Below are 66,539 nucleotides of genomic sequence, written 5' to 3'. Positions count from 1 at the left end.
CATTCGACGAACGTCACTGTGACTTTCATATGGGTGTCTTCCCACCAACTCCGCTCCCCCACCTCCCCCTCGGGACAAGCTTGTGTGCATTTATACCGTGATAAAGGGGCATTGTATCAGGAATATTGCTGCTTTGTTACGACAAAGAACGTGATTGATTTCAAAGCAACAAAAAGAAAAATTATAAGCTACTTCCTGGAAGAATAAACAAATTTACCGTATTAGTTTTAGTCATAACACATATAGGGAATTATTCGGATATTGAACTTGCAGTTTATTTTCATCGTAGCCATCTGTACCATAAACAAGACGAATCATCGTGTAATCTTTGACACAACGCTAAGCCAATAGTCTTAGCGTTATGTCAAAGATTATGCCATAAAATCAAAAAATATGCCATATAATTTAATTTTTCAGGGTCGTTTTCAGGGCTGGCCTATAGAATCCATACCCGCTTTTAGACTTCGGAACAAAATGGTTAAAACATAAACCCATTTCAAACCTATCGCATACCAAAACGGCTCAATATCGAGAACTATACCCCTTAATTGGGACGGCACAAATTTATACAGATTATATAATGGATCACTTCCTCCGCTTCCCCTCGCCCAAGGAAGGAACGATACGATGGCTGATGTATACTAGCCAAATTAAAGATATACACTTGACTAGTTACACCACGAAGTGAAACTGCCATAGCCCTTATGCAACACACCAAACGGTACGATGGAACCGTGTTCATTGGTGGATTTGAATGGTCATACTAAAAGATGCTGGAGTGAAATAAATCGAATTTTCCTCGAGGAGTGAAGTGAAAGATCGAGTAATCCGCTTCTTAACTCCAGTGACAAATTAAATAAGTGGGGCGGGGAAAACAAGCTTCTATCACCCACTGATAACATATAAGTCAGAGAATGGGTTTACAAAGACAATATTTCCTTTAGAACAAGAAGACGGCAGCGTTTTATTAGTGAATATTGTCACAAAACGATTCAAAAGCAAACGATAGAAACCATTAGGATCTCAAAGAAAACCTTATCAGTTTTAAGAAAGGAAAGCTATTCGAATCCACTACGTAAACATAGGCCTTATTTTGCGCTAGTTGAGATAGTACAATTGTAACAGGACTCCCAGCGCGATTGCAATCCCATTACTAGCCAATAAGATTCGAGAATTATGTAAAATATATGATAGTTACAGCCACACCGACTTTGTGGTTTAAGTACAATTGCTATTTCTACAACGCCGTGTGAACAGCGCTAGCTAATAGAAGAAAAAAAAAGATAGATAATTATTCAGGAAGTGAGTTGTAGAGCATCGGCTCATTATTATTATTAAAGCGGTTTTCTATTGAGTGTCGAAAGCAATTTCGCGTTTTCTTTGGTTTTGCGTTACTACGCTCTGTGATTGGGTCACAAAACTCGCGCCACTTTCTCAACCAATGGCAATCCAAACACTGAAAAACCAACCGTGTTTTTACCGCACCCGTCTTCCCGCGCTTGGCGCTTGGCGACAGTTACATGTATTTGCTTTTAATTCTGATTGCCTCGTTGTGCGTTTACATCTGTTACGATTGGCCAGCCAAATAACTTTGGTTTTACGACAATCAATTGTAAACCGCTCTATTATTATTATTATTATTATTATTATTATTATTATTATTATTATTATTATTATTATTATTATTATTATTGGAGAGCCTAGTAAAAAAGACAATTTAAATGGTTTCGAACATGATGTAGATGTTTTATTGCTATTGTTCGTGGCCGTTTGAAGAGAACGATAGCTTTTGGTAGTGTAATAAACTCCAAACTATAGAGAAATAATAATAAAAATCAAGAGCACAAAGTGATCTGATGCAACATTTAGTAATAAATATATTTTTCTTTTTTTTTTGTTAATTTGTTTATATCGGTACCCAGCTGCAGTGAAGTGAAAGCAACAACATACGATGTGTCTAACATAACAAAGCACCAAGCTGAAAGATGCTTGACCTCAAATTGAGAGACTCGTTGCGGGTTGGGAGCAGTTTAATGATCATCTCGAGGAACAGATAACCAATGCGTTCTCGATCTTACGTTATTATTTAACACGATGCTTTTCAACATGAGCGGCAAAACAAGTAAAGTAATTATGACTCTCAGAGAGGTCTATTCCTATCGTAGGCTTTAAAGTATTGTTCCAGATACATGCAAATGAAAACTACAGCGATATTAAATACCATCTGCATTATCCGTACAATACTCATTCCGTTATTCCACTATAAAAAATAAATAATATTATGAAATTGATAAAACTGAAATCCTCTAAAAAAAATTAAACAAAACAGCGAAGTCTGTTGCGACTGCAACGGAGCGATCTTGTTTAGTTCAATGATAGACGCGATTTTGATCGCATAAGACTGATCCTCTTTAAGACCTTTTCGAACATCTGATATGCCGTTATCAAAAAGACGATCAAGAATCCAATTGGATAGCGTTCTAGTCGTCTGTCATTTTTATGTCATGAGATGGTATAAATTGCCCAAAGCTTGAGAGTCACCCCCCTGGGGAAAAACGCTAAGCGGACTCTAGAAATGTTCTCGATTAAAAAAAACCGATAATAAGTTGTCAAGTACAATCATGGCTCGGTAGACTTGGAGTAGTCCCACGGATAACACAAGAGCAGGCGAAAATCGTCTCGCGCAAGGAGAATATGACTCCGTGGGTACCCCCAAACAAATTTACGAGGAAAATTCTCCTGTCATTCCTCTTCAGTCGTATATGTACAGATCCACTCAGCCTTAAGCATGTGCGCGCGTGAAATCCCCCTTCCCCATGAGGAGACACAACGCACACGGCGATAAAGTTTTCTCTTCTCCAGCGTTTCAGAACTGGCAGACCAGAACCGATCGGTTCACAAAATGCAGCAATTTGAAGAAATGATTATTAAAACAGGTTTTGTTCTCGCGCCTTTCGGATACGAGATCACTATAGCCAATGAAGCGCGAGCGGCATAATCTTCCGATAGCAAACTCGGCGCTAAGCGCTAAGATGGCTTTCTGCTTTTTCTCTCTCTCTTTTTGCAAATGCTTTCTGCCTTCTCATATCCAACGCGCGCAAGTCTCCGAAGAAAATATTATAAGATGCACATTAGTCATGTGAGTTTACACAAAATTGCGGTTTCGTTCACTGTTAACATTACCCTTTACAAACGAAAACAGGTGCGTACGGACGGGATGTTTTTTTTTTTTTTACCGCGTCTCTGACACAAAGTAAAAGGTGTAAATGTTTCTCCAAAATATTTTCCATTTTGTCTACATACTTTTCCAACACGTGCAGTATGTTTCTGTTTCTCAGGTGCGAGCAAATGTTGTTGTCGGCGATTGGTTTCAGTTTGCAATCCATATTCATGACTAACTTGACACGTTACTCTCAGACTGGTAAGAAATCCGTTGTAAAGAGCGATTTCACGGCCCTATTCAACGAAAAAGAATGGTGAAATGCTAAGGCGTTTTGATAAAGCATAGAAAGAAGTACACGCAAAAGGTGAGTCCTATTTTACAAAGATTACTTAAGGTTTATGTGGACGTTACAAACAAACCATGGACATGTTGCCCACTTAACACGTGCGTTGGCTCACCGGCTGCTTGTTGAAAACGTCAAATTAAACTCCTTGACTACTCAAAATGGATTAAGTCTTAGTCTCGTTCTTAGAAGTACCCTTAAAGTTACTTCGAAAGTTTAAAGATACTGACTGTTCCGCTTTGTACAAAATTTTTCCGAGGCAATATTTTTAACAGCCCCACACATTAATTATGCATATCAGTTTGCGACACAAAATGTAGTCACGTTTGTCGTTTTTTGAAGAGGCTTAGTGTGACAGTGGTGCATGTATAATTAATGTAACGAGCTGTACGGAAAGCTTTCCTCTTACCGGCCTTTGCCGAATGGATGCCTCAGTTAAAATTTGACATTTTCACAATTTGAAACGTGGCTTGAATTTTTAGGTTTTCAGAATTACTGACATGACAATCTGCATTTTCAGACGCCCTAATTCAGTAAAATGTGAATGCAGAAACCGAAAGAACAAACTGGGATTACTTCAAAGGTAAGAACTTTGCGTCATCATGCAATCAAACCGCGGTGGTTTACCTTCAGGCCCGAGATCAGCAAGAAAATTCTCCCGGTCGTTCTCCATATTTTTTCGTCTTTCATTAGTTAAGAGAGAGTTCAATCCTTAAACAAGTCTGTTTGAGGATTAAGACATTTTTTTCTTGTTCACTACATTTATTCTCCTAGCCTGCACGTTGGGTTTAGTGATCATGTAAAAAGGACAAATCCTTGGCAGAAAAAGTAGCCCTTTCGCATACCTTTCATTGGGAAATAGTACCCCTTTCACAAACCTATTTAAGAACAGTGCATCCCCTTTTTATCCCTTAGAATAAAGACCCTTTTAAATAACTAAATGGCAGATTTCACTACCCTTTCATATACTTCGACTCGTGAAATCTCTACCCTTTCATATACCTGAAGCGTGAAAAAGGTTCCCCTTTCGGGCGAAACCTCCCAGTATAAGCCATTATAGGGAGAACCCTCGGGTTAATTAACCAGTCAAATTATGCTGCCCAATCAACGGCACTTTCACAATAACTGTGTTCGGGGGTAATAATCTTCTTTTTTATTGCTCGTTGCTTCCAAATAATTCACTAAATAATAAGAAGATTGTTTTCTAAAAATTATAGTAAGAAAATCTTTAAAGTTGGTCAATTCTTCGCTGAGCAATAATTTTAGAGACTTCGCTTGTGAATTAATTTACGCTTAAACTTTAACCAGCACCACAGGAGTTTAGCAGAGAGTCTTTTTGAGACTAAAAATCTTATTTTCAATTACTCATTACTTCCTAATAATTGGCTAAATGATTAAACCATGGTTTCGTGAAGAATATAGTGAAATAATATGTTAATTTGGTCAATTCTACGTTCAGAAATAGTTTTCCGAATTTGCACGTCAGTTAATTCAGCCGTCACTAATTTAACCCGCACAGTGAACTGCACTTTAAGAGTAAGTGTCTTCAGGAGTAAAAATCTTGGTGTTTATTTCTGGTTGCTTACAAATTCTACGGAAAATGGTTAGAAGATCCTTTTCTCGATATGATAGTAAACAATCTTTTAATTTTATCAAATCTATGCCCAGAAAAAAGTTTAGCGAGTATTTCAATAAATTAATTTACGCGTAGAATGGAACCCGCGCAGTAACTGGAAATCCAATACTTCGTATCTTGCACAATTTATATCTTCAATCTCATTTCTATTAGCTTTCCGCTATATTTGCTTAATGACAGAAGTATTCTTGACTGAATATTATAGTGAAATAATATTTTAATTTGGTCAATTCTACGTTGAGAAATAGTTTTCCGAGTTTGCCAGTAAGTTAATTCAGCCGTCATTAATTTCATTCGTAAACTGAACGGCACTTGAACAGTAACTCTCTTCCGGAGTGAAAATCTTCGTTTTTATTGCTTGATGGTTACAAATATATCTCAAAATGATAAGAACATCCTTTTCTGAATATGGTAGTCAAAGAAGTTTTTAATTTGGTCAAATCCTCGCTAAGAAATATTTTTAGGGAGTACCTCAATAAATTCATTTACGCGTAAAATAGAATACGCGTAGTAAGCGGAAATTGAATACTTCATATCTTCGACAATTTATAGCTTCATGTCTGTTTCTTCTAGCTTCTAAATGATTCACTGAAAAATTAGAGGATATCTTTCTCCACATTATAGTAAAAAAATCTTTCAATTTGGTTTATTCTGCATTGAGAAAGAGTTTTTGGAAGTTTCCCAGTCAAATAATTGAGCCGTGAAATTTATGCTGCGCAGTGAACGGCATTTCACAGTAACTGTGTCTTTGAGAGCTAAAATGTTCTTTTTTATTGCTTGTAGCTTGCAAACAACTCGCTAAATGATTAGAGGATTGTTTTCTTAAGATTAAAGTGAAAGAAACTTTTAATTTGGTCAACCATACGCTGAGAAAAAGGGTTCTTTTAATTTGCAAGGCAATTAATTAACCAGTGAAATTGAGCTGCACAAACAACGACACTTTCACAGTAAGTGTGTTCGGGAGTGAAAATCTTCTTTTACATTGCTCGTTGCTGCAAAATAATTCGCTAAATGATTAGAGGATTATTTTCTAAATGTAATAGTTAAAAAATCTTTTAATTTGGTCAATTTTACGCTGAGTAATAAATTTAGAGAGTTTGCTTGTGAATTAATTTACGCTTTAACTTTAAACAGGACAGTCAACAGGAATTTAGCAATGAGTCTCTTTGAGGCTAAAAATATTCTTTTCTCTTGCTCATTGCTTCCAAATAATTTACTAAATGATTAAACAATGGTTTCCTGAAGAATATACTCAAATAATATTTTAATTTTGTCAATTCTACGTTCAGAAATAGTTTTCCGAATTTGCCGTCACTAATTTAACCCGCACACTGATCTGCACCGTAAAGAGTAAGTGTCTTCAGGAGTAAAAATCTTGGTGTTTATTTCTGGTTGCTTACAAATTCTATGGAAAATGGTTAGAAAATCCTTTTCTCGATATGTTAGTAAAATAGCTTTTAATTTTATCAAATCTATGCTGAGAAAAAATTTTAGCGAGTATCTCAATAAATTAATTTACGCGTAGCAGTGGAACCCGCGCAGTAACCGGAAATTCAATACTTCGTATCTTGCACAATTTATATCTTCAATCTCATTTCTACTAGCTTGCCGCTAATTCGCTTAATAACAGTAGTATTCTTGGCTGAAGATTATGGTGAAAGAATATTTAATTTGGTCAATTCTACGTTGAGAAATAGTTTTCCGAGTTTGCCGGTCAGTTAATTCAGCCGTCATTAATTTTATCCGCATACTGAACGGAACAGTAACTCTTTTCCGGAGTAAAAATCTTCGTTTTTATTGATTGATGCTTACAAATAATTCTCAAAATGACAAGAATATTCTTTTCTGAATATGATAGTGCAAGAAGTTTTTAATTTGGTCGAATCCTCGCTAAGAATTATTTTTAGGGAGTATCTCAATAAATTCATTTACGCATAAGATAGAACACTCGTTGTAAGCGGAAATTTAATACTTCATATCTTCGATTATGTATATCTTCATGTCTGTTTTTTCTAGCTTCTTAGTAATGCAGAGAAATAATTAGAGGATCTCTCTCTCAACATTGTAGCGAAAAAATCTTTTCATTTGGGTAATTCTGCACTGAGAAATAGCTTTTATAAGTTTGTCTGTCAATTAATTAAGCCGTTAAATTTTTGTTTCTTAGTGAACGGCACTTCACAGTAACTGTGTCTTCGAGAGTAAAAATATTAATTTTATTGCTCGTTGCTTGCAAATAACTCGCTAAATAATCAGAGGATCGTTTTATAAAGATGACAGAGAAAGAAACTTTTAATTTGGTCAATTCTACGTTGAGAAATAGTGTTCTGAGTTTGCCAGTCAGTTAATTCAGCCGTCATTAATTTCATCCGCAAACCGAACGGCACTTGAGCATTAACTCTCTTACGGAGTGAAAATCTTCTTTGTTGTTGCTCAATGCTTACAAATAAATCTCAAAATGATAAGAACATCCCTTTCTGAATATGATAGTGAAAGAAATGGTTAATTTAGTCAAATCCTCGCTGAGAAATAATTTTAGGGAGTATCTCAATAAATTCATTTACGCGTAAAATAGAAAACGCGCGGTAGGCGGAAATTGAATACTTCATATCTTCGACAATTTATATCTTTATGTCTGTTTTTTATAGCTTCTAAATAATTCACCGAATAATTAGACGATCTCTCTCCCAACATTATCGCGAAAAAATCTTTTCATTTGGGTAATTCTACACTGAGAAATAGCTTTTATAAGTTTGTCTGTCAATTAATTAAGCCGTGAAATTTTTGTTTCTCAGTGAACGGCACTTCATAGTAACTGTGTCTTCGAGAGTAAAAATATTAATTTTATTGCTCGTTGCTTGCAAATAACTCGCTAAATGATCAGAGGATCGTTTTATAAAGATAACAGAGAAAGAAACTTTTAATTTGGTCAATTCTACGTTGAGAAATAGTGTTCCGAGTTTGCCAGTCAGTTAATTCAGCCGTCATTAATTTCATCCGCAAACCGAACGGCACTTGAACAGTAACTCTCTTACGGAGTGAAAATCTTCGTTGTTGTTGCTCGATGCTTACAAATAAATCTGAAAATAATAAGAAAATCCCTTTCTGAATATGATAGTGAAAGAAATTTCTAATTTAGTCAAATCCTCGCTGAGAAATATTTTTAGGGAGTATCTCAAAAAATTCATTTACGCGTAAAATAGAACACGCGTAGTATGCGGAAATTCAATACTTCATATCCTCCACAATTGATATCTTCATGTCTGTTTTTTATAGCTTCTAAGTAATTCACCGAATAATTAGACGATCTCTCTCTCAACATTATCGGGAAAGAATCTTTTAATTTGGTTGATTCTACACTGAGAAATAGTTTTTATAAGTTTGTCGGTCAATTAATTGAGCCGTGAAATTTATGTTTCTCAGTGAACCGCACTTCACAGTAACTGTGTCTTCGAGAGTAAAAGACTTCTTTTTTTATTGCTCGTTGCTTCCAAATAATTCGCTAAATGATTAGAGTATCGTTTTACGAAGATTACAGTGAAAGAAACTTTTAATTCGGTCAATTCTACGGTGAGAGAAAAGGTTTTTTTTTTTTGAAAAAAATTAGCTAGGCAATTAATTAACCTGTGAAATTAAGCTGTACAATCAACGGCACTTTCACAGTAAGTGTGTTCGGGAGTAAAACTCTTCTTTTTTATTGCTCGTTGCTACCAAATAATTCGCTAAATGATTAGAGGATTATTTTCTGAAATTAATAGGGAAAAAATCTTTTAATTTGGTCTATTCTACGCTGAGTAATAATTTTAGAGACTTCGCTTGTGAATTAATTTACGCTTTAACTTTAAACAGGACAGTCGACATGAGTTTGGCAATGAGTCTCTTTGAGGCTAAAAATATCGTTTTCTATTGCTCATTGCTTCCAAATAATTTACTTAATGATTAGACAATGGTTTCCTGAAGAAATATATAGTAAAAAAATATTTTAATTTTGTCAATTCTACGTTCAGAAACAGTTTTCCGAATTTGCACGTCAGTTAATTCAGCCGCCAGTAATTTAACCCGCACACTGAACTGCACTTTAAGAGTAACGGTGTCTTCAGGAGTAAAAATCTTAGCGTTTATTTCCGGTTGCTTACAAATTCTACGAAAAATGGCTAGAAGATCCTTTTCTACGGTGTCCTATGAAGCTCAGTAACACAATTACCTACTTTTGAATCTGTGACTGAATAAAACTTGATTCTGTGAAATAAAACTTGATTCTTTATAACGCAAACTTGATTCTTTAGAAATAAAACTTAAATCTTTGAAAACACAAACTTGATTCTTTAGAAATAAAACTTGATTCTTTAAAAACACAAACTTGATTCTTCAGAAATAAATCTTGATTCTTTGAAACGCAAACTTGATTCTTTGAAAACACAAACTTGATTCTTTAAAAATAAAACTTGATTCTTTGAAACGCAAACTTGATTCTTTAGAAATAAAACTTGATTCTTTAAAAACACAAACTTGATTCTTGAAAACGCAATCTTGATTCTTTAGAAATAAAACTTGATTCTTTGAAACGCAAACTTGATTCTTTAGAAAGAAAACTTGATTCTTGGAAAACACAAACTTGATTCTTGAAAACGCAATCTTGATTCTTTTGAAATAAAAATTGATTCTTTGAAACGCAAACTTGATTCTTTGAAAGCACAAACTTGATTCTTTAAAACGCAAACTTGATTCTTTAGAAATAAAACTTGATTCTTTGAAAACACAAACTTGATTCTTTGAAACGCAAACTTGATTCTCCGAAAACACAGACTTGATTCTTTTGAAAAGTGAGTTGTTTATTTCAGTGTCACGTGGTCTCTGCTTTTGGACGGCTTCGACATGCCTTTCAACATGGCGGGCCACATGGCGGCGAGATTTCCGTTCCAAATTTCAGTTTTTGATAAGTAACCAATTCGTTTATAATGGCTACAAAAGATCACGAGGGATTATGGCGAGGGGGCTGCCGGAATCACGCGGAAAATCGTTGCGGGGGATGCTCCCTGTTTAGCCGGAAAGAAGAATCGAGTAGGTGCGACACTTGTGGATGTGTGGCACGATGCCATGTAAGTAAACTCAACTTCCTTTTTATTTCAGTTTTAATTTTATAATCAGCCTTAAATTTGTCCAGAGTAAACACTTTTGTCCATCTCAAATGTCTCGGTACGCAAAGTACTGTTCACGGCTAATTGAATTTGAAGAACGAGGCATAACTTAACACTATATTGCTGTAGGCAAATATGGTAATTTATCACGGCGGCCGTGTTGGTGCGCAGAACACGCAAACAAGTGAGTGGCCCTCATGCGCTCGAGATTGTTTTTGATTTTTTGTAAAAAAGGAATCACCCACATTTTTCCATTGTCTGCACTCTTATTGATCATATAGAAATTAAGCCATAAAATTTTCAAATATAATGCAGATGACACAACAACATTTTTGCAGCTTTGTTCAAAGGGGGCAGATGTAAATTAAGCCAAGCATCAATGTGGACAAAGATTTCCCAATGTATTATGTTTACTAGCAATTTAGAAATGATTATCAATCCATAGGTCCACCTGGGGAAGTGTGACACCCATAGTTACTGCCGTGGTTATGATGAAATAGTGGCAGTTGCAGAATGTGCCAACTGTGGCTGCTCTCCACAGGCACATACAAGGCCCATTTCTCAAGGTATGTACCTGTATGAGAAGGTTGTGTGATTTTTTTATTTATGGTATGCTCAACAAAGTTATAAGTATAATCTCTGTACTACATCTCACAAGTCTAGCCTGCAAGCAAACTCTCTTGAAGAAGGAGGAGGGCGGGGGGCTTGCACCCATGACTCACAATTTTGAATACCAGGCCTTATGACCCTTGATATGCAAAAGGAAATCACATTCAACAAAGCCATAAATCAAAGTTACATGCAAGTTCTGCGGTGTGTAAATTATTGACAGTACACATCTAATATACATATCTACATGATTTGAACAATCTGATTTACTATTTGCATGTTTTGTGTTGCAAGTTTGTTTCATCTGTTGTTTTGGTTTTGGTTAAATTTGTGCTGACTAGTTAAGTTTTGGAAGGATTAATTACCATTTTGGGAAATTGATTACTGTGATGTACATGTGTCTTGTTAATTAAACAGATTCAGATGATAATAAGAATACAGGAACATCTGTGGCAGCAGGTGATTTTACATAGTTAATGCAGTTAGTGCTCAATTAAAATTTTATAAATGAATTGTTGTTATCCTCTAACATAAATGACTTATATACCTTAACAAAAGTGGATGTGTTCCTGTTTTGTGCAATAAGAAACAAGGGAAAGATACTGTAAAAAAAGACTGTACAACTAAAGGTACATGTACTTTGCGGGGAAAAATCACAATTTTATGCTTACAGCCTCGGTTCTCATTATTTTTACATTCAGTTTGCATTTATACACAGTTTATAATCCTTAGTCTACAGTTTATACGCTAGTCCATATTTTATACCCAGTCTGTAGCCCACGTGTTATACCGTAGTCTGTGTTTTATACCTAGTCCATAGTCCGCAGTCCATGTTATACACTGACCGGAAGTGAATCATGTCATGTACAAGCATACCGTGTCATGAAGGTGATTTCATATTATTGCTTTGCACATCACTTAACCCCACATATTTTATCAATCAATCAAGAGGGTTTCCTTTGAGGCTGTTTGTTCACCAAATAATAAGTTAATTATTGTTATATTTTTGTTATGGTTAATGTTTATTGCTATGTAATAATGCTTATACCATAGATTTTCACCATTGTTATGTGTAATTAATTTCTTACTTAAAGACTCACAAGATCCTGATGTGTGGGATAATATATTACGTAAACTGGCGGCTGAAGAAAGAAAAACCCAGTTACAAAAGAAACCCCCACTGAAGATGCATGGTAAAAAGAATGTACCCCATGGAGGGGCAAGGCCTAGGGCAGGGAGGAAAAAGAGCAAACCAAAGGTACAACTTTTGTAGATTGAAATACCAATCCCAGCAGTAAACAATTAATTATTGTGATTGAGAAGCTCAACACTTGATTGATACATTAATTTTCTTGTTAGAAACAGTTTGCATTTTAGTGAAAATGTTTATTGCATGTCTTGCTTGTGAAAAACCAGTCAGAGGAGTTTTAAATAATGATTTAAAAGATAATACAGATGAATAGGCTTCTAAGCAGGGTTTGAAATTGGTACTCGCCCACTCGCTAATGCGAGTGTCAAGCCCTTCGGGGGAGTGGAAATAGTAGATTACTCACCCGCTTTGGCAAGTGGAATTTTCATCTTCAGGAAAATAAAATTGTAACTTATTGTTTTTGACAAAATATAATCTAACCGTAAACATTCCGTCCAGTACTACTTTTTCACATTCTGAAAGCTTTGAAACCTGGCACATACACACAAATTTCCCACTTTATACGTGTCAGTATAAAAATGACTTCTGTTCAAGTAATAATTACATGAAGCACCTACTTGTAGCCATGATACTGCTAGTCATAAACCACGCTGCTGAGAACAAGATCTAATGGCGACTGTCTAGAGTGTCTTTCCTTGTGTGGTTTCGATTTGAAAATGTGGAGATATTTTCGCGGGGTATATAAAACTCCCTACAAAAAAGGATGTGAATGAAACCCCTCAAAAGGCAGACTCTAGATAGTATGAGAAGATGAGATCAAGGGAAATAATTTTCTTCGAAGTAAGCCTTGGTCAAAAGATGGTGAAAACAGCATGACATGGAAAAGCTAAATCACCTGTAACCTATTAAATAGTCTAGCAGTCTAGCATTGGGCAATAGTGAGCTAGACCGGTCCTTTAACTCGTAATTTGGTAAATTAACTTAAAGGGGGGTGGGGGTGTATCTTGCGAGCGAAAACATATCCGGCCGATTATGATCTTAACATCATTTCCCCCAGGTAGCAAGTGTTCCACAAAGTTAAGTTTCCAACCCTGCTTCTAAGGACAATATTCCTTCATATGTGATACATGTATGGCATGTTTCCCTTGTATTTAAAATTCTAAACCTTTAAGTTTCTTATGCATGTAGTTTAGTTATCATTGAACTAGAAAAATAGCCTCTGACTGTCAGTGAAATCCATATATTTTTGTTTTTCTATATTTACAGGAGCTTCTTGTGACACCTGTCAAAATCAAAAATGTGAAACTGGGACATTATGTACCAAAAGGAAAAAAGGAATTTGTAAGTGAATTTTTCGTGTGGGACTTGAAACATTTAAATGTAGTGTTTCAGCCATTTCCTTTGGTCGTTGTAATTCATGAAAGATTGGTTTGGTTCACTTCTATTGTACATGTACATGTATGTCTATTTTATCTGTGGGAAAGTTGTTGTTCAAATTATTATGGTACAATGTATGCATGATGTTTCTTCCAAAAAAGTTGTCAGCAAACCAGTTCAACTGTGTATGTGGATGATTATCAATCATGTTCACTTAAATGTTTTCCCCTTAACTTATGTATAGATTCCATTCCAAGAGGCAGAGTTCACCATTGAGGCTGTGGACTTCAGACGTTCTTTGTAATCATTTCCTTGGGGTTGGTCGCATCCTTGCAAAGTCATCATTCAATTTCCATATAATGCGGACTTTAAAAGGGCCACCCCTCAAAAACAACTTGCATCTAAATGGAACTTCTTTTTACTTTTGGTGGCAGTCGTTATTGGTATGTATTTTGTAATAATTTAAATAAATTATTGAGATTTTTCCCACTTGATTACAAGGGTGGATCCAGAAGGGGGGATTGGGGGGCATGGGTAACACCCCGCCCTCCATTGAAAAGTTAAACGTATTAAGGTTGAACTACTTTTACTTATTAACTGTACCAACAACCATTTTTCAAATTTTGAGGGGATGGTTTGCACCAGACCCCCATAGGGACTCATGGCTTTGACTCCCCTTTATGGCTTTCTTCTAGCCTGTTCCATTTGATTTGATCCATTTTTTTGTACTATAATGGAGCACTGTAGTAATAAAATATTAATGACATTTATCAACACTGTCGGATAGGGTCGCATATTATCATACATTCTCATTATAAAATGTCTATAACAGGTATATCTGATATTACTATCAAGGTTAACCCAGTAATTATTATTAAATAACCTTTTTTACTGGTGCAATGTATCTACATGTGTAATGTTCTAACAAACTGTATAAGATGATAATCAGAATGATGTCAATTAATATATATATATATATATAATGGTATCAATAATATTGCTAAGGGGTCCAACTCTATGTTCTCTTCAGAGTACTGATGAAATTGAGGATTCCCCTGATTGGTTTGCTGACATTGATGTTGATGAGCTTCCTTGTGATGAGGAGCTGTTTAACAGCTTGTCTCATTCACGCAACACAGGATACAATTCATCAGGTATTAAGTGTATAGTGACTTTCATCAGAAACTTTGATTTCGTTGCTATCAGAAACACATTTCCGTGCGATTTTATTTATTCTTGAACCTGCAGCTCCAATTGTAGCATGAGATTGATAAATAGAATTTATACTGCAAAAAAACTCCTTATAATTTAAGTATAAATACTTTCCATGTATCTAAGACTTTATAATATTGGTTTGGTTGTAATGCTCATCATATCTAAAGACATTTAGTATAAATCTACTAGCATTCTATCACGAATGCCGTTCTCTGATTGGCTATGCTACTCGCTATCTATTCTGTGATAGATAGTGAGTAGCGGTTTTCAACAAAATTGCGGCCACTTCATCGCGTTTTCAAAGTGTCTGCGATGAGGATATAGATATTTTACTTGTTTAGTTTTGAACGACTAGTAGATTTATACTAAAACAATTAGATTATTCGCTCTCGATTTCTATGCATGATAGCTGATTCGGGCTGCGCCCTCATCAGCTATCACGCGATAGAAATCTCGAGCTCATAATCTAATTGTTAAATATATACTTCCCAAAGCAATAAGAAATAACATTAGTGAAACATTAAAAATGTGATTATTTTGTACAAAGTCCTGCATATTTGAAATTGTAATAATAATAATAAATTATAACACTGGTAAGTTGTTGTTACGAAACGTCAATTTCATTCATTTGATTTATTAATTTGGATAATTGTTTTATTATTTTATATTTTCTGAAGAAATTATGTTCTGAATATAACAGCATACATTTTAATTATATCTATTTGTCATTGCTTTTTAATCGATGTCCTTATAATTAAATGTCAATAACTGCACTGCAAGGTTTGTCCTAAAAAATACTTCTCTGAATATGTAGTGTTCATCCACCCCAATGGCGTGAGCATAATACATTAATTTGCCAACATATGAATTAAACTTGTGAGAAGAATGCATGGCTGAACAGGAAGTTTGTAATGTGAGAATAGCATGAAGTGGACGGCAAAGATTGTTTGTACAGTATTGAAAAGTGTTATTCATTATAATTATTGCAAAGAAAAAATTGAATTTTTTCAATGCAAAGACATCAATGAGTTTCTCATTGTTTAGTAATTTTGATTTGTTTCTATAGCCTCCATGCACTCATGATTCTTTACAATCATCACCGTCATCAGGGCAAAAGTCTTCAGGAAGCGGTATGAACCTTTATGTTCTGATTCACTGCTAGTCCACTTCCATTATAATTATGTTGGGAATTTATACAAATTTAGCAGTACCAGTATACATTTAATGCTAAGTATCAAAAGTGGAAAAATAATAGTGTTACAATAGCAATAAAAAGAATATTAAGTAATTCATGTACATGTAGTTAATTCAACTGTTCATTATTCATAATGTGAAGATGTGGTAGTCACTGACAGCATGGCAAATTTAAGTTGGCATTAATATTTGCAGAACTTTAGATGTTGATCTTTCACTGGCCAACATTGTCTTAAAGCGGTTTTTGTTGTGTCTAATTTACATGTAATCAAAACTGAGCTTAAACTGTTTATGTCCAAAAGCTACCCAGCATAAATTGATCTTGCAGTCAATTGATTATATCTATTCATATTTTTATGAACTTTGTTTCTGAAGGGTCAACTGCATCCTCCACTGTCATGCACCAGCTGAGTGTCAGGGCTGAACACTTGGCTAATCTGAAGTTCTTAAGAACTGCTGTAAGAAGTGACATCCCAAAGCAGCGACTGCCAACACCTTCAAAAATACTTTTGCTGGGACGATCAGTTGCTATCCCTAAACCACAGTATAATGGTACTGTTATGCAATTTGCCTTTTATCCTTTTATGTATGTGCTAGTCCCTTACAAGAATAGTGCAAGATGCGTACAGTACAATTAGTGCATGTTACTTACTTTTCCATTAACTTTACATCATTTTTTTTGTCTATCACAACATAATACCATTGTGAGTACAAGTTATTTTCCGAAATCTAATATCTTAACTTTTGGTGAAATGATTGCCAATTTTCATTCAAACTTCTAATTTAATAGTGGAGCTTTGCGCACCAAAGGTGCACAATGGGTAAGAAAACATGGTAACCCATCTATGCGAGAAATTTTGGTTTTGCTTATGACATCACCGTACGTTTGTCCATATGTCCACCCCTCCATGTAAGCCAATGTGAAATGCCACAGTTAAGTTAACCCTGTGCTGCAAGCCACGTTTTTTTGGCGGTAAGTTGCATGGCCAACTTCTTTTTAGAAAAACAAACGGAAATTTTGAACAAAGCTAATTAAAATAATTTTATGTAGTTGTTGAATAAGTCAACAAATGTGGAAAGAAGAGAAAGAGAGAGTGAAAGAAAACAAGAAAGCATCATAGCCTATGTCATCGAGCAGATTTAGAGGCCCTGCGTTAGGATTATTGATTAGAGTAATAATCATTGCAATTGCCAAACAAACAACGGCTGCACTGTGTAATATAATAGCTTAAAGTTTTTGAAAAAGGCAAAGTTGTGTCTACTTGCAGCAATTAGCTAGCCTATTTATATATGTTATTGTTTAAATAACATTCTCATCAGAGCTGCAGTGAACTTATCCATTTCAGTTAGTTTTCAGTACTTTTAGCAACCATTGGTAACTCTACTAATACATACAATTGACAGCAAAGCAAATGAAATTTTTTTTTTACAATTTATTACATGAGGATTTATTACGCTGAATTGACAGGCTGTATACCATGTCTGCCTTTCTAGGTGTACCAGCTGAAGTGTATCTGTATTCTGTCTCGGATGACTGGTGTTCAATCAATGTGGAAGGGCCAGAACATTCTGTTGTAGTAATTGATGACTACCCAGAAAAACCGTTTGCTTCTGGCTGTTTTCAACTGGCATTCACAGCTAGGGTTATTTCAGTTGGTGGCAAGTTCCTCAGTAAAGATAAGCCATATGTCTTCAAACAACATCACCTTCAGGAGTATGGCCTCGTGGGAGACTCTGACAGCACTTCAGAATTAAGTGAAGAGTTTCTCCAGCAACTCCGCATTGCAAATGAAAAGAAAACAGCCAAGGTAAAGGGTGTATGCACTGTGGCCATGTTGCTGTTTAGAAACAATAGAAAACGTCTCACGAAATAAAAGTTTAATTCCCAAAAGAATGGAAATTTCATTGTTCTGAACACCAACATGGCCACTATGCATACCTCCTGTATCATGTTAATGTTGCTATTATGAGGCAGTTGGATTGGGCCACCTGTTTTTGCTTTAACATACATACAAGTAGTATATCATTTAGGACATGTAATGAATGTATATGTTGTGGTGCAATTTTATCCTCGGTTCAATTTTTATTTTCCTTTGTTTTATACTCATTATCATACATGTACATTACCATACACGAAAACAAAGGAAAATAAAAATTGAACCCAGGATAAAACAGAACCATAACATATACAATAATTTATGCTTTTACTTTCTTTGCCTTATTGTCAGGAAGTGCAAGTGGTGGCTGTTTGCTGTTCCCTTTGTTATCATTTTAATGAAGAATGTAAACAAAAGATTCCCGATTATGGAAAAGAGCTCAAGTGAGTTAATTTATCATTTTTCTCTAATTTGGAACATAAAGGTCTGGAATAAACATGTACCTAAAGCATCACAATCATGATGAGGTCTCACTTTCATTTATTGATCAATTTATTATAATTAACTTAATATAATAATAATAATATTTACTATTATTGCTATTATTATTATTATTATTATTATTATTATTATTATTATTATTATTATTATTATTATTATTATTATTATTATTATTGTTGTTGTTATTATTAGACTTAAATGGTTTTTGCTCAGGTCACCTACTGTATGATTTGGGTGGAGTTCATGTCAGGGATCTATAAGGATATGAAATGGTAAATCTGAGATGGATATAGAGAACTTGAAAGTAGTGTTGCAGAGAGCACAAGCACAGCTCCATTCATAAAAGAGCTTGCACATAGACTAAGGCAACTTAGGCAATAATAGCCAACTCAGGCTGAGCTAAGAATAATATTTGGGCAAAGCATTATATTAAGGAAAGAGTACATTGTACAAGTAGGATCTCAATATGGATAGTCCGGGATCATTTGGGCTTGACCATTCGAAATGTCTTTTTCTATTCTAATAACCTTTATTATATAACTTTCCAAGAAACTGTTCAGTCTGTCAATTTTCTTTGTCTTCCATTTCCTTTAATAGCTGGAGACCTGTATGTTACATCTATTTCAATCTGTTCTTATCTATGACAGTGTTCTACCCTCTGTGCATGTGAAGTTGCTGTCAGGGCAGTGTCCTGCCTGGGGTTTGGTAGAACCCCGTATTGGAGGCACATGGTACAAATTCTTAAACAATGATGCACAGGAAGTGGCTTTGGGGGACAATGTACCTGAGCAAGTGACAGAATTTTCCCAAAAATCACTAGCGTTTGCCCATTGGACCTTTAATTATTTCCAACAGAGAGCACTAGTTTGTGACCTCCAAGGTAATAAACACACTGTAAAATGTACAGATCAGTTAGTCAGTAACACCTGTCTTATAATGATATAAAAGTAACTTTGGGCAGTAATAATAATTAAACTAAAGGTAATTATTGGTTAGTGACATTTATTTATTTATTTCATTTTTGGGTGGGGGGGGGGGGGCATTAGGTTAATTAGCTTTATCAAATAATCTGACAATGTGACCTTTATCTCCACGATATCTCTCACACTAATCTGTTAATGTTAATTAAGCTTAGTTTTGAATTAGGTAGCAATGGATTTTGTTGAGTATAAACTTTGGCAAGTTTCAGTTGCTTCAATGTGAACATGTGATACTATGAGATCTGTTCCTCAACTGATAAAAAATAAATTAACTTGAAATGCCTTGATTGTTAGTCCTCATGATCACGTTGTGAAATGAAATCCATATTTTTTAGGTGTTGACTTCAATTTGACTGACCTTGAGATTGCATCAAATGACATCAGGTAATTAACTTATTGTTTCTTAGTACAAATTACCGGTATCTGGGGAATAATCTGGAATCTTCTTCTTCTCCTGATTATCCCATTGAGTGTGAAGTCTTGAAAAGGACTGCATGTTGTCAGTATTGACGATGACTCACCCTCAGCAAAGTCTTCATCAGAGTCAAGGGAATTGTGTATTGTCAAGCTGATGATATTTTATGGCTGGTTATTGTGTTGATTGGTCAATTAAAGTGTGATGTTTAATTACCCATAATTGGCTATCTATCAGTTTAAACCTGTGGTGTTTTTGGCTATTAAGATTCCAAAAGTGATTGGTGTATTTCTATACTGACATTGTTTTTTGTTAGTCTTATTTTTTTGTCAGTGTATTGTTGGAGAAGTTTGCCTAAATTATTATCATTATCATTATCATTATCATTATCATTATCATTATCATTATCATTATCATTATCATTATCATTATCATTATCATTATCATTATCAATATCAATATCAATATCATTATCATTATCATTATCATTATCATTATCATTATCATTATCATTATTAGTAGTAGTAGTAGTTGTTGTAAGGCTCAAAATTAAAGCATTCCCTCAGGGTAATGGTCAGTAGCTGCAACAAAAACAAGTGTAAATTGCAGATTCAATGTTTTAATGATGGTGTAAAAAGAAAGGTTGTTGTTAAGCAATTGCACTAATTTTATCATTTGTTAATGTTTCTATGTTTGTAGTTTGTTTGGTATTGGCAACCTTTCAGAGCATGCACTTGGCATGTTTAAGGCTAATCACAGGTGCAACGTTTATTGTGCAGCATTGGATCTTGAAGGTAAGATCTTGCATGATGAAATTTTCTTCATGACACTCTACTCTCATATTTATTGGTATAATGACTTCAATGATTTCAACCGGAACGCTTGAAATTTTCCTTCCGCTTGAGCATTTCAGTTGTTGATTTGTTGGCACCACATTTTGTCAAGTTGTATGGTAGTAGGCAAATCCAAGATATTCATTGAATGAAAGATTTTTCCTATAAAATCTTTGTCTTAAGTAACTCCGTATTTTGTACTTTCAGTTTTTTTGCTGAAGATTGTAAAATGTGAGACACTGCTTAATTTCTCCACGCGGCTAAAATAAAAGTGGTTTTTTTTTCTAAAAATATCTTGTTTTTTTTTATTCACTAGATCTTGGCACCTGACTTTTAAAGGGTTTCCATTGTTTGTGCACTGGCGCGTCTCAAAAAAATACAAAACGTTCGGTTTCGCCTAGTGATTGAAAGATAAACATTGCACTTTCACTTTCTTTGCATAATTTTTGGTTTGATGTACTGCATGATTGAATTCTTGATACATGTGAGCTGGTATCTTTTTTGAGATCCATCAGTTAACAACCTATCAATAAACCACATTTTCTACCAATAGGTTTTCACAATGCAAACTATCAAGTTCTGGCAAGCCCGGAGGTAGGTAAGGAAACTAGAAGAATCTATGTGTCCTAATATTTTACAATTTTGTACAATAATATTTAATGATGTGTAAATTATTATTGAAGTAGCCTAGCTTGTGCATACCAGACTCATGAAAAACGTGAGAATTTTATCAGTTAAAGTGTGCTCAACAAAGTTCAAAGAATGTATGTATTATTGTTATTTTTTTTTTGGTTCTTCTCTGTAGGTAACCTTTCATCCCCGTCACACCCTTAACGCCTTGACAAACACATGATAGACAGGTGAGGCAGGCATGTCAACAAGTGTTGACATGCAATTATACAGCATCAGTACTGTTGGACTGACTGAAGTTCGTTTCGATCTACACTTTGAAGTACAGTTTGCCTTTTATTGAAACGGTTCATCGTTGAAAACCACAGTTCACTGAGGGCACTGCAGGCAGTTTCTGGGTGGAGAAAATAATAATAATTTATCTTTTCCATAACCCCTTCTCTTTGTATATCAGTAGAAAATTAAAATTAGGTGACTTTTTTGTTTTTAATATTTTTCTTTTGTTTTCTCCTTGCAAAGTTATTAATTTTGTGTATACAAAATTTGAAGGCTCAGCTTGTAATAATCACAGGATCTTAACAACATTGAGTGCTCCCATCACCACAGGCACTGCATTGGCTTTCATATCCCACATTCTTGTGACTTCAATTTCCAGATCTTTCTACTTAGCCAGCTTTTCAAATTCTTCGGTTATTATCATTGTTGTTATGTTATTACTATTGGTATTACTGTTTTTATTATTAATAATAATCCAAACAAGATAGAGAGTGGTCTAGTCATCCAATGGTACCTCACTTTTCAAGTTTAACACCACCAAAGTATAATCAACCTACCTCTAATGTTAAAGGTCTGTTAAAACGATAAAAATAAGTATTTCTTTTGTTGTGGTGATATTTTGGTTTATTCAGATTCTGAAACAAATTTAGCTCACAAATAGAAGACAAATTTGCATTTTTAAATAACGTTAACGTCTAAATTTAAGGGCGGGTCATCTTTCTAACCAAAAAAGAAAGAAAATGTCAGTGACCTGCCATAACAGGCAAATTCTTTATACAAAGCATACTGATAAGGTAAGAGAACCTTATCTGCTTGCTTTAGAAAACACGACCCAATAAGTGGCAAGTAAAGATGCCTACTGCTTATAATGGTCGATCTATGAGGACGTGGGTCATGAATTTAAATGAATGAACTATGAACTGTAAATGAATTATGAAGAAACTTTTTTTTTTACTTTATGTATGATACAGGTGTTATCGATAAGTTCTGGAGACAACGAGTCGCCTCCCTACATTGGATCATTGCTGGAAACCAAAACTGTGGGTGACAAGAAAGTTCTGGAAAGTCACGTCAGCAGCGTTACGGATTCCTCTTCAGTTTCACATGAAAATCTTGAGTGCAGAATATGTCTAAGTAACAAAATTGACGTAATTTTTTACAAATGCGGACTCATGTTCTGTTGCGAAAATTGTGCACTCAAGGTGAATAGGTCTTGTCCTGTGTGCCGCACACTCGTGGACGAAATCGTGAAGATTTTCTTATAAACAGCCTTAATTATCTTGTTCAGTTTTGACAGTTTTCTGAGCACAATGTTAAGCAGTTGTTGTTACCTTTTAACTTGGTCACATGACCACAGAGATTAAAAATAGTCTGATTTCCGTATGTGGTGAAAGTATGATGAACGTTTTAATCCCTAATTCTTGCTTTTCTGGACAGAATCCTAGACAGTCCCTTTGCAATAATCTTCAGAGGAGACAAAGTATGCGACAAATAAAACAAGCCAAAGTTAAATTTTTATTTATAGAATACATGTAAGCACGTTAGTTTTATTGTTTGCTCCGTTTGTCAATGCAGATAAGTAACTTTGAGATTGAATAATGGCAGGATATTACGATTTATCTTTTGTACATGTACTTTACGGTTGATAAGAAAGTGCAATAAAGATTTACTGTGAGAGTTGGCTATGAAGTTATGCTTCGCTACCAACCCGAGCCCCTCATTTTCAACCCAACCCCTGCCACTGCCAAAATGCTCTGAGAATTTACTGTAAGTATTTAGGAGACTCGACAGAGTTTTCAGCCGCACACACGCGCGACTTGCTCTCGTGGTGCAAAATCGCGTGCGTCAAATGATTTTCTTATGAAAGTGAAACGCGAGAGCCGGAAGTGAAACCTGCAATAACCATTCCTCTTACTCGGCGAGCTTTCCTGATATTTTTTATATAAGCAACACTCGCCATGCCCTATTAAAGTGGCTCACAACAGTTTCAACAGTTTAGAACCGGTGTCCTTTAATGGAGTGATAGTACAACTCTACATCACTTGATGACCATAATATGGTAACATTTGAAAGACTAGTTATTGCTTAAAATTTGATCTTTATCTTGATGAAAAGGGCTGCCACGACAATGCGAGAAGCCGTCGAAAAACCTTCATTTTAGCTTAAGATGCTCATAAGTCTAAAATGAAGCCAGTAACCCCCATTTTATGTGAAGAGGAGTGCTTGTTTTTCTGGTTTTCTAATGAGGCGAAGGGTCAGTCACCTCGACGTATTCAGTTATACGCCCCCCCCCCTCCCCCCCTCAAATGAAAGCAATCAATAGAAACAGTAGCTACCTTTGGGCAAATGGGGAGAGATTTGCATGTGATAAAACGTTCGAGGAAAGAGAAAAAAGGCAATGAACTTCTAATTAAAACAAATGAGTTTATTCGTAACTTACACAACAAAATCAAGCAGATAGAAGGAGAACAACTCCACCTCTATAATCTTGGGTATTAAATATGGATGGGTCGGGCCGGGAATTATGCATATCTGGTACCCACAACGTTCAGTTATTCAAAATTCCACATCATTTACATATTACTTTTGAAATATCACAAAAACTTCTTATGTATCCTGATACTTTAAAAGTTCAGCTTTAGTGAGAAATGCTCTCAGATATGGCTAGTAAGGTAGCGACGAAGGTCAACATAAACCTGACGCACATTAGTCACGTTAATAGCCACGCAATGGTCTTGGCACCAGTTATCGCAGGCCAATTTCACTTCCTCAGGAATAGGTAAAGGCAGCGGGCAGTCAAGGCTATGCTGACGATCTATTTCCAGAAGTTCTTGTGTAGATGGCTGAAATCCTTGTTCTTCGCCACCTAATTCATACGATATTGGAAGATTATAAACTAGATTACATTTTCTGAACTTATTGTAGTAAAACATCCTGGCACGATCCAACTAATAATGATGATGATGATGATGATGATGATGATACATAAAAACTTATATAGCGCACTAGCAATACAATATTCTAATGTGCTTTACAGTACAGTCAATCCTGTGTTAAGCGGACACCTTAGCGGAATACTATAATGTCCGCTCAATACAGGTTCCTATATACAGGTGCTTTGCCAGGATAATGTGAATATAACTACCCCCTTTGTCGTTGAATCTTGTTCGTGGGCGGCAACACGTTTTTCCTTGCATTTTCACTCGAGTAAAGATAAGAGGTCAAATTGATCTCAGACGAAATTTGAATTTCACTTTCAGTGGTAAGAATTTCATCAGTTATAAGTGTCCGTTTGACACAGATTTTTGACAATGGAAATGACCATTTACAGCAACTTTTGTTTAGTGTTCTCGTCCGCTTAATAGAGGTTCTTCTTACAGTAAATATGAGAAGAGAATTTTGGGACTTTGACTACTGTCCGCTTAATATGGTATCCGTTGAATACAGGCTTGACTGGGGATGCACTTCTCGATCATGATATAGACTCTTGCAATGGGATCTTTTTCGTTTCATATAAAAAAATTTCCTACATGCTTTAAACATAAGAAAGATGTGGTGTAACATGCATGCATCACAAGGCATTGGTGCAAACAAAAAAAAATAATAATTGTAGAGCACTGAGTTCCTGTGTCGCTCACCGAATCTCTCCGGAAAGAAAAACATGTCATCTGGAATGCCATCCGGACGCAGCTTTCCCCTTTGCTTCCTTATTTTATGGCTATTGTAGTCTTGTTTCAGTTCCTGAAGTTCACTTTCAAGTAATGGCAGGTAAGTATAGAGTAAGCACCACCTGTAACATTTTTAAAGAGTTATCAGTGAAAGGTATAAAAGAAATAGTACCAAATCAAGTGCAAACGGACACTTATAAACTAGAACTTTTCTTTTATATTAACGACTAACACTTGAAACTTGTCCTTATTAGAAAGCCACCCTTTATAGAAAATGATAAATATTTACACATAGCTTTTGCAATTTTTGATTTTCAGAATAATTGTGTTGCTCAATTTGCAACTACTTATACAAATCTCTTTGTTAAAATGCAACTTTTCCCTTTTATTTTAAGATATCAGTTACATGTTTTTTTATGGTTAACTCATAACGAATGTCTTGACTTTAATGCATTAGTCAAGTTGTGCTTTTGATTTATACTTTGGTACAAGTTCAAAATGAAACTAGGTATATTACAATAAGATGCGAGTGGTTCCGCTCATGATTCAATCATTTGCTTCTCTTAAAAACAATTATCCTTACCTGTCAATGACTTTAGACCCATCTGAAATGACCCTGCTCTCGTAACTCCTATAGAATATAGCATTATATTTACCTTTTTCAACAAATAAATTAAAATGACAAAATTGTACGTACACTCGAGTTAACCGAGCGATTATAGTTATCATAGTTAAATCTTTTTTTGAGTACCTGTAGTTCATCAATCCAAAACTGGCTATGGTACTTTTTCTCTCTGGACCACCATGACTCGATTGTCTGAAAATAAACAGTAAACGTTTTAGGTAAGGTGCTTGAAACTCCAGTAAGGGAAACCAATTATAACCGTTTCCGTTTCAAGTTACCTTAAAGAAAACCGAAAATAATATACCGCTTTTTTCTTGTACCTAAACGTTGACTTATCAATCAAAACGGTGTTCAGTCCACGCTTTCAGGTTTAGAATTACTAGGTTTTGGTAAGAAATTCCTTAATTGTATAATTGCTAACAAATTGTAAAAAGGCTTACTTGATTTAATTGTGAGGGTCCTCTGCGGTGAGCTTTGAAGAACGCGTTTTCATCTGTAGGATTTCGCCGAAGAAATATTTGACACTGGGCTAGTATGGAAACTTCAACGCCATGATCCGATCTTGTGACACAAGGAAACACTGCAATTGGAATGAATGACTTGCTTAACGTTAACTAACAATTCCGAAAGGATATTTTTATTACCAGCATTAATGTTTATAACAAATTGTTCAGAATAATTTAATTATAATCTTTTATTCCGTAAAATATGACTGCTAATTTAAATATTAACTTAAAGTTGCAAGGAATTCAAAGTCTAACCTCTTTCCTCTTTAACAAATTTGAAGTAGTAGTATGCAATGACTCTTGGATCCTTATTGGACACATACACGTGCAGCCAAAGCAACCTTCTGGAAAATGTGTCCATGGCACCATGTATGTAAAGGCCAAACTCCTTTAGTTTGTCATTGCCGTCTATAGACCAAACCCAATTGCTTCCCTATTTAAAACAAGGGAAATAAACATCACTTCAGTTGTTATGTAACCATCGCAGGGAGTGAAAAAAAGGCTGTTCAGTTTGGTTAATAATGAGATACCTTTGAATAAAAAGTCCTTCTCCTCAAAACTCCTTTTTTCCGTACCTGCATTGCTGGATAATCCAGTATTGTCATTACCGCATAAACATCATCCCTTAAAAAATGTAAATAATTTCAATAAGACTTTTAAGATCAATGTATCTCTTTCCTTTCGTTTTATCTATGCACACTTTCAGAAAAGTAATAGTGAATCATAGTTCTAAGCATGTCAGTAAAATGAAATGTGTCTAATCAGTACATGTGGACATAGTCGCACCTGGTCACCAACAAGTTGTGATGGAGGCGCAGTCTCATTTGCATGGCTCTTATTCCAACATTTTTTCTTCCTGTATCGAGCTCATACTGTGGACAACAAGGTCGATGTGAGAAATATTATTGTATGCAGTGCTCACTCACGGAATTTTATAATGAATAAGCGTTTTACCGACCAAAACTGCTCTGCACACTTCAACCGGGTCTTCCTTCCGGTGGTACTGAATGTTATATTCACGTAGCCTTCTTTTTAAAGTCAAGACACTGAAAGAAGAATTTAAATTCATTGACTTCAGATCATAATAATGCCGTCAGTTACTTTCAGTTGTTGATCCCCAACAAGGAGTAGAAACCAAGAAATCAGTTCTACTCGCTTTTCGGGTAAAATTTTTAATGAAAAATAAATTGTGATGAATTACTGAACTTAAATGGCAGTTAATGAAAATAATTTAAGTAAGAACTACAGAACTGCAAGGCTTCAGCACTTTTAAATTCATACGGTAGCCAAAACTTTAAGAGCGTAAGAAAATCAATGAATGTATTTGACATCATCGAAAGTGTGCTGTTATTGCTTAACTGATAGCACATTTTGGCTCAAACTTTGCTTTCTGCCAGCATTACCTTTCTGGATAGTCGAGTGTGCTAACTGGTCACGCGCGCGGGAGCGACGGAAGATCACGCGATGCACAAACATGCGCCAAACCTGCACACTGTGACGGACATGTGTCTATCCAATGAGCTGTAATCATTAAAATAAATTTACTGATTACCCCCACAATTATCTTAAAATAGATTTATCTCTAGTACATATGCATACTGAAACCGAAAACGTTCTATCTGATCTCACCATTTCTTCTGCCACGCCATCGTGACTAGATCGCGCACGGAAATTCCAGCGGGATTGAAAGCAAAGTTGAAGCCAAAATGTATTATCATGTGGTTAATAACACTGAGCAATAATAACACTATAGATAATAACAAAATGATTTTCTTATTTTCCGTTACTCTTTAAACTTTGGATACTTGTGATTCATACGGAAATAACAGAATGTATACCTCCAGTTAATCCCAATGTCCTTCCACAAATATTCCGTGATCATCTCGAGCGACTTCAAGGCCTTCACCATATTTAAAAGATAGTCAGGAAAGTCTGTATGACGAATGAAAAAGTCAAGATAGATGAGTAATGAACAAGTAAATGAGGATATTACAGGATGGAGCGCTACTATCGATTGAATACCTTTCAAAGCCTCCGCCATGTTGAGGCCTTCCAAAAGCAGAGACCACGTGACACTGAAACAAACAACTCACTTTTCAAAGAATCAAGTTTGCGTTTCAAAGAATAAAGTTTGTGTTTTCAAATAATCAAGTTTTATTTCTAATGAATCAAGTTTGTGTTTTTAAAGAATCAAGTTTTATTTACTAAAGAATCAAGTTTGCGTTTTAAAGAATCAAGTTTGTGTTTTCAAAGAATCAAGTTTTATTTCAAAAGAATCAAGTTTGCGTTTTAAAGAATCAAGTTTGTGTTTTTAAAGAATCAAGTTTTCCTTCTAAAGAATCAAGTTTGCGTTACAAAGAATCAAGTTTTATTTCACAGAATCAAGTTTTATTTCACAGAATCAAAAGTAGGTAATTGTGTTACTGAGCTTCATAGGACACCGCAGACAGTGCGAAAATAATTTTTAAAATCACAAGAAGAAATTGAGGCAAGTCAAGGTCTGCAAGGTATATTTGATTGCTGGATTGAAACGGCAATCATGTTTCCTCCCCCCCCCCCCCCCCCCCCACCCCTCCCCCGGGGATTGTACCGAATTCTCATCATCAACAACAACAACAACCACCTTAATTTTCTTCAAAATAAAGCCGAAATTAACCCCTGAAAATGAAAGTAAACAAATCAAGAGCTTTCGAAACCTCAATACGGTATTTCAATACTTAATCCTCAAACAAAAAGCTAATCTATTAAGGAGAGTGAAGTTTTTTTTCGCCATGGCACCTCTCCGTGCGGATCAAGCTCAAAAAATGCGCAAGATTTGTAATGTGTTACGCTTAATCAATGCAAAAAGGACGTTTGCTTGCACCTATAAAGGCACAAAGGATCGGGCCTATAAAGAAATTCTGGACGAAATGGTGTTTTTGCTACGACAGGTAAAGTGTTTTCATTTGAGTGAAACTGAGAGCATGAAAGAACATCTTATTTCCTTTTCTGACTTTCCCAATTTTTTTAAACAGAAATCCACTGCTATGCATTACTTGATTTTATTCCAGGAATTAAGATTTTTAAGATTTTTTCTTTTTGTTTGAGGATAGTATTGAAATACTGCATTGAGGTTTCAAAGGTCTTCAAAAGGTCTTAATTTGTTGACTTGATTTACATTAATTTCGGTTTTACTTTTACTGTAATGTTATTGACGAGAATCCGGCACAGACAACACAGAGTGAATCTCAGAAGAGGAAAACTACATGATTATTGTTTCAGTCCATTAAATATACCTTGCAGACCTTGACTTGCCTCAATTTCTTCTTGTAATTTCAAAAATTATATTCGCACTGTCATATCACAAGGGCGAATCTTGACATTGTTTATTCCTGTGCTTTTCGGGCGCTTGGGTACCACATTTCACTTGTCACGCAATGAAAGTTATTCGCGTTGTTCAAAACTTTGAATCTCTAATATGCGGATTTTGAGACAATTTTCAGCCTTGCCTTGGGGATGTGATATCGCCAGATATAATGTGAGTAACGATTGCAGACAAGTAAGAGCATTTCTTTATATCTAGTTTCCAGTCGTGTTTTCCGGTTGTGATTGAATGAGTCTAGTAGTCAGTAACAATGTTGCACTATTCTTCAGTATTTTCGACAAACACACAGAAAAACAAAAGCTTGGTTGGCAAGTGTATTTATACAGATGGACATAGAGAAGATTTTTTGTTTGTACTTTTTGGTCATAAATGTATCAGAGGTCAAATAACGGACGCGTTTCATTCATGTGGCAAGTTGAGGACCGTTGAGAAACGGCTGATGTTTACATTTACGTCGGTGCGCGATTTTTTCAGTGTTTTCTTGCGGTGGACTTTATTCGTCAGTAATATTTTAGGCAAATTCTGTTTTAGGTCACGTAAAAAGGGAGCATTTACACTTTCTAGCTTAAAAATAAGCGTAGTTTGGAAGTGTAGCATGATATGAGAGACAGGGTATTAATTTCACTGATTTCAAGTTATTTCCCTGGGAACGGCTCTTTCATCTCGCTTGAACGGCTCAATATAAACTCGAACATTTCACCTGAAAGGAATCATTTGATAACCTAATGCTAATATGGGGTGCACTCAAGTTTGAAGCTAGTTATTTACGTGTATAAGAGCATGAAATGAACACAGAGACCTTGGCTTTTATCTACAAGCTTCCGTGAAGTGTATTGATAAGTGCAAAGTAACAGGAGGAACATGAAGTACTGAAATGGCGAATTGTGTCAAAGTGCATTCCACACGTCTCGACCTAGCGCGCTCGCTTTTCACGGGCCAAACTAAATATTTTAACATGATAAATAAGAACAATTGCCTGTTCAAAAAAGTTATTTCATTACCAGTATATTCGTATACCCCTGATGATATGGTCATCTGAAATATGGCAAAAATCACTGTATCTAAGGAATAGCAAACATTGTATTCTTTACGTGGGCAACTTTAAATAAAGAATGTTCAGGTGGAGATAAAATATAGTTGGGAAGCAAGCACAAGGGATGTAAAAACGATTGTGAAAGTGTCAACTCGAGAAAACGCTGCCTTGTCTTGAGCGAGAGTTTTAAAAATGTACTAATTTGCATAATTTCAATCGGGCCATCGGCCACGTTTTGGCCGATTTCGAACTTTCCCAATTTTTGCCAAAATAAAAATTCGCTGGAACTTTTGAACATTATTTTTGAAAATAGTTCACCAAAAGGGTCTTTTGGGGCAAATAAAAAAAAAAAAAAATTCGAATTTTCGCTTCTGTCGGCGGAGTCTCGTTAGTTACTGACAACCGCTCTTAATAAGCCAGATCGAGGAGCATGAGAGATTACTAGAAAACAGTTGCCATGGAGGTCAATCCATTGCCTCAAAGGAAAATGTCGAGACTGTGATGGAAAAAGATGAATCATACGCAAAGACTGCAACGCACAGTGGAAGTTCCCCACCTGCTACAGAGGAGGTCTTGGGTGTACATTGGAACAAGGAGGAAGATCAATTGGTCCTGGATATGAAAGAGGTCATTGGGGATTCATCACCGGATGATTTGAGCCCAACAAAGCGTGATGTAGCACGGATCACGTCGAGTATTCATGGTCCCATTGGTCTCATTACCCCAGTGACTGTCAAAATGAAACTATGCTGCCAAAGGTTCTGTAAGAGGAAGATGGGATGGGATAAAGCATTGGATGAAACGTCAAGAAAGATTTGGAGAAATCTACTGAAGAGCCTGAAGGAGGCATAGCCAATCAGAGCGTCACGATGCTACTTCTTTGGTGTCGCACGGCAGATGCGGTCGACAAGCCTACAGGGTTTCTGAGATGCATCAGTCAATGCATATGCAGCTGTAGTGTACTTGAAGATGGAAACGGCCGGTGAAACCTACCTCAAGTTTGTGACATCGAAGACAAGAGTTGCACCGCCTATTGGGCAAACAATCCCACGCCTTGAACTGCTCTTAGCACTGATTTTGGCCCAACTTATTTCTCATATCCGATCTGTCTTGAAAGAGTTTATTCCAATTTCCTAAGTAAGATGCGGTTTTGACTCAGAAGTAGCACTGTTTTGGATTCGTGGAGAAGACCGTGAGTGGAAACAGTTTGTTCAGAACAGGGTATGTGAAATCAGAAGTCTTGTGCCACCAAATGCCTGGAGTCACTGCTCAAGGAAGGACAACCCAGTCGATATAGCATCGCGCGGAGCATCACCAGCAATCTTGGCTGAAAGCACATGGGTTTCAGGGCCAGACTGGTTGAAGTCGTACGAAGGAGCAATGCAGATCAGTGAAGAAACCGCCAAGGTCAAACAAGCTCCTGTTAAATATCTACAGGAAGCAAAGAAGGAGCATCGTGAGCTAGCATCAAACCTACCCTGCTCGTCACTTCTTAAAGAATCTTCTAGCCTGGTGGTGAGTGCCGTTATTGATTGCAAGAAATTCAGTCGCCTACACAGATTGCTAATAATCACAGCTCTTGTTCTGAGATTTACACGAAAACTGAAGCCTAAGGGGCGGGAGCCCGGACTTGTCCCAGTAGACATTACAGCAGATGATATCCTGGAAGCGGAAGAACTTTGGATTAGACATATTCAAATCGAGTTAACGTCAAGTGCGAAGTTCAAGAACTGGGAAAGAGAATTTGGAGTGTTCTCAGACCCAAGGGGAATCCTGAGATGTGGGGGAAGGCTTGGAAATGCAGATTTTATCAAAGTCACAGAAACACCCTGCCTTGTTGGACGCAAACCATCATGTCACTTCACTCATCGTAAGAGCTTGTAGAACTGCTTGTCATGAAAGAGTCCACCATAGTGGTGTTAAAGAGACACTGACTGAATTGCGCTCAAGATTCTGGATTGTTAGGGGAAGGCAAGTTGTGAAGAAGCTTTTGCATGAATGCACAGTTTGTCGCCGTCTACAAGGGAAGCCCTACAGTCCACCTACAGCGCCTCCCTTGCCATCTTTCAGGATCGCAAAGGAGCAACCATTCACCTTTACAGGTGTGGACTTCGCGAGCCCTCTCTATGTAATGGAGAACGGTGAAATGGGTAAGACTTACGTCTCAGTATACACTTGTGCATTCTCCAGAGCTGTACACTTTGACACTGTTCCTGATTTGACAGCGGAGGCCTTTATCCGAAACTTTCGTAGATTTGCTGCGCGTCGTGGACTGCCTCGCGAATTGAATTCAGACAATTAGGAAGACTTTCGTGTCCGCCTCTAAGATGTTAAGAGCTCTGCTCAACTCACCTGCAGTAAGAAGACTCCTTGCCAAGAAAGGAGTTAAGTGGACATTTAATCTTGAAAGGGCCCCCTGGTGGGGTGGTTACTTTGAACGATTAGTGCAGAGCGTGAAGAGGTGCCTGAAGAAGATCCTAAAGAATGTCAAGGTCACCAGTGAGGAACTCCAAACAGTACTAGTGGAAATAGAGGCAACACTTAATTCCAGGCCCCTCACATTTGTATCCAGTGAGGAAACCGAAGAGCCCCTGACTCCTTACCATTTATTGTGTGGGAGACGTTTATTGGCTATGCCAGACCGGGAAGAAATTGAAATCAGCCAACTGAATGCCGAAGAAGCTAGAGGGAGAGTAGCCCTACTCAAGCGACTGAAAGATCACTTCTGGATTGGCTGGAGGAACGAATATATTCTTGAACTAAGGAATTCGCACCGGCTCAAAATGAAAAATGCGAAACGTCAAACGGTTGCTGCCGGAGATGTTGTGATTATTCATGAAGATGGTCTGCATCGAGGGCTTTGGAAGCATGGCCGAGTGGAAAGCCTGATCAAAGGCAAGGATGGGCTTGTCCGTGGAGCGGTTGTCAAGTCAACCACACCCAAGAAAGGGAACCTGACACGGTTGAGACGCCCGTTACAAAGGTTGTATCCATTGGAACTTGGGGCTCGTTCACAAGGAGATTCAACAGCAGATATCAAGATGTATCTACTGGAACTGAGCATGCAGAGGTGCACCCCAGACGGGGAGCAGCAGGCATACCAGACATCCCAGATCTGTTAGATTTTAAGCTGAGGACGTAGAGGAGCGGCCCAGACGAGAAGCACGCAGAGCAGATATAGAGAAAGGAGAGCGCTTATGGAAAATAAGCTGCTTTAGGAACATTGATCCTTAAGTCCTACGAACAGAGAATCCTTAAAAGGGAGCATTGAATGATTCTTAAGTTCTGAGAAAAGTGAACTCTTAAGAACATTGAACCTTGAGAACGGTGTCTCAGTTTGAGTATTGCCAGGGCCGTACATAGCGCTGGGGCAGAGGGGGCAGCTGCCCCCGCCAGGAAAACTCAATTCGGTTTCTAACATCATACTGATCACAAGAAAATCGACTAATTAACATTCCTTCAATGTGAATTCCAAATAATTATTTTGGAAAATCTTTTGAGCTACCGGCTTTCTTATGAAAATAATGATTTTTTTTTTCAGTTTGGGCTGCCTATGGTTTAGAATTTGGTGCGGAAATAAAGACTGACAAGCATACGCCACTTTCTGGCGCGTGTTTTAGCCTTTTTAAATCTAGCTTATACTTTTTTTTTTCCGAGATAAATTGGTTTTAAAAGCCTGTGCTGCTCGCAAGTATTTGTAGCGGGTTTGGATTTAACCATCATATGTTCATCATCCGACAGGTCATTTGCGCCTAATGAATTTTGAGTTTCCTCTTTTGAATTCTCTTCGTTTTGAATATGACTTCTTATTCTGTGTGTTCAACGACAGTGTTTTTATGCCACATAGGACATTTCAGCTGGGTTTGGCTTGGCTCTTTTTAGTGCTTGATAGTTTTAACTGCCTTTCTTGTTGAGATTTGGCAATAGTAGGGCAGAAATTAATCACTGCTTGTATCATGCAATGAGCTTCATTCGGTAATTGTTGCAATGCCGGGCCCGGCTAGTGTTTGTCACAAGGAGTTGTATTTCTTGGCACGGCTATTTGGATTTTTGGTTCTCTAGTAATCGTTGTAGATAGTGCGTCATGACAATTTAAAACTAAAAGTATCGGTGTGTTTTTTTTTCTCTAAACGTCGTAGAGGCAACTTTCTGTGTAGGAGTGAAAACAACTAGAGCATGTAAGTATAATCTAACTGAACTTGAAACCTACTTTGAGTGTGAAGGGGTAAAACCTACCAACTTGAACTTTACTTAGTGACCATGGAAACGTTCGTAGTTCAAAGAAGCCGAAGTTCGCCGCCAAGTATGGCCAACACCGCACTTGAGAACGTACTTGACCAATAAGAAAAGGGAAATCAACTGAAAGCCACGTGCTGCGGTGCCAGGACAGATAAACATTTTGCCGTGAACTAAAATCAATCCAAAAAAAATCAAAATGGATGGCTGGAGATACGCCTCGCAGTTTGAGGACTCCGCGTACCAAATCACACAAAGCGTTGAACGTTGGACGAGTCACGCGGAAATGCATTTTCCAAAGCGGATCCATGTCGCAGTGAGCTAAATGCAGTCTAAACCAATTTTGTTAACGAGGCCATGCCAAAACCCTGTGGCAATTTCTTTGCCGAAAACCACGTTGCTGAACCGTTCTCGACAAATACAGAAGATGTCGCCTGTTCTTTTGTGTTGTCGCCAATTACTCATAAACAATGAAGTACCTATACATTTCCTGTAATGTTAAAACTCTCTGAGTTAAAATTAAAGACAAAATAAAGAGTAAACAACATAAAACGTTTTTCCGTTGCAAAGGCTCCCTGATTTTCCGGCGTCTGATTTTTACCGCGAAAGATGATTGACAGCTTGTGCTTCAAGTGTATACTTTGTCACCAGGTATGAAGCCAAGTTTAATCTAAAGTGAGACTTGAGATTTTCAAGTGCACTTGAATCAAGCGCTTACTTGAAATTAACTTAGCTTGTAATGTGAAGCCAACAAATGTTGAAACCACACGACAAGGCTAAATTCTTGTGTAAACACTGATAAAACGCTTTTGTAAACAATGTAAACTGAGGCATATCTGGTTATCAATTTCCTTAAATGAACACGCAGTTAACAAGTCAAGGGAAGCGCATGAATAAAAGATAACTCTGTGTCAGTTTCATATAAAATAGCTGCATCAATAAAAAAAAAACCCGCGTTGCTGGGCGAAACATAGAACTTCGCCTCGTACCAATCAAAACTGCGTTGCTGGGGAAAAACTAGGCACTTCGTACCAATCAAAACCACGTTGCTGGGGTAAAACTAGACACTTTGCATCAATCAAAGCCGCGGTTGTGATACGGTAATTATCGGGAATTTCCTTGAAGAAGTCTCCGATAGAGACGAAACGCGTCGGAAATAGACGAAAAGTATACAACTACAAGAAGTCTTCCGTTGTGCTGCTCACTAGTCTTCGTTATAAAATTAAAAAAAAAATCATTTTAGATAATTTTAGGTCATTTTAGATTCATTTTAGATCATTTTAGGTCATTTTAGATCATTCCTTGTTTTAGTAACTACGCATCCAGCAACTGTTTATTATCTCAAACAACATGCACTATTGATTAGTTGGTGCTTCTAACATCTCATCTTACAAGTTTAAAATTTCATTGTCAGTATTTTCAGTTGGTATGGCCTTAGTTTTTTTAGGCCAATCATGCAAGCTAACTTACTTGAAACGAAATAAAGCACTCAAACAGCCATTTTTAGTCGGACAAACCAGAAGAGCTGTCAGCAATCTTTGCAATTAGTCATAAGCTTTAAAACTGTAGTCACTTGTATTTTATCTGCAGGTATCGCAGGCAGGATTTCCCTGGACAATGGAAAAATTCAGTTGGACATTGTCCAATGAACAACTGTTATTTGCAACTCTGTGATATTTGAGAAAATTTTTCAGTAATGTAACATTTTAACGTAAACTCTGAAGTCTTTCTCCTGCAAGGCTTGCTACATCAATCTTGTCCATATACAAAAAAAAGGAAAAAAATTCCTTGTTGTAGTGATTATGTCAGGTTTTAAGAAGGGGGTCGTAATTTTGTCTCACGCTTCTCTACCCCTCTCAGGTAAAAAAAAATATATTAATGTTCTTACCAATGATTAGTAGTATGCACCTCATCACAAACAACAGCAACAATATTCTTTTGACTAAACCCTTTTGAGAACGTTGCTCTGAATTTTTGAAATTCCAGTCATTGACTCCGGGTTTCCATACAATAAAGAGCCCCCCCCCCCCCCCCCCTTCAATACAATATTTCTTGATCTTTGGTCTTGCTTTCGCCTATGAAAGCAGCCTCAATTTCTTATGACCTGAGGTAATTTACCTGGTCCTAGACAATGGACAAGAGAATGAAATGACAACCACCAACGAATTAAGGATATTTTAACACTCCTGGCAACAGCTGAATTTTTACGATAATGAATTTTAGTTCAATCTCATACATGTAATCGCACTCAAGGTCCCTTACCCTACTGTCTGAACACATTCAAGATAGCAGTTTTTGAAAGTTGCCAAGATAATCAAAAATTTCCAGGCCAAAGATTGCAAAAGGTAACCCTGAATTGGTTCCAAAAAGCCTAATGATAGTTCACAACTTGTAACATCACAACATTTTTTTTTAGTTTGAATAGAATTTACATGCTGTTTGGTTAGGGATCTACTAGTAGTTAGAATTTATGAACCAGGCAAGTGTAGACAGCATGAATGCACAAGATTGATGTTTTCAATCTGCAGGCACAACACTTATTAAACTAACAATGCAAGAGACTTGGCAGGTATAGACCCAATCATCACTAGAATACACATTTACATTGCACTGAAAACATAGCGAAAAATAATATTCTTGTTCCCACTAGCATTTTCATATCATTTTGTTCCTGTCCCAGTCCACACTAACCCGCTCAAAAGCAACAAAAACTATTTGTGCGTGGGGTTGCATATGTCTAGATGCTCAGATTTGGAAGTTTAACTGATGCCGTCTGAAGCTATTTAATTATCTTTAATCTTTAATTAGCATAATTGCCATTAGCAAAGCTAATCCAGCAATGGAGCGGCCAGCGGACACACAGTAGATTAATACGTGCAGTACATATAAAAGAACTAGATTACATTCATTTATTGATTCATAAAGTAATTGAAAAGCTTGGAAGTATGTTGGATACTCCACTGATAAATTCCGAGTAAGAGCCAGACTTGATGACGTCAGGTGGTAACGCTGGGATCGTTTCAACATAAAATGAGTATTTGTAAGCATTGACTGAAGAGGACGGTAGACTTATCCTAAAGTAATGACTCGCCCTTGTACGGCTGATCCAACCACATCAAAGATTGAGGATCGAGAATCTAGCTTCCTCAGTCAAGACTGCCAACTTACATTTGACCAGTACTGTATGTTCTGACTATAGCAAAGGAGATGTGTACATAAAACAGGGCTGTCCTTTGCAGCCATCAGCTTGCTATTATGGCTGTCCACTACAGTGAAGACAGAGGGCTACTGAGATTTGAAAAGGGCCAGAAAGTCAACAGGAACAAGACACTTTCTTCCATTCACGTTGGTAATCGCTCAATATATAAAGCACAAGCAGCCCGTTTTCGCGTTTGCTCGAAGAAGACAATTTTATTTAGTCCATTTTAAATCAACCTTAAGCTCATTCAACAAACCTTGAATTCTTACCATAAGCATAATTTTTCTTTACCAAGACATTCGCCAAATGACTGTCCCGCTCGCAAAGCTGACAATCTGCCTCTGTACTGGAACAACTTGGCTTTTATTTCACTCAGGCCCCCTTGATCTTCAAATGAGAAACAAGCATTCTTCCCTTTTCTTTGGGATTTCTGTTTGATGTAAAAGCACGAAAATATGTCTGGTTTGCTCATTTGGCACGGCAATCCATGTCTCAAAGCTAAATGTTACCCGAAAACATGAAACTGGGACCTCTGAATTGTAAGCTGGAGAACACCTTTTACCACTCGCGCCACAATCTCGCCCTTCTTGTGATCAAACAGGATTTTGGTTTTCTGTAGTCGGTTGACCAACACATGCGCACGCGCATATCTCGGTACGCGTATACGTATTTGCATACGACAGCAAATGACGAACTTAACGGGTGGAAGGTTCTTAAAAACTTTTAAAAACAAAACGTTTTTCAAAAAAAAACTTAGCAAGACGTTTCGTTCAAAAATGTTCGCACTTCGTCGGTTAAAAAAGTGACAAATATGCAAACGCTTATCTAACGGTTCACAGTTTGCGCGTGCTACAATCACGACGCGTAACGAAGATCACCGCGAGAGAGAACAAATCACGTTAAGGACGATTTAGACGGTATGATTTTGCCTACGATTTGTCGCATGCGACACACTTACGCCATGCCTACAACACGAATCGCGTCGTGTAAATCAACCTACAACATCCTTACGACAGACGCACACAACACGAAACGTTTATTGCCCGCATTTTGGTCTCGCTGAGAATGCAAAGCCTCAAGGAAAAGTCTCTTGTGGTAAACACGCGCCTTGTCGACAATGGTGGCTTGGTCAAAATCTATACTATGGCCAAACTGATTCGCGTGTTGCGCTATCTTTGAGTTGTTGGCAAGGCTCTGTCCATTTACAATCAGAACACCCAATTTTGTCACTTTTTAAACCGACGAAGGCCGAATATTTTCGGCCGAAACGTATTGCTAAGCTTTTTGATAAACGTTTTGTTTTTTAAGTGTTTAACAAGTCACAGTCATACACATTTTACATTACATTATGTCCATTCCTTACTGCAATTTCAGTATTTTTCGTACATATATAACTTTATTTCAATTCGGATTTAGTATTTAATGTCTAAAAACCGGGCTATGTTTTTTCTTCTTATTCCAGTGCTTAATTTATCATGATTCATACTTATCTAGCACTTTTCCTGACTAACGTTAAAAGTTATTAAATTTCCCACCTTTTCATTAGTGTTTGCTTTCTCTTCCTCCTTTTTTCTCTTCTGTTCACAGGAATCGTCAGTAAAACTGAGATTTTTACACTGACTGATCAAAAACAAGAAAATCCCGTGAAATTTCTTTTGGAACATTACCATCAGCAATTACAACCTAGTTGGAGCTCTATCCTACAATAGATTGTGTTTCTCTCCAGTGCCTCATCATTTTTCTCTTATTATTAATTGATATAAAGGAAACTCACTAGCATCAGAATACGCGTGCGCACATACTAGCTCTACACCAACGTCCGACGACACCAACAACATTCCCGCGTTTGATTTAAATTCGGGTAAATTCAATCAAATCAGGGGGATTCAAATCTTTACCGGCATTTTTAAATCATCATCCCTTGGATGTCCAAGCGGAAAGTCCCCTGTACGATTTTTTTTTTTAACCCGGGAAAAGGTTGGTTTTCTGGCAGCAATAAAATTGGCTAGTTCTTCTTTTGTTCTTTGGCTTTTTTATGTTTTTGGTTCTGGTTTGTTTGTTTGTTTGTTTTTTTTTTTTTTCAAATCTGCTGGTAAGTTGTTGGGCGACAAGAAAATTGTGCAAAAATATTTAATCGTGCCATAAAATATGGTGTTTCCTGTCTTTTGTAGGGAGCAATAAAATGATTTCGCGAAAAGAAACTTTAAGAAACTTACCCCAACAAAAACAAAATATCTCCTTTTTATTTCGCAAAATAGCACTACGAAGAAAAACAAAATGGTCAAATGTCATGAAGCAACTCAAATGTGACCTGTAAAATCTATTGCCCGATATTTCACATCTCTATATTGTAAATATTTAAGGAATTTCATGTTCTTCTAGTCATTTTACTGACCTTCTCGGCTCCTTGATCACAGCCGACCGTTTTCTCGATAAGATTTCTGAGGTCCAAATAAACGTCGCCAACTGGAGTGTACGGGATATGAGCCGGCGTGTAAAAGCCACGAACACTCTGCTTCACGTGGCGGTTGTATTTCTCTCGCCAATGATCTTCTGTTGGCTGCGATTTGTAGTAGCAGTTTGTTCGAATTCGTACTTTTCTTTCACCGTGCGCCGTGGAAGGCGCTTGGATTTCAGCCCGAAAATTCTGCTTCAAACTTCGAACAATGTCCGTGTTAACTTGATTCTCGGATTTTTGTGACACGACCATCTTGTATTCTCAACCGTGTTTGTTTTTATATTCAAACTGAGGAGTAAAATAAATTAAATTTGATTTGTTTTGGATGACACCAGGATCAAACAGAAACATACAAATTTTCAAAGCTTACAGTTACCATAGGGACGTTTGATGACGCGTTACGTGACAACATTCTAGACTAATCAGCGTCCGCGATCCGAAACGGTTTTAGTTTTAATTAACGAGCCATTGGTTTATTTTTCTTGTCTTTTTTGTTTAATTTTTAACAGACAATCAGTTGTTATATTGACCCTTGCTCCCAAGGATCTCACAAATCTGTCAATCTCAGACTGTTTGATTTCCAAAGATTTTTTTTCCTGTAAAGGACGGTGCCTACTTTTGTTACTGCGCATACATTCTGCGGTTTTCCTATGGGTGGTGCCTACTAATACAGAGATATTTTTGCACGATCTAAAACTATGCGGAGAAAGTAGAATTTAGCAAGAGCTCCTAGTATCCAAAAAGAAAATTGGGGGAAACAATGCATTTTGCAGAGACAATAAAGCTTCAATTTGGGAAAAAATGCCATACATTGCTTTGTAATTTAGCGCCTTTTAGAATTAATGTTGCTTAATTACCTCTAAAAAAAAATGCGTGGTTACCTCAATTTTCTTTTTGTACTTAGTCCAGTTCCCCTTTCCAAGATTGGCTTATACCACATAAGCTGCGCAAAAATACTTCCTTATTAGTAGGCACCATCCTTAAATCTAGTTATCTTATCGTGTCTTAGGTAAAACGCGTTACTCAAAGTTATGGACAATAAAACTGTCGCGTTTTTCCCTACTAGCAGAGGCCTCATTTCCGTTGTATTCGCCGTCCCTAGTCGTGGACGTCGCTTACAAAACGCATGCTCCCTTTATTGTTTGCTGGCCGTGACTCGTTTACAATTACTCCGCTGTCATTATGTGAGCCCGCATAGCTCGGTTGTTAAGCAACCGTAGCAGGGCAGAGGTCTCTTTCCCTGGCGCCCGTCAGTTCGGCGAATACAACGAAAAAGAGGCCTTTTGTTAGCAGAGAGGCTGCGTTTGTTACTGACAACCAAATTAGGCAAGTTGATTTCCTTTTTGAAAAGGAAAACTGACTTAAAACCGATAACTATTTTTTTGGCAGTTTATTATCGATAACGTGGTTCAAACACTGGATTTATTTATTTATTTATTTTATTTATTTATTGTTATTGACAACAAAATAGTTGTCAGTCTGTGAGACAGTTGTTGACAAGTATGCGCATCTACGCCATGTTTATTGTTCGTTGTCAGCGGTTTGACATGCGCAGTAGCACTAGTTACCAAACTCTCACAAACGAAAATAGATTAATTAATCATTTTGGTCTTTAGAGTGTGGAAAAGCTTTATCTAGCAATAATAGCTATGGAATGCACAGAGTTGTAGAAACGTTTTTCTTCAGTTTGTCCAGACCCTTATTTTACTTAAACTTATTTCATTGTTAACTGTTTTTAAATTCACAAGTTGTGCAGCGTATCCCCTCGTACGCTGAATCCCAATTACCTCATAGATACAGTAGTCCGCCGTTTCCTACTAATGTACAGTTAATGCATGCTTATATACTTTTCAACTGTCTGGGGAACAAGCCCCTTATAAGGAAGTCCAAACTTTTTCACAGCCCTGGCAGCGATACACTTCAGCTCCAACGTTTTTCTCTCAGAAAGAATCCAGCGGGCCTCATCAGTTCGAGCCATCTCTGTGGGTGTTTTACCGTCGTTGTTGACAAAATCATGGTGAGCTCCTGCATCTAACAGCACCTTCAACATATCTGTCAACAAATAGAATTTGTCACCACTGGGTCTGAAAGTCACGGCTCTGTGAAGCGGGGTATCTCCATTGTTATTGATGGCATTAACACTGATTCCTGCATCCAAGAGAACCTTAAATGTTTTGACGCATGGAAATTCAAATTTAGGGAGATATTTATGCGGGGTTTTATAATTAACAGCCAAGTGCAGCAACGTATTTCCTTGATCATCACGGGGATGAAAGCGGGAAAGCATTGGCGGTAACCAGGAAACACTTGCTCGTCCTTCCTCTTCAGAGAACTCAGCTTTGGTAAAGAATTGAAAAAGTTCTAGTAAAGAATATAGACGGCTATTCAACAACTTCTTCTTTTCCTCTTTCAGTCGTCGTGGCTCGTCTTCAAGCTCTTTTGTCAAATTCACTGTTTGTTTCTCGTACTCCATAACGGCTTCCACAAGCACTCCAACAACATCCTTTTGTCTCGGACGAAAATTGTTTTCAACCATGGTGTAAAAAGTTTGAGTTAAATTATTCAGATCCAAAGCAACTGATTGATAGCAGAGCTTGTTTATCTCAAGTGCTTGTTTATGCAACAGTAAACAAATATCAAAGTTTTGGCGACCACAGTGGTGTTGGGCAACAAGCCGAATTGGATCAAGAAGTTCCACATTGTCTTTTCCAAAGATCCTCTCTCTAATAACAAGACCCTCCATAAGCAATGCATCAAAATCACCTTCTATCCAAGCAAGTTCCTCTAGAGTTTGACTTTCCTGCCTATTCTGATAAGCTTCAACATGTTTCATTGTTTGTTTAATTAAGGGATGCGAAGGTTCCTGGAACCTTTCTTCCAAACCACGCTTCATAAACTCAAACGGCAGCGAGAGGCTTTGGCTCTCAGGGAACAAATTTGATTCCTTAACAGCAAGGGAAGCGCCAAGTAGCTCTAGAGCAGTAACTCTTTCTTCTTTTGTAATCTCCGGTCTCTTGATCACATGCTCTACCACTGAAACCATGCACTTATTACTGACTACAAGAAGAGGCGTTAACCGTCGATTGTTGGGTAACTGGAATGCTCCAAGCAGACTTAAAAGAGTGTCAGCAAGTTCAACTGGTTCGTTTTCGTCGAGATTAAGAAAGGCGTGATGAAGCGCTGTATTGCCGCTATTGTCTTGAAGGTCAACATTAGCTCCTTGTGTGACAAGGAAGCTTATAACATTTACGTCACCATTGATGCTGGCCGCCATTAGAGGAGTTAAGTTGTTTGTTCTTGAACGTGCGTTCACATCGGCTCCATGTTCAACCAAACATCTCAAAACATCAAGAAATCCTTGGTGAGCAGCAACAAACAAAGGCGTGCATGCACCAAACGAACTGTATTGTAGCCCTCGACCTTCTATATCTGCTTTGTACCTTAAAAGTATTTTTACACAGCCAAGGTTTCCATTTTCAACAGCCACCAGTAATGGTGTTCTGTCGCGTACATTATGTGGAAACGGAACCGCCGACATCTTGGCTGGCAAGCGGCCTTGCGTTCGAGCGTCTCCAGAACACTCAAGAAGATGCAAGCGACTGCTAGTTTCCAACACCAAGGTTCGTTCGCTTATGTCCATGCATTGAAGCACGCTATCAAGTTTAGCAGCATTTCCAGTCGCAGCAGCCTTGAAGACTTGTCTGGTTACATCGTGGGTAAGTTTCCTCTTTGGGGCACGGTTTCTCATCTCGTTCAAAGACGCCATTTCAGAAAAAGTACGAGAGTGGTTGTGGATACGGGTCAGTAATTAGAAAAGTATCAATTGGGCGAAAATATGTAAATATATAAGCACGTGGAATAACAAGCAACGACACATGACGCTTTTTGATTCCCCAGATGCGTGCTTATACATGATTGGCTAGAAACGATTTTGATGCAGATATCACTGAACAACATCGAGCGTCAACGTCTTGTTTCACCAAAATGGACACTTTTCAGTTTCAACGACTGTAATTTACTCAGAAAGAGACGGCATTACTTATTCATTGACACGAAAAGTCAATCGTATATTTTTATGTCATCACGCGAAGCCATGTTTAGTGTTCGTTTGTTGCGGTTTGACATGCGCAGGAACGCTAGTTACCAAACTCTTACAAACAAAAATAAATTTATGCATCATTTTGGTCTTTAATCTGAAACGCTTTTATCGAGCGCTAATAGTCGTGGAATTCACATAGTTGTCGACAAGTTTTTCTCTAGTCTGTCGAGGCCCTTCAACTTATTTCATTGTTCACTCTGCCACGAACAGTCAATTTTTGTTATGTCATGTATTAGTCAAACGCTTATCGTTTTGTTTGTTAGATTTCAACCTGATTTTTTTTTTTGGGGGGGGGGGGGGGGGGAACGTTGCGTGACAGCCCAAAAAACGGCTGCAAGGGAGACTAGAGTTGCTTTGAACCTCACTGCAAAAGTGAGTGTAAAACTGTAAGTGTAAAACTTTTCAACCTCATGTGTTTGCATATCGAGACAAAACAAAGTACAGCATTATTTGATCAATTGACTGATTAACTAACTGATTGAGCAATTGACTGAATGACCAATTCATTTATTGATTAATGGCTTAATCTGATGTAAAAACTGCCTATCTAAGCTTTCAAGAATTAAAAGGCAAATACTTGTGAACAACGCCTTACCTATACATCATTACTTAAATATTTCTGCCACATGCTCCTCATCAATCGAACAAAAACAAGTGATAAATAATAGATTGTGAAATTCTATACATATGATGAAATTTTGAACGAAAAACTGTTTGCTCAGGATTTTTTAAATTGATTTATCTACTGTTCAGTTGTCTGTCTGGCCCAGTTGTTCAAAGAGCAGATAAATTTATTCACCAGATAATTAATGCTATCCAGTGGATAAAATCAGTGTTGGTTGGAGAACATTTTGTCTGCTAGATAAGATTTTTCCACTGGATTGAGTTATCCACTCTTTGAACAACCCGTTATAATCTATTAAATGTGTCAACTTGTGATTGTTGTTTGTTTACTTTTATTAACACTGAACTACTTGCAGCTTTACCATTGTTATAACTCTAATAACACACATTTGCAATAATGAGAGTACCTCACAGAAACTCAACTTTACCATCCTACAATTTGTAATGAGAAACGAAAAAAGGAGATATAAAATAATAGAAAGGTACTGTATATAAAATAACAGAAGAAAAAAAAAATACCGTATAAAAATGATGCCAAAGTGGCAGCGACATCAAAGATGCCAAGAAAGGCTCGTGGATTTGGGGTCCTCCTTTAATTATTGTGACAAGTCTAACTGGAATAAATGACTGCTTATAATAATTATTTGTAGTCTGTATGAGAAATTACATAATTGTTTGAAGTTTAAACCTACGAATGATTTTTAAGGTTTCAGTTTTTCTATTTCTCTTTTTCCTGATATTGCCCTGTTTATAATACAAAACAATACACTACAAGGCAATACAATAAACGTACTTTGTTTTAAGAGGGTAGCATGTGTCAGTGATAAAATTGATGACCCTGTTTACCCACTGAATGATAAGAAAATATAAAATTATATAAGGCATGCTAAAGCAGAAATGACTAATTTAAATATAATAATACAAGATACAGGTCAATGAAATTGAGACGATCAGCATTTGGGCCACAATTCATTTGAAAACAGAGCAAAATTTGAGTTCACAGCATGTTAATACAAGAGTGTTTTTTGGATACCTACCTAAGGAAATTTAATAAATACTGTAGATAGTCAATTACTTTAAAATGAGGGGATGGCTTAATGATGAAGAGCAAAAATATACATTGTAACAGCATGCACTGAAACTCCATTTAGGCTACACAGTTATTCAATCATTCCCAGTTTCATTACTTATTTTGGATACAATGCTTCCCCTTGGATTCCAGATTAACCGTCTCTGGATTTATAGAATGGACAGATGACAAACAGACAGACACACAGGTGGATGGAAAGATGAATGGGTGGGTGGGTGGATGGATGGATAGACGGACGGATGGGTGGATGTATAGATGGATAGATTTGGATAATATGTCAAAAAGGGGAACTGTGATTAACATCAAACAAAATTTGGAAATCCTAACAACATACATAAACATAATTGGCAAGCTAAACCAAGCTGAAAGTTCTTTGACCATTCGCTCTAGAGAAGAGAAATTGAACATAAATATTTGTCTATGTTTAAAGACGTAATTAGCATTTAATATGGAACTAGTACACTTGTACTACAGTATATCAATAATTAGGGCTTTAGCGTTTACAGAACTACTACTAATATTTGTTTACTAATTATAATATGAGTTTACTGATTTTACAGTTAAAGGTATTTTTTCTAATTGCCAACTCTTAGGAATTAACCAACAATAGAAGATCTTGAAAGGAACATAGCATATGAGATGGTGGGACTCAATTCACCCACTTTGATCTCAGCCTTTAAGGTCATCTCAATGCAGAAGGATAGCACAAGCGGCGAGCGATGCGAGCTGCAAAAGCTTAAAGACTGTGCCTACTTTTGTTACTGTGCATACGTTGTGCGCATCTCGAGATAGTCAGGTTTCCTATGGGTGGTGCCTACTAATACAGAGATATTTTTGTACTGTTTAAAACTATGCGGAGACAGCAGAACTTAGACAGTGCTCTTAGTATCCAAAAAGAAAATTGGAGGCAGCCATGCATTTTTCAGAGATAATAAAGCCTCAATTTGAAAACAAACAATTAACAACAACAAAAAAATGCCATGTACATTCCTTTAAATTTTACAGCTTTTTTAGATTTATTGTTGCTTAATTTTCTCTAAAAAAAATTGTGGTTACTCCTTTTTTTTTTGGATTCTAATAGCCCAGTTGCTTAGATCTGTTTTTTTTTCTGCATAGTCATAAACCATGCAGAAATATTTCTGTATTAGTAAGCACTGTCCTTAAAGAGACCTTGCTCACAGGCTAACTTTGACCCACCAGTATTTTTGGTCCCACAGGGCATTGATGTATATGAAGGAGTTTGAAAACAAATTATTCGAAAAAAAGTCCTTTGCATCTGAAGTTATCCACACAATATAATAATTTTTTTCTTAGAATTTAATGATTCAGAAGTATTATTCAGTGGGTTGAGTCTTGTTTATTACAATTTTTCTGTGTTGCATCCAACGACAGACTTGATATCATGTCACTACTCTCATATTCTATTGTCTCACTTATCACAGGTTTGTTTGACATCCAAGACAGGTACATATTCCAACACAGGGACACCAAATGAACAAAATTAGCCCTGTGCTGAAGAGGAACCAAAGAGAAGTTGACAGCCTGCACAAACGGCCAGACTTTGTAGTCTTGACGTATCTATCCCGCAACAACAGTTTTATTTCCTGGAAATCTTTTCCAGCCAGTGTTCCCGAAAGAGTGTAAAAGAAAAATATAATAAAATGACCATATATTGTTTGGTCTACAATCAATTTCTTGACAACCTGTACCTTGGACGTTGGAGGTATAAAGTGCTCCAATGTCAGAAACCATGTCCTTTGAATCGGCCCAATAATAGTTCCCATTATGGATATCCGTAGAGTTCTTCTGGCATCGTGATTGAAACCTCTCTTTTCAAAGAGTTGTTGTGTCAAAATATCACTTGTAGTGAACATCACAGCTAAAATGAGATGTAAGGAATAGCGTCAGTACTCGATATTGCTACATGTACAATGTATTGAAATACTTTCCTGAAATTATTTCAAGCTGTGTAAATTTCCCCCAAGAAAAACAGCATAATTAGAAACTCTTAATTATAAACTATAGTATAAATGAATATAATATATGGGGCACGATTTCTGCACCTGTAGCCCAACACATTATTAAACTTTGTACACATTTTGTGGCTCAAACTCTATTAATGCTTGTCAGTTTGGAAAGGGGTTGGTACAGGTGTAATTGATAGTGGTAAATGTATAATTAATTTCTTGGGCTATGAAATATTTCCTAACTTCATATTGGCAAGGATGATAAATTTCTGATTAAGATTTTCTAACTACTAAGAGAAAAAAAATGGCAAGGCAGGTCCACAGAACAAACAGTCACTAGGTACAGTAAGACTTATTTGAGACTAATACAGTCGGATCTACAGGTGCGACCACCTCTCGTAAATCACCACCTCCGATAAGCGGCCACGGCACCTATCCAAAACACTGGTCAAATTTTTCCCAGTCAAAGCCCTATAGTTGGACCCTTTTGTAAGTGACCACCTCAGTAGCAACTGACCGCTACCACTTTTTGAGGTGACGGCATTATGTTTTTTTGTTGTTTTTGACCTCTTGTAAGCAACCACTTGACAAATGGTTTAATCTCCATGGCTGCTGTATATACTACACTACTCAGAGTTTATAAAGAACTTTTAATAACAACCTAGCCCTTCTCATATTGTAACTAGGAAAATGTATGCAATAAATTCTCTTCAAATAAAGTAGATGTGTCAGAACAGAGTTCTCAGAAGAACCCCTCATTTGGTTTGACTCTTGTAAGCGACCATCTCCGGTAAGTGACCACCAAATCTTGGTATTTTGGGTGGTCGCTTACGGGAGGTTCGACTGTATAAGCTTTGATTAGAATAAACGTATGCAAAGAAACTGCGAAATCAACCTATCTTTTTGCCTGCACCTTGGCCTAGAGCATTTACCGGTTTGTTGTCAAAAATCCTAATGGTGGCTTGTGGGATGAGAGGCTCAGGACGACTCAGTGAGCAATCAAGCCACAAAATTATCAAACTAATACTATTTTTTTAATCACTGACCATGGCTGGCAAGCCCCTGAATTGTCGATTTGAACCACTAAATTATAAACATTACTCCTTGTTTAAACTCTCACCATGACTGACGAGCTGCTTACTTATTTTTGTCGAACCACTACATTATAAACCTTAGACTGGCGAGAAGCCATTGCCATCAAGCTACTAAGTTATAAACATTACTCCTTCTTTAAACTCTGACCACGACTGGGAAGCCACCAAGCCGTCTTAGTTTTAGCTCTTTTTTTTTTTTTTTTTTTTTTTTGTGGCCCTGTACTTTGTTAACATTTCTGGGCCTGACCTACTCCATTAGCCGTCTTGCTATTTGGATAGTATACAAACTACATGTACTTGCCAAATTTTTAAGTTCAGGTTTGCTTCAATTTACATTTACCCTGAAACAGAGATATTTGCTGTTTAGTTTTTTACATTATCCTGTTGTATAATAGACAAGAGACGTTAAATTAAGTAAGCTTAATTTAATTGAATTGAAAATTAACCTTATGTAAAGTCATCAAATCTATTAGAGACAACCACACATTTTCGATCGTGAAAAATAATATATAGATCACTTAAATTATCATACCTGTAGTTAAGGTTTGAGTCCTCCAAAGGTTTGTGGCGAAGTATCCTTGATATGCTGACCAAACTCTGGCTAAAACCCTCAAACCAACCATTCTCCATCCTTTAAATCTTGACAAGCGGGTCGAACGGCGATTATCACCCAGGCATTCTTTGATCGCGCGGCAGGGAGCCTGAGAGAGATACAGTTTTAGTTTCCAGGCTTCCTCACATTTTGTTTTTTTCGTTAAATTTTCTAAATGGGGTATCCGTGAAAAGGGAAGTCTTTATATTCACAACAGGTTAAAGGCAGGTATCGTTATCCTTCTTGTGGGGCGGAAATATGAATCGATATCGACTGACCGCAGGTTGCAAGTTATAACCGACTTATTTTGAAACTATAAAAAGTTGAACGATAAGGAATTATTTTAACGGCTCTTCCGTGGGGACAAGATTTGAGGTATGGGTAAAACGTATTTAAGCATTTCTAAGTTTGAAGGATGTTTTCCCACTGAGCTACACAGAAAGAATCAGTAACGTTTTAAGCAGATGATATAATCAAGTATTTCCCGATGAACTTGATCAGTCATTGATTAGTAATCTGGCTTACTTTGAGTTTTCACACACAGGGTGCAGAAGAGTCAAAGTTGGCCATAATTCCGGTTGAATTCACCGTAAAATTGTAGCGCAAATCGAGTTTGTTGATTCAATCGGCAAATAGATATGATCTCACGACTCGTCAGCTTCGGTCATGTTGATATATCTGAACCAACAAACTCAACTTGCACTCAATTCTTCGACGCATTTAGCCAGAATTACGGTCAGATTTGACTTGTCTGCGCTCTATGGTTTTCATAGTTTTTGGTAAAGTCAAACAAATTCGAGACTGTGATACGTTTGCGCATGTCTTGACGAAACACCATGTACTTTGAGAGCGCACGACAGTTGGTGATAGCGCGTGAGCGGAATAAAGGCCAGGTGAGAATGACAGTTTCCACGGATATAACTGAACATTTGAGAACATCTAACTGATTTCTCTGAGAGCGCTAGGAAGTTCAAATTCTGAAGTTCCTATGTCAGTCCAATCTCGTACCCAGAGTCTTCAGGCTTTTTGGTCAGCGGGGCAACGCCGGGAAGACTCTGGGGACATCGAAAAAATTCAATTTTTTTGATTGGCTGTTCCGTAACGGTTTCCATTGTTTTACCGCAGAAATCCTGCGGTAATAAAATTCGATGTCCCCAGAGTCTTCCCGGCGTTGCCCCGCTGACCAAAAAGCCTGAAGACTCTGGGTACGAGATTGATGTCAGTCAACTGAAAATCCACGAATGGTAATCAATCCAGTTTACCTTTGACATATATAACTGACTTCTAATCCAATTTGGCCGTCAGCCGGATCGTGCTTTGTGTCAAATATTAAAAGTAAAAACAAAAATATTTCGAGAGGTTGATACCACATCTATTGGGGTCAGGAATTAATGTTGTCTCTCAAGTACCCCCTCTAATGGATTTTAATTTTTATTGCTCTTTGTCAGAAGAACAATAAAAATAATAAAAAAAAATAATCGCGTAGTAATCCGACTACGCGAAATACAGGAGACGCGAACGACTTCGCACATGCTAAAAGACCTGCCAGAAAGAAACCTCTGCTAGCAGGGTAACGATACACGGGTATCGCGCAAGCAGTTTAATTTCGTTTTATCGTACAAGCAGTTTTGTTTCTTACTATAGTGATCATATCCTACTTTCCTACCCCTACCCCTCCCCCCAAAAAATATCTCTCTTGTTTTCAAGGAGTTTTGCTTACTAATCTCTACAATAAGCTAACAACAACAACAACAACAATGAATTGAGCTCAACCAGCAATTTAATAGTCATTAGAGACATTTAAAATCGCCTTTACGACCCTCAGCAAACGCGAGATTCGCGTTTATGTTGTTCTTGAATAATTGAATTGATGCTAACGCAAAACTACTCAATTTTACTGAGAAACTGAAAACAGCGAGCGGAAAATAATAATAATAATAATAATAATAATAATAATAATAATTTATATAGCTTAAACCTCTATATTGATATATTCAGTTGCGCTTCCCAATATTGTTAAAATAGAATTATGTTAAGAGCAACTAAGAACACAAAAAACTATTAAAAAATACAAACCCACACAATCAAAGGCAGCAATTACCTGGTCAATAAAATATAGGGTAAACAAGGTCACGTGTTATTTCTGCCGTTTGCTGTTTGCAGTAAACGTAATTCGAAGTCTCCTTATTCTATCCTCATTAGTGTGTTATTGAGGTAACGAAATATCCCAAGTAAATTTATGCTTTTCTTGTTTTTGATGTCTTTCAGGTTGTCTTGCAGCAATTTTGGGCCTTTGGAGATTTTAATTGTATAGCGAACGTTTGGATTTTGCCCCAAGACACTATATTCTAAGAAAGGCCTCGCCTTGGGGCCGAGTACATTAAACAGCACCTTTCGGAGCTTCTCCAATTATTGAACTACGGCCTCAACTAAAGGACTTAGCACACAGCAGTTAGAGATCGGATTCTTGGTTTGGAACCAAAACAAAGTAAACAGCACCAAAAGAAAGTATTGTAGATCAGCCTTCCAGTGAATTGTTGCTTTATAGAATTTTCCGGCATCTACGGACTCAAAAGCTAACCAGCCACCTTGGAAAACACATTTTACACCGATCGCAGAAAAAACTGTTGAATACGCGCTCTCACTTCAGCGACTACACGTTAGAATTCCACACAACAGATTCAAAAGCTAAATGGAGACCAGCTTTTCCTAGGGTCGAGGTCTTTTCTTGATGAAGCTGAGAGAGGAGTGGATCAAGAAGGTTTGAGAATTCAAGCCAAAGGAAGTGAACTTCACCATGGCCAATCCAGAGAACAAAGAAAAGGGGAAAAAATATCGCGTGTTTTTTCTTCTTCGGGGTCCTGTCTTTAACCTACGACGAAATTTGCTTGATTGCAGCAGAAGACATTCTCGCAGGATCTACCATCGCCACAACAACAGTAATTCTATCCATCGCAGTGCCAGTGTTGGTTGTAAATCTAACGGCACCGTGGTTCTTACAGCGTTTCTCATACTGGAAGAAAATATCCTTCGTGATCCTGTTTTTCATCGGGGGACTTGTAACGTTGGTTTTCTCGCCGCGCATCCCAGGAAGGCTTGTGGGTGTGAGTATTGGGGAGTCTGGAGTGGCTACTAGTGAAATAACACTGCTTTCTCTCACTTCGTTTTATGAGCATATTACAGTGAGTGCGTTTGTGGCTGGGGTGGGAGTGTCTTCATTTGTCGGTCCTCTATATTATACTAGTATGTAAGCTATAGTCGCTCTTCGATGCTAAGGCAGCGTTTACACGAACGTGGTTTCAAATCGTCACGGTTTCATACCCTTGAAACCGTATCGACAACGATACGGTTTCAGAGCGCTTATACGGTGCCAATCTCACCGTTTTCAAGTACGTACTTACGTTATGCCGACCTCGTTCCCAGGCAGTCATTTTTGAGGAAGGGGATCTGGGTTCGATTATTACGCCGCCATTTCGTTTCTGTCAACATGGCGAAAAATAGCGCACAATTCACATAGACTGACGACAAAGTAGAACTCCTGTTGAAAGTTTGAAAGTACTGATTAACGAGTACACAGTCAGTAAAACGGCCGAGGTTCACCGTTTTAAATCTTCGCGCCCAAGTGAAATTCCGCGCTAAAATAGCAACCGTGTTCTAATCGGTGCAGTTTCGCCGTGTACACGACTTGCCGGGTTACACGTTAATGAGTGACGCATAATTTCATACGCGTTCCACATGATAAAAACTCGCTTCCATTTTTCAATTGAAAATGAAGTTCTTATGAACAGTCTTTTATAGAATATTCTCAAACTCATTAATAATTCAAAAGCCAAAGACAAAAGAAATCATGCATCATGAAATCTGATGAAAAACTCCTTGTTTTTGCATCCTTAATTTCTCCTTCAAAATCAGTTTGTTTGAGAAGTTATATCAAACACTCGTCACAGTGTTTCATCACAATATCAAAAACCTCAAAGTTCGTCAAAAATACTCCGCTACGCGTCGTATTTTCAACTCTCTCCTCGGTGTTTGATATGTGATGAAACACTGTGTCTCGTGTTTGATGTATTACTTGAAACTACAATATATAAGGTTTTTAAATTTAATGAAAGTACATTTACAGCAATAACAACATAAGAGTTGCACAATTTTAAGGTGAAATCAGTAGACAGAACAAGTGCGCAGCTTGAATCGTGAACTTGTAAACAAAACCGGAAACGAAAGTTTATGCGAATATTTTTCAATAAAAAGCAAACGCACATAATAATATTTCATTGACCATAGTCTCGTCTATGCTTTCCGTAAGATTTTCATTAATTCACCTAAAGGTCATTCTACTTTAACTTATATGAAATTCAACAATTTCGAATCCGCCAGGTTTTGCTTTGATATTTCAACACAAAATTGGGACAAGGTAAACAGTTATGATGATCCAAACGTTATGTGGGACATTTGGAAAGATTTATTTTTCCAATGCGTTGATAAACACGCCCCACTGCGCACAAAACGCATTCGGGCATCTAAATCACTCTGGATCACACCTCAGCTGAAGAAAAGAATGCATTGTAAAGATGTTCTCAAAGTGAAGGCCACTCACTCTGGAAACGCATGTGATTGGTTGATTTTTAAAAAAATGTCGCAACGCTGTAAACAATGAAATCAAACAAGCCAAGGAACAATTTTTCAAAAAGTCGTTGGATGAAAGCGAAGGTAAGTCCCGTTTGACTTGGCGAATAATTAACGAACTTACTTCGGGAAAAATCCACAGGTCTTCTGTTAGAGAGATTGAATTAGTTAACAGTAGCATTAACGATCTTCAGGAACTTTCGTCTGCATTTAATGATCATTTTTCTAGTATTGTACTGAAACTTATCAATGCCATCCAGCAGAATGGAGACACCCCGTCTTACCTAGATTATGTTATGGAGACAGAACATAGATTCGAACTGACTGCTCAACAGTTTTTTCTATATTATCTAAACTTTGTAGATCTAAAGCGACAGGCCTGGATAAAATCTCGGCACGACTTCTTCGAGAGTGTGCTGATCTAGTCGCAAGTTCTCTTTGTGCTATTTTCAACAAATCTATTGTATGCGGTGTTTTTCCTACTCAATGGAAATCCACAAAAGTAATTCCTTTATTTAAACAAGGAGAACGTTCCGAGTTAAATAATTACGCCCTATTTCTATTATTCCTATTGTGGCTAAGGTCTTTGAGCGAATCGTATACAAATCTAATATCCTGTAATCAGTCAGGGTTTCGTTCACTTCATTCCACTGCTACTGCCTTGCTCGAAGCCACAGATAATTGAGCTTTTAATATAGATAAAGGTAATGTTAATGCAGTAATCTTTCTTGATTTCAAGAAAGCTTTCGACACCGTTAATCATTCTATTATGCTATCTATAAATTAAAGGCCTATGGTGTCGGAAGCAACTCGTCTAATTGGATAATCGTATGCAGAAATGGTTTGTAAATGGCTCTCTCTCTCTCTCTGATAACCAACCGTTAACTTGCGGTATTCCTCAAGGTACTATCCTTGTATCTCTTCTTTTTCTACTCTACATAAACGATCTACTGAACTGTCTTGTTAACGCACATCCTAGAATGTATGCGGACGATACTCATTTGACCTTGGCCAGTAACGACGTTGCGCATCTAGAAGAAAATATGAACTATGATCTAAATAAAATTACGAGTGTATACAATATGCGAGCCAGCGAGGCATGTGAGGCATGCGAGGCAGACGTGCGAGGCATGAACAAAACATGCGAGTCATGCGAGGCATGAACAACCCCACAACATAAACTGCTCACCGTTTAGCTAACCGGGGAGCTATTTAAGCTAACCTGAGTGCTATTTAGGCTAACCGGAGTGTTTTTTTAAGTTAACCTGAGTACCTCACACGTCTGCAACGCTGGCTCGCAGATTGTGCATCCCCTAAAATTACTGCATGGTTAACGGCAAATACTGAACCTCACTCTTAAGAGCGGATGTCTGTAAATAGCAACCAGAGCTGTGCAATAGTGAAAAACTCAAAATTCTCAAAAAAATTGACAACATAGCACATGGTAAACTATTGCAAGAAATACATGTTTTACTTCGATCCGATAATTATTTTTGATGTGACTCTATAATTGTTACTGCTGGGCTTCGCGTTTCCCAGCTGGGTCCCCTGCGCAGACATTTAGTTTCGGGCATGCGCATAGGTGGCCTTTAATGTTTACCACGAGGGCCACCGAGTTTTTACCTCAATTTTAAGTTCACTAAGGTTTATTAGTTTTCACGGTTTGTACGGCAGTTAAGTTGACTTTTATTAAGGCCCATCGGTGTAACTGGAATTGCGAGTTTGTCTCACGGTGCCTCGTGTCGAAATAAACGTTGAAATTTACGGCTGGTTTACATTCGCATCTACAGTAAAAACTCGACCTCAAGCATGTTTTGTCGATGGATGTGTGGTTTACAAGGATAAATACGGTTTACTTGGTTTTTCTATTGCAACTTTCACGGATAATTACGGGCATGGAAAACGAAAACATGGAATCTACGATGGCTTATGGTGAAGAAGGAATTTTCAAAGGTTATCGTTCGCGTCCACCCTCAATTGACACGGCTTCGTTTCGCGCCATTTCACCGCTTAACACTCCACCGACGGATGCGGCATCAGAAATACGGCTTCATGATTCAGTTAAGGTTCAAGGTTCACTGAATATGGAGGAGAAATCGACGGAGAATGGTGCCGCGTAGTTAGAATCGGGCGCAAGGAAGAAAATTACAACGGATAAAGGTAAACAGTACGAGATACAAAGGTTAAAAGAGCGTAGAACTGTGGCTCTTCGCCACGTGACTAGGCAGATAAACAAAATGAAGCCTCTTCTTGTTTATCTTAACAATTTTGAGTTTGTGTCATCTGAAACGGAAGGTTTAAACAATTTACTTGTCAAGCTACAAGTTGCTCAGGATAATTTCCTCGAAGTGTTAGAGAATGAATCAGATATTGCCAGTGCTAATTCATGGTATGAAGTTCATGATGGAGATGTGTTTAAGTTTAAACAGTGTGTCTGTGAATATTTGTCTAAGGCGAGAGAGCTTCAGTCTGCTGAATTAAATTCTGCTGCTTCTAACAAGTCTCATCGCTCTAGAAAGTCTAATCACTGTCGACGTTCTAATTTGTCTTCACTTTCATCTAATGCGAAATTGATAAAAGCCAAGACTAGGGTTGCAGCTCTAGAAGTTGAGACAGCTTTTCTGAAGGAAAAACAGGCACTGAAAATGGCCGAGGAACAATTGGAGCTTAGGAAAAGTCTAGCTAAGGCAAAGGAAGAAGAAAGGATTTATGAACAAATGAACAGTGAAGAGTGGGTTTCCACACCTACATGTTTACAGACACAAAAGCTTCCAATATTCCCAGTGTCCAGTCTACTCCCAGCTAACGTTACGAAGGATACAAACATTACCTCCCTGTCAACACCAGGGTCGGTTGTAACAATGACAACGGCAGCAATGGTGACTAGTTCATGCTCATCAAATGCCATTTCAGTTTTAGAACCTGCTTCAAAGTCTCTTCCAGTGCATTCTTCTGGCAATCATGTCTCAGGGCACCAGTACCCCACCCAAGCAAATCCTCTTAGTGGATATACTACAGAGCAAACAGGCCCCATTTACACAAGCCCAATGACAGCATGCAGATCAGGAAATTCAGACTTTGACCTTGAAACCCATGTAGACATTGTGACTCCTGGGTGTGTAGTGAACCCCACTGAAATTCCCACAAGTGCACATCTTTCATCAACTCAACCCCATTTAATAGACGGGCGTGCAGTTGTGTATTCTATCAGAGATCAATAACAGGGGATCCCACAGACACCCCAAAATGTTGATAGCGCTCCAAGTTGCTCAACAAGTTTGTCTGTTAACCCCTTGGCAGTCCAGAACAATACCTTTCAAGATATTGTAGACATTCAAAGAAAGCAGACGGAATTGTCTCGAATTATGGTTTCCCAGCAAGCAAGGAGCCTTCTTCCATCAACTGAGCCTCCAATGTTTTACGGTGACGCTATGGAATTTCCCGCATTTATGACTGCCTTTGAGTCTTTGATTGAATCAAAGATTGAAGACTCCTGTGAAAGGCTGTATTTTCTGGGTCAGTACACTTCTGGTAAAGCTAAAGAAGTTATTAATGGTTGTCTTCAGAGAAAATCAGAAGGATCCTACAAAGAAGCCAAGGGACTGCTAAAGAGACAGTTTGGAGATCCATTCAAGATTGCAAATGCCCACATCACCAAACTGTCTTCATGGCAACCAATCAGAGCAAACGATGGCTCAGCTCTCCAAAATTTCTCTATTGCTCTGGACCAAGCAAAGTCTGCTATGAAAGGCATGTCTCACATGGACGATTTGAACACAGCTCATGTACCGCGACAGCTTTGGGAAAAGTTACCTAGGAATCTACGAAGCAAATGGACTTAAAGGAACAATAAGACCAAGATTGAAAAAGGAAGGATAGCTGACTTTGAGGAATTCTCACAATTTGTCCGCAAACAAGCTGAGCATGCCACAGATCCTGTATTCTCAGAAGAAAATGTTACCAAACCTCATCATGATGAGAAAGACAAAGCCACTCATGTCAAATTCAGACAAAGACCACGTAGCAGAGGAAAAGGAACAAGCCTTGCCACGGGATTAAAGCAGGAAGGTAGAAAGGAGCAGTCCACGTCGTGTTCCTTATGCAAAAGGCCTCACAACCTAAATGATTGTGAACAGTTTTTAAAGAAAACTCTAACTGAGCGACGGGAGTTTGTAGTGGAGAAGAAACTGTGCTTTGGTTGCTTTAGTGATCAGCACATTGCTAAAAACTGCAAGGAGCGGCAGACATGTAAGACTTGCAAAAGGCCACACCCCACATCGCTACACGACTATGATTGGGCGAAGAAGATCAGCAACGACAGTGATAATCAACCTGGAGCTGAACCTCGGGTTAGCAGCAACCGCACTGCCATCTGTAACGTCACGGAAGCTGGAGATGTACCTATCAACATGGGCATATTACCAGTTCATGTGTTTCACAAGAGTGATCCATCAAAGAAGATAAAGGTCTATGCACTGCTAGACAACGCCAGTGGTGGGACGTTTGTGAGTGAGAAGTCAATGAAGGCACTTGGCATTGAGGGAAATGACACTGACCTTATCCTTACTACGATTCATGGAACGAGCAGTGTTACCACAAAGGCCATTGAAGGATTGGTGGTAGCCAACATTAAAGAAGAGGACGTGATCTTGGACCTACCTAGAACGTTTACGCGGCATGTGATTCCAGCAGACCGCAATGAAATACCTCGACCTGACGTAATCTGCAAGATGTCTCATTTGAAGAAAATCAGTGCAGAGATACCCCCCTACATGGCAGACATCGAAGTGGGTCTGCTTATTGGATTGAATTGCCCAAGTGCCCTACGTCCAAGAGAAATCGTTTACGGCAAAGATTCAGACCCGTACGCAGTTCGGTCACTCCTCGGATGGTACGTCAACGGGCCCCTCTGTAATCCACAGCCGAGTAGCCAGATTACATACAACCGAATCAATCTTAGCCCTGAAGATACTATAATTACCCCTCGGAGATATGTAGTCACACAGAGAAAGGTGAAGGAGCGAATAAATCCACAAGCAGTTAGTCAGATGTTTGACTTGGACTTCTCTGAACGAGAAAAGGGGACAGCAATGTCACGTGAAGACATCAAGTTCTGCGAAACGGTGGAGAGTGGCATCCTTCATCTTGATGACCTGCATTATGAGATGCCCCTCCCATTTAAGCATCAGAACATTCAGCTCCCTAACAACTATGCACAAGCAGAGAAGCGTCTGAGTGGCCTAAAAAAGCGTCTGAAGGCCGATGACAGATATTGTGCGGATTACTGCAGTTTTATGGATAATATCATCTCCAAAGGATATGCTCGCAAGGTGGATGACGAGTTCAAAGATGAAGTTGGAAGAACCTGGTACCTTCCTCATCATGGGATCTATCATCCGCAGAAGTCGAAAGTACGAGTGGTGTTCGATTGTTCGGCCACATTTGAAGGACAGTCCTTGGATGACAAGCTTCTTCAGGGACCGGATCTTACAAGTAACCTCCTTGGCGTGCTAACCAGATTTCGCCAGGAGAAGTATGCCTTTATGGCGGACATCGAGAAGATGTTCTTTCAAGTGAGAGTTAGAAAGGAAGATCAAAGTTTCCTCAGATTTTTGTGGTAGCCAAATGGAGACTTGGAGCAGAAAGCCGAAGAGTATTGTATGACTGTGCACCTTTTCGGGGCAGTATCGTCTCCTGCATGTGCCAACTATGCACTTCAGCGTACAGCAGACGACAACGAAGACAACTATGGAACTGAGGTAGCCAACACCTTTAGAAGGAACTTCTATGTAGATGATGTCCTAAAATCTGCAAGCACTGAAGACAAAGCTATTGATCTAGCGAAGGACGTCAAGGCAGTTTGCAGGAATGTGGGAATTAACTTGACTAAGTTTGTGGGCAACACTGAACGCATCATTAACTCAATTCCTGACGAGCACAGAGCGGAGAATGTGAAGAGCCTTGCACTTGGCCAAGATAAGTTGCCTATTGAAAGAGCACTAGGAGTCATTTGGTGCATCGAATCAGATACGTTCAACTTCAGGATTGAACTTAAGGATAAGCCTTGCACACGTAGAGGCATCCTTTCAACGATTAGTTCTATCTACGACCCCTTAGGTTTCATTGCTCCGGTAGTACTTGTTGGAAAGAAGATATTACAAGACATCTGTCAGTCTAACAGCTGGGATGAACCCGTTGACGATGCAGCCAAAAGCAGATGGGAAAAATGGCGGAATGAACTTTGCTTACTTGAAAGTTTAAAAGTGCCAAGAAGTTTCAAACCCGCAGAATTCGGAAAGATTGTGTCTGCACAGCTCCACTGTATGTCTGATGCTTCGACGTGTGGGTACGGACAGTGCTCATATTTGAGACTTGAAGACGAGAGAGGGAAAGTACATGTGTCGTTTGTTATGGGAAAGGCCCGAGTAACACCGAAGAAGACAGTCAGTATCCCGAGATTGGAATTGGCCGCTGCCACAATTTCTGTCAATATTGGTGACAAGTTAAAGGATGAATTGGAGTATGAGGACATAAAGGACTACTACTGGACGGACAGTAAAGTCGTCTTAGGCTTTATAAGTAATGAATCTCGTCGTTTTCATACCTACGTAGCCAACAGAGTTCAGCTTATCCACGAGCACACTACACCTTTACAATGGCACTATGTGGAAACTGCATTGAATACTGCTGACGAAGGGTCGAGAGGTATGTCTCCAAAGGACTTTGTTGAGAAAGCGGCATGGATCACGGGTCCTGACTTCCTGAAAGAACCTGTAAAGAGCTGGCTGAAGGAAGAAACGTATGAAGACGACGTGGATCCAGATTCCCTGGAAGTCAAAAACGTCAAGGACAACATTAGCACGGTGAAAGAGAGCAGTGATATTGTCAAGAGACTTCGACGATTCTCCAGTTGGTTTAAAGCAAGGATGGCTGTAGCACTTTGCCTGAAATACAAGAGACATCTCAGAGATAGAGTCCTGGCCAAGAGAAAAGTGTCCAGCGGTTTGGCATCTGATGAAGGACCTGCCGGACGTAAGGATGTCAATTCTACACGAGTCAACGTAGCTGACTTAGAAGAAGCAGAAATGGAGATCATAAAGCACGTACAAAGAAATGAGTTCCCGTCAGAAATTAAAAGTCTCCAAGACGTTCAAGAGAAAGTCGTCTATGGTAGTCGTAAGTCAGACAAAGAAAAGAAAGCCCTGTTTAAGAAGACAAGTTCTCTCCGCATGTTGGATCCAGTTCTAAACAGTGATGGTGTTATGAGAGTTGGTGGAAGAATACGGAAGGCCAATCTGCCCCCCACTCTAAAAAACCCTGTAATCCTACCAAAGTCAAGCCACATTAGTTCACTGATTATCAGCCATGTTCATGAAAGAACACATCATAGCGGAAGAGGGATAACTTTGAACGAGCTTCGTTCCTGTGGCTATTGGATTGTTAGCGGAAATGCGATGGTCAGGCAGTTTATTTCTAAATGTGTAACATGTCGTCACCTTCGAGGGAGCCAAGGAGAACAGAAAATGGCAGATTTGCCAAAGTCGCGCGTAGAGACAACACCACCCTTTACCTATTGTGGGGTCGACTACTTTGGCCCTTGGCGCGTCCAACGAGGAAGATCTGTCGTGAAGAGATACGGAGCCTTGTTTACTTGCTTAGCAAGTAGAGCAGTACACATAGAGGTGGCGGATTCTTTGGAAACGGATTCATTTATAAATGCACTCAGACGTTTCATCTGTAGACGGGGATCAGTTAGGGAAATCCGCTGCGATAGAGGAACGAATTTCATTGGTGCAGAAGCAGAACTCAAGAAAGCTATTGAACAAATGGATGACCAGGAGATCAAAGCAGAACTCCTTAGGGAAAGCATCGATTGGATTAAGAACCCTGCATCTGCTAGCAATTTTGGTGGTGTCTGGGAAAGACAAATCAGGTCAATCAGAAATGTCATGAATGGTCTCATCAGAGAACACGGTAATCGTCTGGACGAAGACTCGTTGAGGACCTTCCTTTGCGAAGCCGAATACACGATCAACAACAGACCTCTGACAGTGGAGACGCTCAGTGACCCACATTCTGCACCACCATTATCACCAAGTATGCTGCTTACAGGAAAGACAAGACTTGCCCCCGCCTGGAGAATTCAAGAGAGAAGACCTGTACTGCAGAAAGATGTGGCGGCGTACACAGCATATGGCTCAAGAATTCTGGTCAAGATGGTGTAAAGAATATCTGCAGCAGTTACAAACAAGAAACAAGTGGATTCGGCCACGAAGAAACTTTCAGGTCGGAGATGTTGTGTTGTTGAAAGAAAACCAGTCTCCTAGAAACAGATGGCCCATGGCTAAAGTGGTGGAAACTCACCCCGATGATCAGGACCAAGTACGTTCGGTGACAGTGTTGACAAGTAATGGATCCAGACTGGAAAGACCTGTTAACAAGCTTGTGCTGCTCGTAGAAGCGTGAGAGAACGGGATTCCCCGACGAGGAGCCTGAGGAGCCAAAACTTTGTTAAGAAAGAGATTTACAGTGAAAGAAACTTTAAGTGTTTTCACTAAGCATGGAACATTGACATTGTGTTTGCTAAAGATTAGTTCCTTTTTGTAGAAAATGTTGGACATTTTGGGGAGCCATGTTACTGCTGGGCTTCGCGTTTCCAAGCTGGGTCCCATGCGCAGACATTTAGTTTCGGGCATGCGCATAGGTGGCCTTTAATGTTTACCACGAGGGCCACCGAGTTTTTACCTCAATTTTAAGTTCACTAAGGTTTATAAGTTTTCACGGTTTGTACGGCAGTTAAGTTGACTTTTATTAAGGCCCATCGGTGTAACTGGAATTGCGAGTTTGTCTCACGGTGCCTCGTGTCGAAATAAACGTTGAAATTTACGGCTGGTTTACATTCGCATCTACAATAATCTTGAAATCACCGCTCCTGAACCGGGTTTTCGGCGTCTGACACCACATGTTGCGAAGACCTGCAAACGAAAAACATCCAGTCTGATAAAGTGCATAGTTATAGACAACATGAATGGTATGTTACTCATCTGAAGTGAAAATTAAATATTTAGGAGATTTTTCAAAATTTACAATTTTTTAAGCGATTTCTCGTGATGCCAAATGCCAAATGCCGAATAAAAACAATGGAAAGTAATATTATGAACGTGGGCCAAAGCCTATAGCAAGTACCAATAAACCATTGTTGTTTGAAACGTTTTCATGTTGTGTTTATCTGAGTTTTAGCATCGGAATGCCGTGACAGAAAAGCTCAAATTTCACTAAAGTACTACTTGTAATTCGCGGCCTCAAAAATTTCCTTCTGTGTTGCCCATAAATTTGAAAGCGGATTTTATAAGAAGAAATGATGCTCTTTCACGTGGTGTAAATCTTTATCCTCAACGCCATGTACCAGTTGATGATTTTAGCCTCGCAAATTTGTCAATTTGGCATCACGAGAAATCGCTTAAACAATTGTAAATTTTGAAAAATCTCCTAAATATTTAATTTTCACTTCAGATGAGTAACATACCATTCATGTTGTCTATAACTATGTACTTTATCAGACTGGATGTTTTTCGTTTGGAGCAAAACTGGTTTGATTTTTAAAACAAGGTCTTCGCAACATGTGGTGTCAGACACCGAAAACCCGCCTCAGGAGCGGTGAATTCAAGATTATAGCCTCACATCAAAAATAATTATCGGATCGAAGTAAAACATGTATTTCTTGCAATAGTTTACCATGTGCTATGTTGTGAATTTTTTTGACAATTTTGAGTTTTTCACTATTGCACAGCTCTGGTTGCTATTTACAGACATCCGCTCTTAATAGGTCAAAGACCGAGTTTATTTTGATTGGTTCAAGGTTAAGATTAAACAGACTCCCATCCTTTAATATCGACGGTAATTCTATAAAACAAGTAGAATTTACGAAATCTCTTGGAGTATTTATAGATGAAAACTTAATTTAAAACATACATATCGAGCATATATTTCCAAAAAAAATGCTTCCTGCATTGGCATCTTAAAGAGAAGCAGGTCTTTTGTTCCTTTCGAAACGCTCCTATGCATCTATAATACTTTAGTTCAACCTCATTTCGATTACTGTAGTGTCGTATGGGGGAATTGCAATAAATCTTTTTCTATAAAACAACAAAACTACAGAATCGCGCTGCCCTTATTTTAACCTCTTCTTCATATGATGCAAAAACTTAACCTTCAACGTGATTTAAAAACAGCTACCATGGTCTATAAATCTCTCAATGGTCTCGCCCCTGATTATTTGCAATCAAAGTTTACTGATCAGAGTACAATATCTACCTATTCTCTTAGGAATTGTGAGGGCAAACTAGCTGTCCCGCTCCCTCACACCAATTTTATGAAAAACAGTTTCGGCTACAGTGGTGCATTGCTGTAGAACAGCTTACCTATCAATCTGCGGCAAGCACAATCTCTTGCTAGTTTTAAATCCGGCTGTAGGGGTTTCCTCTTTGATAATGATTAAGTTAATTAATTCACAGGGCATTCATAGAGAGCAGGCACTTTATTTTGTTATTGTTTCTATTTTTTGATGTTATTAAATTTAATTTGGTAGTAGATTAGTATTTTAATAATATAATTAATACAATTTTAGTATTTACTTAAGTCCTGATGTTTTACCCGTGTATAAATAAAGTTAAATCAATCAATCAATCAATCAATCAATCAATCAATCAATCAATCAATCAATCAATCAATCAACAAAATCATTGAAAACCATATCCTTTTGCACCACCCCTCCCTGGGTCTCCTCCATTCCCCCTGTTTCAAAAGGAGCTTAAGCAACGACGATGGCAACGACAACGAAAACGTAACCCGAAAATATATCTTTATTTTATTTTGGCTACTTCGCGATTATTTAAACTCGCTCAACTTTTACGAAAATGTCGAACTATCCAGGAATCAAATTGGTAGGAGTTGCGTAAAAGTTAAAAAAGAAAATGAAAACTTTACCGTTGTGCGTTTACGTTCTCCACAAAACCTTAAATGTGGTCATTTCACGTTGTTGTTTTGTAGAGGACGGCTAAGAAATGTACCAAAATGTAAAACGCACGTGCAGAGCGATTGTTTTTTATCATTAAACCTATTGTTTTGCGGCGTTGTCGTTGCCTTCGCCGTCGTCGTTGCTCAAGCTCCCTAAATGACTGAGTTTCAATGGTGAAGGTTTATGCATTGTATATAGAAGACCAACATTGCACCGTGGATGGGGGAGACGGAAAACAGCACCAGAAAATATGTTACTTAATCAGTAAAACTGCTGGAATACAAATATAATATAAGACAAAATCAAAGGGATTAATGCTGTAATCATCCCAACAGAATTTGTCAAGGATTGTAGATCACAGGAGACTGAACAATGATGGTTTAATTGACAAATCGACTGTGTATCAGTGTAGAATTGTGTTGCTGAGCAAACACAATGGCTCAAGTCTCGACCAGTGAGCGAGAAACCGTATTGGTCAAGCGAAAGGAACGCGAGGTCTTGAAGATGAAACTCTGTCCCAGGGTTCTCTCCGCTTAAAGTGCCGTAGAAGAGGGGAGACCCCAGAACGAGGTTGCTAGAATATCAAGTTTTTCTTTTTCCTGTTTCAGCCGTTTATTAAATTTATGTCTTTTATTTAAATCTTAAGACTTGAGAAAGTGGTGCGGCTCTCGTAATGTGTATTCGGATCAGTGAAAAAGAGCCAGAAAGACTGAGTGCAGGACATTCTTGTTGATGAAAGCTTTTCTCTTCTTTCAAACATTTCTGCAACCTCAGTTTAATTCGTAAGTAATTTATTATAAATAAATTTATTTTATTACAGCGTGGACTGTAACAAGTGTTCAATGTAAATATCATCATAGATTCATGATTTTAATGCTCAATTTCAGTATTACTGAAAATAAAGGAAGTTTAACACTGGAGTTTTCTAATGTCTCAAATTTGCGTGGCTTGGGACTTTCTGATAGTCATTTTATAGGGTGGCTAGCGTAGAAGAAACCTGTAGAGCC

General features: G+C 37.9%; 2 protein-coding genes and 3 pseudogenes across 5 annotated transcripts; 2 read left to right on the top strand and 3 right to left on the bottom strand.

Moving 5' to 3' along the window:
• The first annotated feature begins 9,873 nt into the window (after positions 1 to 9,873).
• Positions 9,874 to 23,011, top strand: LOC146454869 (uncharacterized; annotated as a pseudogene). Its single transcript, XR_014859153.1, has 16 exons — positions 9,874 to 10,238; positions 10,723 to 10,843; positions 11,304 to 11,345; positions 11,981 to 12,144; positions 13,303 to 13,377; positions 13,658 to 13,856; positions 14,444 to 14,581; positions 15,695 to 15,758; positions 16,198 to 16,374; positions 17,317 to 17,630; positions 18,051 to 18,142; positions 18,848 to 19,080; positions 19,516 to 19,564; positions 20,295 to 20,389; positions 20,982 to 21,022; positions 22,306 to 23,011. The product of XR_014859153.1 is annotated as an uncharacterized LOC146454869 (transcript).
• Positions 23,012 to 23,746: 735 nt separating this feature from the next.
• On the bottom strand, positions 23,747 to 28,648 carry LOC146454868 (uncharacterized; annotated as a pseudogene). The gene is made up of 10 exons (XR_014859162.1): positions 27,972 to 28,648; positions 27,092 to 27,179; positions 26,920 to 27,005; positions 26,709 to 26,757; positions 26,389 to 26,566; positions 26,068 to 26,207; positions 25,754 to 25,819; positions 25,586 to 25,633; positions 24,973 to 25,124; positions 23,747 to 24,200 (listed from the first exon to the last, which is right to left on the bottom strand). The product of XR_014859162.1 is annotated as an uncharacterized LOC146454868 (transcript).
• Positions 28,649 to 36,829: 8,181 nt separating this feature from the next.
• LOC146454867 (uncharacterized) lies at positions 36,830 to 41,438 on the bottom strand. The gene is made up of 3 exons (XM_085094981.1): positions 40,361 to 41,438; positions 39,501 to 39,581; positions 36,830 to 38,395 (listed from the first exon to the last, which is right to left on the bottom strand). The coding sequence occupies exons 1-3, from the start codon at positions 40,673 to 40,675 to the stop codon at positions 38,231 to 38,233; spliced, it is 561 nt and encodes a 186-aa protein (XP_084951107.1). The 5' UTR covers positions 40,676 to 41,438; the 3' UTR covers positions 36,830 to 38,230.
• Positions 41,439 to 47,328: 5,890 nt separating this feature from the next.
• On the bottom strand, positions 47,329 to 49,975 carry LOC146454866 (mitochondrial inner membrane protein Mpv17-like; annotated as a pseudogene). Its single transcript, XR_014859156.1, has 2 exons — positions 49,830 to 49,975; positions 47,329 to 48,115 (listed from the first exon to the last, which is right to left on the bottom strand). The product of XR_014859156.1 is annotated as a mitochondrial inner membrane protein Mpv17-like (transcript).
• Positions 49,976 to 57,832: 7,857 nt separating this feature from the next.
• Positions 57,833 to 62,740, top strand: LOC146454865 (uncharacterized). Its single transcript, XM_085094982.1, has 3 exons — positions 57,833 to 58,343; positions 58,434 to 60,088; positions 60,137 to 62,740. Exons 1-3 carry the CDS (start codon positions 57,881 to 57,883, stop codon positions 62,738 to 62,740), a joined length of 4,722 nt encoding a protein of 1,573 aa, XP_084951108.1. The 5' UTR covers positions 57,833 to 57,880.
• The last annotated feature ends 3,799 nt before the right edge of the window (positions 62,741 to 66,539 follow it).

Source organism: Pavona decussata, unplaced genomic scaffold (assembly GCF_977016875.1).
Source record: "Pavona decussata unplaced genomic scaffold, jaPavDecu1.1 SCAFFOLD_299, whole genome shotgun sequence".
Classification (NCBI taxonomy): Eukaryota; Metazoa; Cnidaria; class Anthozoa; order Scleractinia; family Agariciidae; genus Pavona; species Pavona decussata.
The sequence above is the reverse complement of the archived record's forward strand: the minus strand, read 5'-3'. Positions and strand labels throughout refer to the sequence as shown.

Bases quoted from the DNA above. Each gene is read 5' to 3' on its own strand.
- LOC146454867 (XM_085094981.1), bottom strand. From the start codon at position 40,675: ATGGTCGTGTCACAAAAATCCGAGAATCAAGTTAACACGGACATTGTT. The intron at 39,582-40,360 runs GTCAGTAAAATG...TTGATCAGTCAG, and splicing joins GTGATCAAGGAGCCGAGAAG to TGTAAAAATCTCAGTTTTAC. The intron at 38,396-39,500 runs GTGGGAAATTTA...TACATCAAACAG, and splicing joins AAGCAAACACTAATGAAAAG to AAATCCCAAAGAAAAGGGAA.
- LOC146454865 (XM_085094982.1), top strand. From the start codon at position 57,881: ATGGTTTCCCAGCAAGCAAGGAGCCTTCTTCCATCAACTGAGCCTCCA. The intron at 58,344-58,433 runs GCAAATGGACTT...TCCGCAAACAAG, and splicing joins GTTACCTAGGAATCTACGAA to CTGAGCATGCCACAGATCCT. The intron at 60,089-60,136 runs GTGAGAGTTAGA...TTTTTGTGGTAG, and splicing joins TCGAGAAGATGTTCTTTCAA to CCAAATGGAGACTTGGAGCA.